Here is a 53,433-nt window from a genome sequence, read left to right as displayed (position 1 = left end):
ATGGTGCATACATAGTCCAAACATACATTTAGATAGAAAAAATGAAATTAAATAAAAACAACGACGCCTCAAACATGCAGTTCATAAATTCGTTTATATTGTGAGAAGTCATTTGTCAACACGGATAAAGATATACAGTTTATTACCGTCTAATTAAACTAATCGTCATCATCTAACTACATGCATGAACTCTTGTGCGTGACGTGTGTCCCGTCATGCCCCGGTGCATTGTGGGTGCTGTCAGTGGCGCATGCGCACGGTGGAGCTCCATCTTTCCATCGCGAGCGCAGCAGAACAGCGGATGTGTTGATGCTTCCAGTCGTTGTGTTTATATTTTGAAACGCCCAGAGTCGATTTGAAATCAACCCAGACGGATTCTTTCTCCGGTAATACCCGTCCGGGAGCTGAAGGCGGACAGAAATGCGGCGTGTGGCGGGTATTATGAGGTAGATTGAGCGCTGCTGCTGCTGCGCTTCGGCCGCGGCGACACATTTGAGTGTAAATTCGCCGAAAGAGTGTTTCCGGCCCGCAGGCGAGCAGGTAAGTGTGTGCGCCACGCCACGCATATGTTTGTGCTGATTGTGTGTTTTTTACGTTATAGTCGCTCTGGTTAGCAGTTAGCAATGTGTGTGTGTGTGTGTGTGTGTGCGCGCGCGTGCGCGCGCGCGTTCCTGTGACACTCTCTATCTTTGTGCGTGCGTGCGCGCTTGGTTGAACCATAATGCCTTTATCAGCCCAGAGTTCATCCCGAACCGAATCCGCCCGCGTTGAGCTGCGGCCCGGGTTCAGTTGTAAGAGGGTCTGATCTCAGGTTCAGGTGTAAGAGGGTCTGATCTCAAATTCAGGTGTAAGAGGGTCTGATCTCAGGTTAAGGTGTAAGAGGGTCTGATCTCAAGTTCAGGTGTAAGAGGGTCTGATCTCAGGTTAAGGTGAAAGAGGGTCTGATCTCAAGTTCAAGTGTAAGAGGGTCTGATCTCAGGTTCAGGTGTAAGAGGGTCTGATCTCAGGTTAAGGTGAAAGAGGGTCTGATCTCAAGTTCAAGTGTAAGAGGGTCTGATCTCAGGTTCAGGTGTAAGAGGATCTGATCTCAGGTTAAGGTGTAAGAGGGTCTGATCTCAAGTTCAAGTGTAAGAGGGTCTGATCTCAGGTTCAGGTGTAAGAGGGTCTGATCTCAGGTTAAGGTGAAAGAGGGTCTGATCTCAAGTTCAAGTGTAAGAGGGTCTGATCTCAGGTTCAGGTGTAAGAGGGTCTGATCTCAGGTTAAGGTGTAAGAGGGTCTGATCTCAAGTTAGGGTGTAAGAGGGTCTGATCTCAGGTTCAGGTGTAAGAGGGTCTGATCTCAAGTTCAGGTGTAAGAGGGTCTGATCTCAAGTTCAGGTGTAAGAGGGTCTGATCTCAGGTTCAGGTGTAAGAGAGTCTGATCCCAAGTTCAGGTGTAAGAGGGTCTGATCTCAGGTTCAGGTGTAAGAGGGTCTGATCTCAGGTTGAGATGTTTGGGGGTCTGATCTCAAGTTCAGGTGTGGACGGGTCTGATCTGAGGTAAAGGTTTTTGTGAGGTCTGAACTCAGGCTCAAATGTTCACAGTAGGGGTGTGTTAGGGTGTGCGAGACATGTTATATCCGTTGCTGTTCTATTGAATTTGTCAACATCCTTGCGATAGATTGGGCCATGTTAACAAGCTCGTATATGTTGCTCGGGAATTCAGTGAGATTAAGCGACGCGGTCAGTGACGATGGAGGGAAACACGGAGGAGGTGGTCCATAAATAAAATTCTAAATCAGTAATATTGAAATGGTTTGGGTTTTCCCCAACTGACACGGCCCAAACATCAGTTATTTGCAAATGTGGCAATGATAAGATTCGAGCGTCGTAAGGCAACACAACAAACCTTTTTACCCACCTCAAACAGAAGCACCCAAAAGAAGGCTTAAACAAACAACTTTAACGAAAGAAGCATTTTAGAAAGGAAATCTGTATGACAGAACGAGCAAGCGCTGGAAAGATGTGACTGACGCAGTGACATTTTACCGGGCCAAAGACATGATTCCCATAAAGACTGGGGAAAATGAGGGCTTTAAAAGACTGCTCAGAGTCGTAGATCCACGTTATGAAATAACCAGCCGCAAATATTTTTCCTCCATGGCCATTCCACAGCTTTACTCCGAGGGCCGCAACAAGATGCAGCCCAAAATTCAAAATGTAAAGTGTTTTGCTACAACAGCTGATTTATGGTCTTGCACTTGCATTTAATATTAACTTGATTAAAATATTCTTGAAAATATAAATGCTAAAGAGTATATTTTTATATGTGGACATTAGTTTGGCTGTATTGTAGCTCTGTAATTTGTAAAATAGTCTTTAAACCAACTTGAAAAAGAACTGGGATAAAATCGTGAATCGTGATCTCGATATTTTGAACAAATAAAAAAATGAAACTGAAATTCACATAACATTTATTTTCAAAATATTAACAATTTCAGTAACTTTTTTGAGGCTTAACTGAACTTTCTGTGAAACAAATTAGATTTAGTTTTAGTCCTAGTCTTTTCTCTAAAATTCAACTTAGTTTTAGTCCTCCCAATCATTTTAGTTTAAGTTGATGAATACATTATATTAAGTCTACTAAAATCTATCTGGTTTAACTAATTTATTTGGTGTAATTAAATGTTCCATACAAAGATTTAACTGTTTTGACATCATTTACCTAACCTTAGAATTAAATTAAACCTACATTACCTTTACTTTTTAGAAAATTTAGTAACTACTGAATATGCATTGTTAGAACACAGAGCATATTACAGCATGAACGACATCTAGCAGTTCATTCCGTATCATTTTGACACGTTCGTTTGCGTCAACGGCGTATTCAATCAGTACATTCAACCAATGAAACGCTCTGACAATGCTTACTGACGCACAGCCCGCTAAACTCTGGACATGTTATATAAACATAGACGCTGTAGAATAAATTTCAGAAAAATATACAGAGGGCAGAGGTTTTCATTTCTGCTCTGACAAATGCAAGACTGTGACAAACACTGTGTGGTGGGCTATATGAGACAGGTCTTTTTGATTACACTTTTGCTTATTGTTGTCCTTATGCTGTTCCAATTGCTTCCATTGTTTAACGAATCTGTAAATCGCTTTGGATTAAAGCGTCTGCTAAATGAATAAATGTAAATGTAATGAAAATGTGTGTGTGTGTGTGTGAATGGTGAGAGAACATTGTGCTTGGTACATTAATTATCTTTAAACCGAACTTTTAGCGCCACAGCCGATAAAGATTATCCTGTCTGACTAGCGTGTGTCCTACATTTAAGGTTTATCAAGGTTTACACTACATATTATGTCTGGAGTCAGAACGCATTCTTTGTGGCTGTTTAAACGCATACATGCCTAACAGGGCTGTACAGTGCGACATAAAACATTATGTATTGATCACTGTAGCCCGCATGCGATACAGTTTGTCAGGTACATTAGACAGAGCCACTTGTTTGTGTGAAGTGCGTTTGCCATTGTGCTTGTTTCTGTATGACGTTAATCAATGGCACACTGCTATTTTACTTAGTTTTAGTCTATTTTGAGAGTGAAACTTGTTTTCTGACTGCAATCCTTTTATTTAAACGTCATCTGGCTGTTCTGCATGTCTGAGAGAATGAACTGCACAGTTAAACAGGCTACATACTTGATTTTCATGGATTTATCTGCCTCTGCGCAGTGTGAGGACATGAACACATGAACTTCATCTCCAGAGTTGCTCTTAAGAGTTTGTTTCAGAACATATTACTCAGTAAAGCTATGTGAAGTGAAGCTATCAAACATACTAAAAAAGAAGTGTTTTCCGACGACCTGCCAAAATAAAAGTCTGATTAGCTATGGTAGTTTTATGTAGACAAATATATAACTATTCAATTGTAAAAAATGTAAAGCAGAACTTTGAAAACTTTCTTTCTTTATTGTCCGTCATTTTGACTGACAGGCTGGTAAAAAATCCGTCATAATCTATTATTACCTGTCACAATGGTGCAAGATGGCGTTAGGTGGTAATAAGTATGTTCGTGACGTCATCACGCTGTACTTGCGTCTCGGACCTTGTTGTTTTTTAATACAACCGAATGCCCAATAAAGCCGTTGTTGTTTATATTCATTTATATATTTAATCTTTTAATGTTTATGTTCAGATGTGATTTGATTTGGGAAAACCAAACACATGGAGCAAATTTATATAGGCTATTACAATTTCTGGTACCATATTTAAGCCCTTTCAAAATCAGTTTTTATTTTGCTCAAACCTTGTGTATGTAACAAACGTAATGGCTGAGGTCGACTGAACCGCTATGATGTTCAGGAACGGAATTTGGAGAAAACGTGTTTAAAGTTAAGTGATGAACATAAAGGCACAGCAGTCCAGTATCACAAGTAAAAGTCACTTAACAGTGGTAAGAGACTTACTCTAATAACAATTTAATAAAAAAACATTTCCTAGTGTTATAATCTATAAAAATACTGTACAAAACCGTTTGAATAAAACGAAAGAACGGAAAATGGTGCAGCGCACACTTAAAGAACGAGAGCTCTGCCATTATGCCAGTATGGAGTAGGCAAAAAAAATAATATCGTTAATCACATCGATTATAATTGACTTCATGCAACGTTGCACAGACTAGGAACCTGCGGATATGGACCGGGAGGGAATTCGTTCCGGAACGCAGGCACGAGTCTACACACAAACACAGGAGCCAGGAGCACACACACAAACACACACGAGAACACACACAAATCCTACACACACATCATCCTACCTGTTTATTTTGTTGAAGTGGTTTAGATTATATTAAGTTTTGCCCTGCAGTCGGGAAAATCTGACAGGGTAGGACAATTGGAACACCGGTACAGCCTGCAAGCGAGAGGTTTTGCTTTGGCGACGCAGCTCGTCTTTCGCTTGCTCCATCTGTGCAGTGACCGCAGAAAACAGTAGCTTATTCAACTGACCCAATAAAATAGCGTTTCCAAACTTCTGTCGCTGTTACTGACTGCCTGGGCATATGAACATTAATGTTCACGCTAAAGCCTACATCACATGATAATGTTAAAATGCCTATTTTCCATTATTATCAATTATCATCTGGTATCTGCCTGTTGTTATCGACATCGGGATATTTGAGAGACATTAACAATATAAGTATGGATGCACTGAAAGGAAAATTCTTGGCCGAAACCGAAAAAGAGGAAACCAAGGCCGAAAACCGAAACACCGAAAGAAATTATGCCAATTATTAGTACCCTTGCATTTATGGCTATGACTGTGTACTAACTTTACTAAAATCAAGGCATTGCAATTGCATAAATATTAAAGTTTCAAAGAATAAATCAATTACAAATTATGCAAATATTTATTTAGCACATTGCAACAATGCACAGTATAAAATAAAATTCAACTAAGATGTTTAACTTGACCCCACTAATGTGTATATTAAATAATAATGTACAGGTCTACTGGCCTGCTGAAAAGTTGTACAATTAAATGTTCTCTCATGAAAACAAAGTGCATTTAGGTCAAGTGCATTTCTCTGTAGGACTACAACAAGAAAGTGCATTCAGAACAAGTGCAACTGCTTAAAGATACAACAATATTTTCCTTGTAGGCCTTAAAACATAATAGTGTATCCAAACAAAGACTCCCATTGCCCATATGTTAACTGTAGAACTTTAACAACAACAAATGCACCAAGAATTGCAGATGTCTAAAGTTGATAATAGGTAGCCTAAGAATAGAATAACCTACTTATTCTGTCGTCTGAAGCGCTGTGATGTTCAGGAACGGAATTTGGAGAAAAACGTGTTTAAAGTTAAGTTATGAATATAAAAGCACAACAGTCCAATATCACAAGTAAAAACACTTTACAGTGGTAAGAGACTTACTCTTATAACAATTTAGTAAAAAAAACATTTCCTAGTGTTGAAGTCTATAAAATTACTGTAAAAAACCGTTGGAATAAAACGAAAGTAAGGAAAATGGTGCAGCGCACATTTAAAGAACGAGAGCTCTGCCATTATCACTACACGAGGAAACATTACGGACAACAACTAATAAGCAGTGAAGCAAGTTTTACGCTGTTTATCATGTGCATAGTGTCTGGACTTTTGATCATCTCTTGTATGTTTTGCGATCGCATAACTCCTGGTGCTGTATATGGGGGGCTCTGTCACCTCGCGAAAACATTGTATAAAACAACTTTGCATCCCATAGTTTACACAGGACTGGCGGAAAATGTGCATTAATACTTCTTCATTCTTCATGTTTTGTGGTTTACTTTGATAGGTGAACTGTCTTTCCCGCGTCCCAGCGCGACACCAGACGGGTTTTCCCAAATCGCAACACATGTCTAGTCGGTACAAATGACAACGACACGTAGGTCGCTTCGCGAGCATATTCCGCTGAAGGGAAACGGGTGTTTACAAATTGCCCTCATTGTAATCTGCCAGAATGACGGGCGGCCATCAGATTTTTCCGTCACTGGTAAAAAAAATCTGTCAATCATAAAGAATCTTTCGGATTACGCGACCTCTGGTTCACACACGTAAAGGAATATTGGTCGCACTCTAGAGCCCTGAGGGTGCATGCAATTTAGGAGACGCTTTAGTGCTGCGATTAAAGGAATAACGTCCGCTACAGATGCATCAAAGGAGCGGTATCTGTTTGTGTCATCACAACATGTCGGCCGAAAACCGAAAATGCGCTTTTGGGCCATTTTCGGCCGAAAATTTTCGGTGGCCGAATATTGGGTGCATCCCTAAATATAAGATAACATCGTCACATCTCCCAGCCCTAGTATGGACTGCATCTGGTGATGAATGCTGAACTCGCCGAAAAGAAATTCCATAATAGCTGGACCTGTGGTTTGGAAAAAACCCTAATCTGCACATCACTAGCACATGATCCGTCCAGATCACAGACCATTCACGATCCGTTTAACCATTAGATAAGATGTGTTGAATTTCCAATTGCAAAAGTAAGTGTAATAAAGCAAACAAACAAATGTTTTTCAGTTTATTAGTCAATTTAACAAATGAATATTCATGAGTCATCCTATCATTTGCTTCTGTTGTCTAATGTCTGTCTAATGTCACATGTCACACATTAATGAGGTGTGGGGGGAATGTGAACTCAAGGACACTGACTTGAATTTTTCTTTCTCTCGTTTAGGAACCATGAATTTGCAAGTTCTGCACCAAAAAGGCCTGGAGTGAGAACCGGTCTGTGATGATCAGAAATGCGTTGTCTTCAGTAAAAGACGCATCACGTGACGTGAACGGACCCCTACAACGCTGAGACCGCGGGTCCCTGTTCCTGCCGGATGCGTTTAGTTCTTTTAGGTCCCTTTATGTCGAACCCAGAAGTGCTATAGGATTGTCTTCTCATGGCTCTGATTGGTCAGACGCTAGCAGCGGATTGCCTGTCTGCGTTTAGTGCTCATATAATGAGGCCCGTATGTGGCCGGTCTGTACTGTGAGCTGGACTCACCTGCGCTCCCATCCGGAACGTTGTGCTCTGTCTTCACCCTTCTGAGCATCAGAATGAGACATTGTGTCAGGACGGAGAAGAGCGTGTGATCTCTGGCAAGAGTTAAGCACTGGTCCATAAACATGAATGGAGGAAAAGAGAGAGATGGAGGAGAGGGCAAAGGGCATCTCGCCCAGGTGCCTATTGGCTGGCAGCGAAAGGTGGAGACCACAGGTGTCATTTATATCAGGTACGTACGTACGGACGGATGCACGCGCATCACAATAGATGCCATACAACATCATTCAACAGCACCTTAGTAACTAGCGATGCTCCGATCCACCATTTATGCTTCCAATACCTATATCTGGTAAAATTGCTGATTTTCTTAACAAAATGTAGGCAACTGTGCAAGGCATCAGGCTCAACTAATACAATAATTTCCTAACCCTGTAAAACAAAATAAACAAATTATTCACAAGTCTAGTGAAATATTTATTAAACCAACATCAGTGCAACGATTGCAAATTACAAAAAGTTTGTTAACTTAAACCTCACATTCAAAATTAAATTGCAAATAGGAATTAAACATCCAAAACAAAAGCAGCTTAATAAAAAACAGCTTCACTAGCTTGGTAAACGTGTCCAAATAAATTGGGGATGAGCGACTAATTTGACAGTTATTTAAACAAAAGTTTTGGAACCTTGTAGTCCACTATAGTCTAAAACTATAAGAATGCCCCAGAAGGCCATAAACTTTGTGTAGTGCACATGTAATAGCCAACATTTTAAAGACTAAAGAATGTTTTAATCAAACTGTCAAATATAATATTTATTGTCGCCAAAGCAGGTGTACGTGTTCCGCTTACCTTCTGTTATGATCAGTAATATTTCACCTTTTGCTGATGCGCCAACCCTGACTGGAGCGTTTTAGTGGCTGCAAGAAGTGATGTGATGAGCATTTGTTTGCTTTGGCTGGTCTTTGCCTGGGCTTAAAATATGTAGCCTATACAACCATTTCAAATCCACTTTTTCTTTTATTCTGTTTATAGGACTGTAAAAGTTCAATACATTTTTGTAATCAAATTCAATTCAAGCAAATTTTTGTAAAAGTCTGCCTATTACACTGAAACCATACAACTTAAAATATTTAACAACAATTAATTAAAAGCTTTAAAACGAATGTTTCATTATTTTTTTATTTAAATGATGTTGAAGTTAAAATTAATGTAGATAAGATTACAAATAAGATAAGATAGCTTACTTTACATCATGTTTTCTTTATGAAGGAAAGCAATGTGTGTAAACAAAAAAAGTGAATAGAAAGCAATGGACTAAGTACAGAACAAGAAACTTTTAAAAAAATTTAAGAAAAAATTAAAGAAATTTGAAAGTCTTGGGAATCTAGAAGCGGAGATATTCTCATCTCAGATTTATTCTGTGTGCTCTGCTCAAGATGCATTTACCGCATTTCCAGCTCATTCTGCCGTCAAATAATGTTGTTGCTCGCTCCATGTTTATCGCTGCTTGATATGTTAGCTTGTTCATGCCTACAGAGCATGTTGCTAGAATATGAAGTCCCACACTGCGCACAGCAAAGCTGTGGTGCGAAGGCGTTTAAGAGCCATCATCTCTGTCAACTTTTACATCGCCCAGCAGAAATTTGATGTCAGATCGGGCCAATTGTCACCGATACCCGATCTAGAATTTTATTCAGTATCGACACCGATACCCGAGACAAATATCGGATCAGAGCATCCCTATTAGTGACCCTAATGCCAAATCGAACAACAGCATTTCTTTCTTTCACTTTCAGTTGTGACAGTGTGACAGATTTACTGTATTTGATGTGTGTGTTGTGTAGTCCAAGCGGATCAGTGCTGGCCTGCCTCGATCAGGTGAAGTCTTACCTGCTGACTGATGGCACCTGTAAATGTGGGCTGGAATGTCCACTCATTCTCCCCAAGGTAAGTTGTGACGTGTTTTACCTTCAGACACCGCATCAATAACTGCACCAACTTCTCTACTGCACTGTAACTCATCTATTGCATTACTGCATCTATTGCATAACTAACTGCATCTACTCATCTATTGCACTATAACTTCAATAACTGCATTAACTCATCTACGGCACTGTAACCTTAATATCCGCATTAACGCATCTACTGCACTGTAACTTCAATAACTGCACTAACTCATCTACTGCACTGTAACTTCAATAACTGCACTAACTCATCTACGGCACTGTAACCTTAATAACTGCATTAACTCATCTACTGCACTGTGACCTTAATAACCGCATCAACGCATCTACTGCACTGTAACTTCAAAAACTGCACTAACTCATCTACTGCACTGTAACTGTATAACTGCATCTACTCATGTATTGCACTATAACTTCAATAACCGCATCAACTCATCTACTGCACTGTAACTTTAATAGCTAATGTCTGTAACTAATGCACACTCAAGTCACTTGCACTATTGTATAGTCTATATTGTTATCTGTTCATAATCACCTGTACATTAATGTTCACAGTATATAGCCTTCTGTTTATATTGTTCATAGTACATACCGACTGTCATATTTTCATAGTACATGCCCATTGTATAGTATTTTCCTAATATTGTATTCTGTATTTATTCACACTGTATATCCTGCACTTGCTAATTGCACTTCTGGTTAGACCTAAACTACATTTCGTTACACTGTACTTGTATATTTGTAATGACAATAAAGTTGAATCTAATCTAATCTACTCAACTGTAATATTAATGCAGCCAGTCAAAACACTGAGCCTGCACGGGAACTGTGACACCATGATTGCCGATGTCTGCGTGCCGAATGCTGATACTCAAGTAAGACTGATCAGATATAAGTGCTGGGTGTAAGATGTATCGTGTTTTCTCAGGTTTTTAATTTTGATCCTGGTGCGGTGGTGAAGCTGAGGACTGCAGAGGATGTAAAGGCTGATGAAGATGTTACCAAGCTTTGCATTCATAAGAGGAAGCTTATTGCTGTGGCCACGCTGCACAAGAGCATGGAGCTGCCACCTCCTTCCCTAACGCTTACCAGTCCTGGGGGCGGTACAAGTAAGACCCATCATATCGGGTGACCGAACCTTAAGCACATGGGGCCAGATTCACTAACAGCTTACAGCAGTGCAAACGCTTCTTTTGGCTTGAAAAACTACTGTTGATATTTACTGAAGACACACAGTTACAATTAGCGCTGAAAAGGTGTGGACACAGCTGACCTCGTTGCATTTGTAGGAGTTTCCTCTTCAGACCAACCTGAATGGGAAAGTTCCTTTTTCGTGCTTTTTTTAAATTGCGTGCTCACACTATTTTGCCCTGTGAAGTAAATGTGGCCCATGATGTTTTTATGACTCTGAAATTTGTTATGACAATTTTTGAGAGAGAGTAACTTCGGGGAGAGTTTTGTCAGCCATGATTCTCCTTTGTGAAAACGAAAATGAGCTTTTAGATATGAGTTCAGTACAGAAAAGAATAACAGTCCATCAGTGTCTTAATCTTGATTTCTGTTAAATACAAAAAACACAGTACAACTGTTGCTTTACAAATTCATTGATAAAATCGTCTTACCTTTAAAATGTCACAGCCAATGCTGCTCTCTGAAGGTGCGCTCGCTCATCACATCACAGGGACACAAAGCATCTTACTCATACATGTAATATGCAAGTAGTATATCAATAAGTATTATATTCCACCTTAAAATGAAAGTGAAAAAAAAGAAAGTGACTAATTTGTCAGTTATGGTGACCCATATCCGAGATATACCTCTGCTTTTAACCCATCCAGAGAGTAGTGAACACACACACAGCAAGTGGTGAACACACATACACCCAGAGCAGTGGGCAGCTATCGCTGCAGCGCCCGGGGAGCAAGTAGGGGTTAGGTGCCTTGCTCAAGGGCACCTCAATCGTTACCCGCCTGACCTGAGGATTGAACCGGCAACCTTCTGGTCACGAGTCCAACCCTCTAACCATTAGGCCACGACTGCATAAAATACAACTTTCCAAATACTTCCGTCTGTAATTCGTATATTAATGATTCCAACAATATTGTGTCTTATCTGTATTGGTATAGTTGTGATGTGAGCTCCGCCTTTCTACATCATTTATAATGATTTGAATACTTTAAAGGTCTTAACGTGTAGGGTTATGGTGTGGACATCCATTAAAGCTGGGTATATAAATATATCTCTGTTTACTATCACATTAATTAAAAAACATTTTTTTCATATTAATCACCAAAGCTCTACTACGGCAGGTTTGTCAGATTAATTCACAGGGGCACATAATATTGCCGTTATGATTGGTCAGATCACCTGTCAATCAATTTGCTCAATATATCAATCAATATAGATTTACAGAATTATCAATATCGTTGAAATATTTAGTCTAATGGTAAAACAAAGCAGATGACTAAAACTAAATTTTTTTCAATTTTTCACAAAAGCATTTTCATTAAAATGACTAAAGTTAAATCAAAAGTTGCTGTCAGAATGAACATTGGCTAATAGTGGATGGGTTTCTGTTAGTCATTTATTCATGGAAAATTGTAAAATGAGGTAAATGCTCGGGCACAAAACCTGTTTTATTGGTTATATTTATATCCATTTCCATTGTATATTTTAATAAAAATCTCACAAAACCATTGCGTTTTCAACAAACCTGCATGGAAAAATCTTGTATTTGAGGATCCATCCTGAAAAGCTATCATTGACACTGATTCTTTCTCCTTGCAGGAGTGACCTCCATAAATAACCCTAACTCAACTGCACAGTCTCGAGCAATAAGGAGTAAAACCCATGAGGCCGAATGTAAGAACCCATTTAAGGCGATGATGGCAGCAGGGCAGCGACACTTCTCTCCAGAGCTGTGCGGCCCACTGCAGCAGGACCTTTACGCTGGATACTCCAGGCAGAGACTGAGCAGCAGTGAGCCAGGACTGAAGTCTCCGTTCCGCAGCGGACACGGAGTCATGTTGAGTCCGCCCTCACAACCCTTCGGGGATGGGTCTTTGTCCCCTAGAACAGACATTATTGGTAGTCCTGACGGATTTATGCGCAACAACCCATGTGGCTTCCAAGGGACCAGCAGTCCCAGCGCTACCCACACCAACAGCCGCATCCCTTTGTCTTCTCCCGGCATCATGATACACATCTCGCCTGCTGCACAGCAGTCGTCCTGCGTCATGGCGGGAAGGACTAACATGCCTCTTTCACCCCCGGTCCCTAACAAGAGTCCCGTAATGAAAAAGACGCTGTGCAACTACTCGGCCAGCTTGGACTCCAGCAGAACTGCGTTTCACCACAAGGCTTCGCCTGCTCCCGCCCCTTCCCTGCCTCCACCCTGTGCCCTGCAAAATAAACAGGTTAGCTCTGAGAAGGACCCTCTTGGCATTCTGGATCCCATCCCCAGTAAACCAAACCCCCCACCCCCTTTCCAGCCCAACGCTCAGGTACCAATGATGAATGTAAACATCCCTCCCGCCATTGTCCCCTTGCCTAGCAACCTTCCCTTACCCACAGTCAAGCCAGGGCCAGTTGGCCATGGCACTCACCTGCAGAGGACTCAGCATGTCACAGCCTCCTCCATCTCTTCGTCACCCGTCACTTCCCCTGTGCACATGTCCGGGCTGGCTTTGGGTCGCATGGAAGTGTCTCCTCAGCGATCCCGGTCCTCGTCCACCTCCTCCGAGCAAGGGAGCTTTGCTGTTCCCCCTTGCAGTAGCATGAAGGTTCCGCCGCGCTCACCCAGGTCCTCCATGAATTCTCCTCGACCCGCTTTGCCTTCCAGCCCGTCTGGCAAGCCGGATAGTCTTCACCAGTACAAAGAGATGCCCAATCAGCTGTTGACAAGCATGAGCAGCTCTATGAGCGGTCAGCACAACCTCATGTATTCCACCGCCTCAGGCAACAACACCCTGCAGAAGGAGCACCCAGGGCTTTTGGGCATGCCCCTAAACCAGATCATCAACCAACACAATGCTGCCTCTTTTCCCGCCAGCAGTCTCCTGTCAGCTGCTGCCAAAGCACAGCTAGCCAATCAAAACAAAGTAGGGGGAAATGGCACGGGAAGTGCAGCTAGTGCCGGGAGCGCCGGAGGGGCTGATGCCGGCAGGACTGTTGAAGGACACAGTGCTTTAAATCCCATGTTGCCGCCTAACTCTGCCATGATGATGCCGGGTAGCGAGGGGCAGAGTGGGCGCGCAGCCCTGCGGGACAAGCTTATGGCGCAGCAGCGGGACCCACTCCGCAAGCGTAAGCTTCCTCCAAACGCTGGCAACCATGAGAACAACTACTTTAACGTGCTAAAGACGGACGTGGGTGGCATGAGGGCACCCTGCCCTTCTGCCGAGCAGATGAGAAAAACATCCCGACTGCCCCCAACCACCTCAATGGCTCAGTTACTCCAATCTCTGAGCAACCACAGTTCTCACATGGCCAGAGGCCGAAACCCAGGCCTCGTAGGTCCCAGTCGGGCGCATTTTGTGGAGGGTGTCGTGCCCTCTGGAGCAGTCCATGCGAGCATGCAGGTCCAGCAGCGAATGCTCGGCCAGACAGAAGCGATGCTTTGCCCTGGTGTTGAATCTGTTCCCAGCCAGTTTCCAGGTGTGTTGAACCAGATGCAGGCTACAACAATGGGGAACTGTGGGCCTATAAACCACAGTGGACAAGTTCCTCTTGGAAATCACGGGATGGGACACGTCAGCTCTCATTTTCAGCAGCACAGCCAGCCAAACATCAACTGCATGATGCCTAGCAGCACTGATGCCTGCTGCTCGCAACCCATTACTGACACGGGTAAGAGAAGAATATTAAGTAATTGATTGTTGAGTGGCCCTTTCGATATTTTGCACTTGTTGCAGGGGGGTTCTGTCCTCAGTGTTGTGTTCGGGAGAAATGGTCCATAACGATCCCTTTTCAAAATATCGTATCGGCGCATCCCTGATCAGAATGAAGTATTCCAGAGAGCTGTATAATAATGTTTGATTATTTAACAGTGAAAGAGGTTAAGGCGGCCGTAAAACGTGTTTCATAAATTCTTCTCATGCTTAACATGCTCAACTTTTCAAAAATCGAGTTGGCTGTATTACATAGTATTTCTGTGCTCGATATACTCCCCCAGCAATCGTAAAGGTTCGGAAAGTTTTTTTCGAACATGTAAAACTTTTTTTGAATTTTTTTTTAATTCCTAATGCACAGTTCTCCAGGAAAAGCATGCGGCACTCCCAGAGCATGAGCATGCACAGACGTCACGTTCACTTGTGTGCAGGAGAGAGAGAGCATACGTTGATGAAGTTCAGGTGTTTGTTTGTTCTCTGCATTTGGATGATGAATGTTATATAAACTGTGGATATAACGCTGGATTTGGAGATGGTTTTAAACTGATATATGGAGCCGTCCCAGCGCTAAAAGATGCCGGAAATGAACAGCATGCGGTGAGTGAAACTGTGATTTATTGACAATGTGCTTTAGTTCAGCCTACCCCTCCCCCCCGCACGTGACGTATGATTTGGGGAAAAATCTACCTTTTATAAATGTGATTAAAGAAAATACTCTTCGATGATACGACGTATGCAATACTACTCTATAGGTACTCAAGATTAATATGAGATTGGCAGAACCCCTGTGTGTTAATGCCACTTTAAGGTTGTCTCATTCTAGCATCTCTCGACCCCATCTCAAGATGATAGTGTTATCAGGCTTGATTACGATATGTATCGACGAAACACCTATATTAATAATGATAGAAAAAAGTTTTCGGTATAACGCTTGAAAGTTAATATGTGTAGACAAAGCCCATGTACAGTCACTGAATCATAAACAGTCTTTAATTTTATAGACATTTTCATCACCACCAAAATGTAATATTTGCATGCATTTTAAAGGCATGCCTGTTAAAACTTTCAAGCATTTTGACTCGCTGCCATTCCTATGGCGTTTATTCAGACCCAAAACTTGTGCACATGAAAGTCACACACACACACATGCGTGCGCAGAACAGTTCCATGAGCATAAACACACCCTCGTGAGAGCGCATTTATGCTCCGCGAGTGCGTAGAACAGCATCTGCTCAACACTTGGTCGCTTATCGAATGGACTTCTGAGACTTTGGAGGCAGGAAAACTTCTCCGATCCTTTGATAGGTCACGTTTAACATGCACTCACCTACTGTCTTCAACCTGTTACTTACCCGTTGTATAGAATTGTCATCATTTGTCATAACACAATACATTTTTAGTTTTTAAACTTGGGTTACAATGTTATGTATGCCCTTGGCTTTGAATCTACATATTTGGCATCTAAACAGGAAGTTAATAATTCGGTCTGAGTATTCACAGTTGCTTTTGTTTTGTTATTCATTTTCATAATTGTTATTGTTAAAAAATGAGAATAAATAAATGGCTACAACAGTAAAACTTAAAGCACAAGTAACTATAAATTACAATATGATTTAATTTAAACAATTCATTTGTTTTGCTTTATTTGTTTTGAAAATATTAAAAGAGGCATGAATTAAAAATCACAATTGTAACCCGAGCTTTTGTTATATAAGAGGGAATCATATTCATGCGAACATCATGTAAGTGTTAGAACTGAAAAGGCCCTTGTGACTCAGATGACATCTGTTATTGACACCAGGCCCAGCGAATTAAAGGTTCTGGAATGCATCTATCTATGACCACATTGATAGGTTAAACACCACCTCCACAGAAAAATCTAAATGATTACTTCTCTAGCCCCGCTCATTGGTTACCGCAAGACAATTCTGAAGTAACACAGGTGGTTTCTAACCAGATAGAACGAGGAAGCAATAAACGAACATGCCGTTAAATATAGCTAAATATTGTGCCACCCCTGGTTGTGGAAGAACAAGGCTCTGCATAACCTTCCTTCTGATTCTGATATTAATAATGCGGGGTTAAAGTTTATTTTTTAAGATGTCCCAGCTCATGTGGGAAAATCATGAAGCGTTTGAAAGTTTCATTTCTCCGAGGATTCCTTCATGAACAAGTCACAGGTCGACACTGAATTTTTGAAATGACTAAAATTAAAAAGCAGTGTTGTTAATATTGGATCCGATAGTAATGGCGCAGCAATCTTATGTCTGTAAAACATTTGTGTACTATGCGTCACTATTGCTTTGTTAGAGATCTCTTGATGTGCCCTGAGCACTATTCACACGAGATTGGTATAACCTGAGTAACTCTAGTCATTTGTATTAACTGCAGAGGTTGTCTGTGATCTTAAACCCGTGCGAATTGTCATCTCTGTGATTTGTTGGTCTCATATATCATTTTTCAAGTTTTTATCCACCGTTTAAAATTTAAATTATTATGTATAGAAAACTATGCTCTAACTGGCGTTTCGGTCGTGATTTGATTTTTTCGAGCTTGGGCCTTCTCGACCAATCACGTTCCTCTCATGTTGTTAAGGAAAACGACAGGTCTCTGTCATTGGTTAGCAGTGAAAAAGGGCGTTTTGAAAAAGAAATGTTTAACTTTTTTCAACCTAAACAGACGCTTTGAGCTGCAGAAAAAGATGCCGGCACTGACGTTTAAAAAAGCGCTCAGGACGTTTACTCCATAGGGTTATAATGTTAAACAGACACTAGCAACTTCAAAAAAGAAGTCCAGTCAGAATAAATACTATTTGGCTTTCTACCGAGGTAAATAACATGTTTAATCAACTAGCCCAACATTAACTAGTTTGAACTAGGGGAACATGCTTATATTCCTTCATTATAACATGGACTGAAAAATAAACGTGTAGAATGTTAACATGTCTACAAAAACATTGTTCAGCTGCAGGTTCCATGACTTCAGGTTGAGGCTCACTTAACTCTTTCACAACCATTGACGAGTTATCACGTGAATAAAAAAAAAACGCTTCCCCGCAATCAGTGTTTGTACTGTTGTACAGCAGGTGGCGCTATTACACACCTTTGGGAAAAACTACAGAATCCCAGAACCTAGAACGTATATGTTTTAGCGGTTTTTAATGATTGTTCCGATTGTAATTAATCAAAATTATGCATTTTTGTAGAAACCCACTCTCATACTCTCATTTTGGTTCTTTAATGAACCAAAGAGAGCATACGTCACTCCTCTACTCATTAAGCTACATTGGCTTCCCATAGTCAAATTCAAGACTCTGCTCCTGGCCTACAAGACCACTACTGGTTTGGCACCACCTTATCTTAAATCGCTAATTCAGACTTATGTACCCGCCAGATCCCTACGCTCTGCAAACGAACGACGTCTTGTGGTGCCATCCCATAAAGGTAAAAAATCTCTCTCGCGTACCTTCTCCGGATCTGTTCCAGCTATGTGGAATGATCTGCCCGCTGCTACAAGATCTGCAGATTCTGTAGCCATTTTTAAGAAACGCCTGAAAACACATCTCTTCCGCCAACATCTGACTGATCTGTTCTGACTCTTTTCTTCTCTACTCTTTTCTTCTCTACTCTTAAAAAAAAAATGAATGAATGGTTCCGTTTACTGTGTTAGGCTATTTGAGACTAGTCTTCTTTTTGATTGCACTTATGCTTTTGATGTACTTAAGCTGTCCTAATTAGCTTCCATTATCTACCCCACTTGTAAGTCGCTTTGGATAAAAGCGTCTGCTAAATGACTAAATGTAAATGTAAATGTCATATACGGAGTGATAAAAAAACAAACAAATGAAGATAGAAGAATACGGTTTCTTTTGTTTAAAAGCTGAGACTCTGTTCTTTCATTTGACATATATATCCATATATTCTTTACAGAAAATTTACTGTGAGCCATTAAAGTTTGGTGAAAATGTTAAAAAACGCTGGCGTAGGCTGGCAACTTTTTTTTAAAGGCTGGCGACGAATGAGTTAAGTGACTGTATTTTTTTTCATTAGGGTTCGAGCCCAAAGGGCTCGAAACCTATTGTATTTGTTCGTTTTTTTATTTAAAATTAATTTTTAATGAAAATTGTTTATGTTCTGAACTTCTTATTGCGTTCAGTGGAAAAAAACTTTTATTTAAAAACAACTGCGTGGACCTAACCCTAACCTGACTGCTAAAATCACGCACTCATGTGTGGTTCTCATGCGTGGGAGTTTTGGGTCTGAAGAAACGCCATATCTTTCTTCTGACTTATGAGTGTAGCTGCACACATCCTTAACCCATTTGTGCACAGACAAGAATCAGTTTAAAATTGCGTATTATTCTTCTTTAACTGTAAAATGCACACAAGATTATGTGAAACAAGGTTCGTTTAAACTCAGTTGCTTAGGACTAAAGTGAATGTTAACATAAAGTGGGTGTGTATTGGCCTCTTAAAGTGGCAGTAACCTAATAAACATGTTGCTGTCTGTGTTATGATAAACATTTAACAGTATAAAAGTTCATTGGGAAAATGTAAATAATATAGTGGAAATATTCAAACCTCTTTTACTGGTTTTAACCCTTTGATGCACAACATGGGTCTAAAGTGACCCGGCAGAGTATTTATTTTCTATATCTTTGCAAGAAATCATTTAGACATTAAGTATTCTAGGTATTCCACAATTAACTTTTTTTCCTCAACTAAGCATTTTTGAGACATTGAGATTCAAAGATTTTTCACTCCACTTGACCTTGTAGAGCCTATTTGTTTTGTCATAAAAAAGCCCCAAAATGTACAAAACATCACGGAAAATGTGAATAACTCCGATTTGACAAAAATGTGAGATATAACCTTCCTCTGAGACCTCTGATATTTGCATGTTTTTGCCTCACCTGCCACACATTTCACAACTTTTGTATAATTGATGCATATTCTTTAACCACCGATAATAAATAATATTTTCTGAAAGATAACTAGAAGTAATGTTTGAAAGTTAGGCTGAAAGGCATTGACCTATATCTATAAGTAAATGAGAAAGATAAACTTGTCTAAATAGATGAGGTTGACATATTCTATTGTAGCTGTTAGTGAATGTTAACTTCAACAAAATAAAATAGAATATATTGTATATATATATATATATATTGTTTTTTGGGCAGAATTCCCATAATTCATTCTCCATATTTCTTTATTTGTCTCATAAATCAATGCTGTTGGTCACCCCTTATGTCTGTTCTGAAAAGTAACAGTTTTGAACATATAAGGTTTCTGTCCAATAGTGCCAACAATTCTGTCCTTGATCAAGTGTTTGATGTGCATTTGAGAGAGTTCTTGTGATATTATGTTAGTGTGGCTGGTCCAAGTTTTTCTAGATTGAACACTGAAATGGTTTTAGAAATGCTACGTGATGAACATGATGAGGATGATGATGTCCTTCTTAGTCTTGATTCAGGAGCACAGATGTGAAGTTGTCATTTGTGAGGCATGTAAAGACTGAGTTGGCAATGTGTGATGTGATTTGGTCCTAACAATTCACTAAAGTTGCGCAGATGAATGTTATATAAACGGGTGAGGGTTAACCCAACTTAGTGTTTTCAGTTTTGATATGTGACGTATGACAAATAAATATATTTCAAGTGTTAAATGTGTTGGTTCAAGTAACTAAAATGAATATATTCACAAAATGTTTTATTTTTTTCATGATTGTATTGATGGGTAATTTTTATCATTTTGTGTGCAAACTTGATATAGAAACAAAATCCTAGGAAATAAATGAAATAAAAACGTTCATAATATTCATGAATCATGTATTTACTAGATCATGGAATAATAAATGCTGAAATTATGTAATTTCAAAAGATGAAACAAAAAACACCCAGCCATACATGAAAAACCACTGAAAAAGAATACCAGTCATTTTAGAGCCATGTTGTGCATTAGCAGCGTTTAAAGTGATACTTTATGTCTTTGTTCTGCTGAACACACAGGAATATATCTGGAAGATTGTCAGGAATCTCACCCCCTTTTGACTCCCAAAGTATTTATTTACCCTACTAGGGCAGTAAATGGGAGATAAGATCTGACATGTAAGCTTATCAATGATATGATTTTTTTTTTGCTATATGGTCAAGCCGTAGATCAGGCTATGTGGTGTTAACCTTTCCTGTGCTCGGATGAGGTATGAACGAGTCATATTTTGAACCGTTACCTGCGTTGAACGCATGAAAGCCCCTTCTGTTAACCTGAGAACTTATGTCGCTGTTTTCGATTAGCATTAAATGACGCATAGCATGCAAACGTTGAGTGAGGTTTAGAGAGAGCAAAAGTACTTCATCTTATCTGTCCAAGTAAAAATATGAATGTTTGATGTTGTGTGCATCTTCATCTCTGCTGCTCTGATCGTAAATGTTAGTCTGGAGATCAAAGTTACAATGATGATCAAGGTTAAAGAAACGAGTCCTCAGTGGACGCTTGTGAACCCCGCTTGTGAATCCCCTTTTTAAGCTTACATGTCTTGTTTTGTGTATTTTAAACCAGGTGAGACGGCATGCTTCAGCCTTGTTTGTGTTGATTCAGCTGCACTAGCTTTGCACTAGTTCTGCACAATCAATCGTTGATAAATCACACGCAGTTAGGCATTTTACTCATTTTAAACTGATGACTTTCAGTGACTTTCTACCAATCATAGGCCTGTGTTTCCCGAACAAGCTGCTGATGAACCCATAATCACATTAGACGGGCCGATTTAAAGGATGAATCGTGCAGCCCCTGGCCTGACCTCTTCAGTGCTCTCTGTATGTGAATCATACTTTAGAACGCGCCACCCATCATCTTGCTGCTGTCTCCATGACAACCTCCCCAGCAGCCGCTGACAACAGTAGATCACAGGCACTGTCCGCACAGGTCAAGCCATCATTGTGCAACACACACAGCCTCTGTTATGCAACACCGGTACTACTATTTAGTCTCGATAAGCACACACGATTAATTCTGCAAACTTGAAACGTTAGCCACATGTCACATGTTAGGATTCACATTGTGTATTTTTTTAACCCTTTTCTTAAAGGAATTTGTGGTGGAAGATGTGAAGAAATGCTGTATATAATGTTCAGTTGCGACCAATTGAAATAAGAAGCAAAGATCTTAGTTACAATGGTCCATCTACACAATCTAGCTACAAGACGTCTTAAGTGCTGTTGCTTGCGGCATAACTAAAGCATCTTGTGTGGCAGTACACCTCTTGTTAATGCACTCTTAAAAAAAAAAGAGGAAAACTTAAAAAACTTGACAGCTCAAGTTCATTGGATTGAAAACCTTGAGAAAGTGATGTGCTTCAAATGGGCCTTGCTATTTGCTTTTTCTTTATTGTTTGAAGGATTTTTGTGGTTCTTGGCATAAAGCAAGAAATGCTGTTGCATGAACATGATCTAACATTAGTCCTGTAGTTTTACACAGCATGGGTAGGACACAGACTGCGCTGCAGGTTTAAAGCGAACAGCTGCTGAGTGACGACTGTAACACCTCTTCTTTCCACAGGTAACCCTTCACCGCTCATCTGCAGTATTGGTGGCGCTCCTCAGATGCCAGGCGTCATGGCTGCCACAGGGCACTTGTACCAACAGCAGATGCACCCGGCACTACAGGGAATGCACGGGGTCTCCACATATCAAAGTCAGGGGCATCCCTTCCCATCAACTCCTTTTACAGACAGTACTGCTCCCCACCCCAACAGCTTGCCATGCCTGTACCAGGACTATCCGGTGAGTCCCTCAGCACAGTGAAAACACTCATTCCTTTTTGGAGAACTAACATGGTTTTGCCTTTTCTACAGGGGTGCATGTCTGACAGCTCCCAGCCTGGGATGACATCTCATTCTGGGGCCACGGGGATGTATCGAGACGGTGCGCAGAAGCTACAGGGTGATGTTTCCATGGCAGGAGCCAGTGGAGTTCAGAGTTCGGTGGATGCGATCTACAGGGCGGTAGTGGATGCAGCTGGCAAAGGCATGCAAGTGACCATCACTGCCGGTGAGAGTAGCAGCACACAGGCGAGCCCAGTCCCTGCGCTCAGTGCCATGAGTGCCTTCACCGCCTCCATCGGACAGCCGCTCAGCCTACCTCATGCCGTCAACGCTGTCATTCACGCCCCGCGCAGTTCGGATGGGGCCGACTCTATAAGCCAGCCTCACCGCGCTCGACCGCAGCTCAACAAACGCACGCGCAGGACCTCTGAGCAAGGGAAGAACACCTCTGACGGCGGAGACACGCACGAGTATTTTCGCTCGCGTAGTGCTGCCACACAGATGAGACTGCAGTGGGATGAGCCCAACCAAACTCACTGGAGAGGGGAAGAGTTTCTAGAGTGTTCTACCCAGGTACACACCGGTTCATGTGGTAGCAAAGTAGAAAGAACAAGCCTCATGAAAACGATGGGACGGACTCGTGACCCTGTCGACTCTCAGATGGGTGAAAGTGGAAATCTGCGATTAAACAACTGCATCGTCGGCAGCGTAAGAGAACGTGGCGAGCCCCCTCAGCTAAACGGCACATTGCCTCGCACCACCTACAGGGAACCGTTCACCGGAGACGACCAGTCACCTGGCTCCTCGACCAGCTTGGAGGGACCATTGGTGAAAGACTACACCCACTTTAATGGACACTTTAACGGACACTGTGTGCCCAGCCCCTCCGACACAAAGAGTCTGAGCAGTGAGGAGGAACTTCGTCACCCCGACTCGCCTTCGGCCGACCTTCTGCACTACAGGCCCAGGGCTTTTAATGTGGGCGAATTGGTCTGGCCAATAAAAGGCTTCCCTCCTTGGCCTAATAAGCTGATGGGAGAAGAACATGAACACAATCCCAGCATGCAACTGTCTGAACAAGCGAAGGTAAGCATGACTGTTGACACTATACGAACAACAACAAATCGGTCCACTTTGTTCACACTAGAGCCGGGGTGTCCAAAGTCAGTCTTGGATGGCCTGTGTCCTGCAAAGTTTAGCTTCAACCCTAATCAAACATACCTGAACAGCTTATAAAGGTCTCACAAAGCACACTAGATTCTTCAAAACAGGTGTGTTGAGCCAAGCTGAGAATAAGGGTGTTTGGCCCTACATAAACATATTAGAGGATGTGGTAGCAAGGTCATCAAAATTAATGTCCCTGAGTGTGTGTTCAGCTCTGTTATGTAAACACGCTCAATTTAAACGTAAAAATAGTCCGAAGTTTTGAATGCTTCATTCTGTCTCGCTGTCCAGATAGAACAAAGCCGAGGTCTGGATCCGGACTTGGTGCATTACCACCACCAACTGTTACAGGTGTGGAGCGCGTCATTCACTTTACCGGCCAAACACTAACGCAAACAGGACAGCAGACAGAGACAGTGCCACTAGAATTGAAACTGGATAGTTTATTTATATAAAAGGTATATTTGTGTACAAAGTTAGGTATCATAATGATAATATTCTCAGTCCCACCCACTCCTGCTGTCCTGTCCTAGTCACGTGATTAATAGTGATATTGTTTTTCATCCCGCAGATTCCCCCAAATTATTTTGCCTCTACAATACACCACTTTAAATGGAATGGTTCACCCCAAAAGAAAAATTCTCTCATCATTTAATCACCCTCATGTGTCATTTATGTGCCTTTGATTTATATCAACTCCTGGCTCTGGTTTTGTAATGCCATTCAACACTCCAATTTATCCAGTACTATTCTGCAGAGTAAACAAAGTCAAATAAACCTGGGATGGCATAAAGCTCCAGATACACCAATGCATTTTTACACGGCTGAAAGCGCTGGTTGGGTAGGTGGAAGCTCTATTTTTCAGTTGAGTCTCTTTGGTTAGGGCTGCTCGATTATGACAAAAATTATAATCAAGATTATTTTGGCCACTATTGAGATGTAGATTATTTAACACGAATACTCACTAACTTTGAAACAACATAGAAAAGTAAAAACTTTGCTTTTAAACTGAATTCAACTGAAAGATAAATGTAAAGAAATAGCACAGCTGAAGCAATATAAAGGAAGGCTGTACACTGTGGTCTTATAACACAAGACAAGAGAGGATCCGTGCAAAATGGGATGCGGCACAATTATCGTTTTACTTCCATTCTTTTGTTTTTGTATTGTTGAAGGACAAAATTTGATTTATGACAATGATTAGGATTCATTTTGGATGATCGCACAGCCCTGACTTTGGTTACTATGATATGCTGAACGTGGGGAGAAACCGCAGCTGCTGGTGTTCTTTAAAAAGTGCAGCGCTTCTGTTGGAAACGGTTCAATAAATGCGCAGGCCGCAAGAAAAAACACTCCGGCAGACACAGAGTGTCAGGTCAACTAAATAATGAAAGAATGGGTTTGTGGTGAACTGTTTCTTCAGTCATCATTGTGCTTTGATTAGTAATATTGATAATTTGTAAATCAAAAGTCATCTAGCATCAAGAGTTTATATGAGATTATACCATGGTGTGTTTGAATACTCGAATCGGATTGGCTGGAAGGTGTGCATTAAAACAGTTTAACCACCGTTTGCATCAAATCCTTGAATCCACGGCTAGATGTGGTTTATCTCTTACTCAATATGTGATTGGATGTTAACATCAGTGATGGATGTTGAGAAGGTTCTGGTGTTGCATTAACATCTGCTTTTGTTGAACGTTTTTCAGGTTGAGCCGGAGCAGCTAAAATGTCTAACACAAGACCTTCAGGCGCTGGACAGAGTCAGCAGGAAAAACAGAAAGTGAGTGTGTCGTGTTGGACAGTAAAGCTTTAATGATGATGTATTGTTATTCTTGCTGTAGGGCAGAGGTCCAGACAAACTTATTTTACTCTTTGCACTGTAACCCCTTTACTGACAATTGTAGAACATCAAATTGTGATGTTTTAATATTACAGAGGGCAGCAGCAGGTATATTAGGTTACTGTCACTCTGACCAAATGAATCTCACACCAAATAACAGACCAACATATAAAGTCAATACAGCCTGACAACAAAACTGCTCTTACGATCGAACTTTCAGGATTGTGTGACATTCTTCTGATTATGCTTCACATCTTAACTGGACAGGTTTGAAACTAAACTAAGGATTGCAGTTTGTAGGTCGAGTGCACGCTTATATCTGTCATCACAGAAGCACGCCATGACAGTGTGTGGCGCTTATCACTGTATTAACACTAATAGAGGAGCTGCGCACCCAATGTTTCATGTTTTAGCATATTTTAAAGTGTTTACAGGTGATAAAACTGTGGGCTTATGTTTATCAGTTGTGTCTTTCTTTAAAGACCCCTTCAAACAGTCTGTCCTTATGAATTTCTTTTATTGTAGAAATATTTCATATACAATGTACTTCAATGCATGAATATTTTTTAGGAAGTTAAACGTTTGCATTTAAAGTAAAAATTAAAACCAAATAACCACTTTAGCTAACTTATGGTATTTATTCTCACTATAGTTACTATAGGGTAACCATGAAATATGTAATCATTTTGAAGCAAAGTTCTAAATATTACATCCCTTAACAAACGATTTTTTGTCATGACCTCTAGTAAATCAAGTATTGCTTTTAATCGTCATTCAGAATTGTAAAAGAGTGGGAATCTATATTTGAAACAAAAGAATGGTGATTCTCAATGTACAAGAACTGTGCAGGTGTGCTTAAAGACCTTCTGCACTTATCCAGTACACTGATCCAGTATGTGTACACTAGTGATGCGCGGATGGCGGTTAAATCCGCGGGCGCTGCGGATGATCCGCGGGTGGGATGGGTCGGGTAATAAAAAAATAGATTCTGATTAATGTGGGTGGGTTGCTGGTCGATAATATCATATATAATATTAACAAAATTTCTCAAAAAATACGAATATGTTTTAAACGCATTTTTAATCAGCGCTAATTTGCAGTAAATTAAATGAAATGCGCGCACGTGTCGGCGGTAGAGAATGGTCTGTTTCTTAAAGCAGAAATGGAGGCTACGACGGTGCCTTAGTGCCACGTTAAAAAAATTTAAAAATCCAAGATTTCGAGAATGAATTCGAAATGTTACGAGAATAAGGTTGAAATGTTACGAGAATAAACTCGTAGTGATACGAGATTAAACTCGTAATATTTTGAGAAAAATCACAGAATTGCTAGAAACAATGGATGTGGAGGATTTGGATAAAGTACTTCAGCGGGGGTCCCAATGCGTTGTGGCATATGGATTCAAATGATAAACTGAAGCAAACATTGAAATATTGAAATAGAATACAAACATTGAAATATTAAAACAATGCTTGATTACCTAATGTACAAAAATCTGGTAGCATCAAGATTATAAAAGCCACAATCCTTAAGGATTTATAAAAATGTACAAATGTGAACTAAAGAGGTTTTAAAAATGACTGATGGTGTTTGCAAGACTTCCGTAGAACTAATTCATTGGTTCAGATGACGTGCTTAAACATAACTTAAACTCTTAAAATACAGCATTCACGTAAACAAAATACGTTTTACGACGAGTTTATTCTCGAAACATTTCGACTTTATTCTCGTAACATTTTTAATTATTCTCGAAACATTTGGACTTTATCTTCGAAACATTTCGACTTTATTCTCGTAACATTTTTAATTATTTTCGAAAAATTTCGACTTTATTCTCGTAACATTTCGACTTTATTCTCGTAACATTTCGACTTTATTCTCGTAACATTTCGACTTTATTCTCGTAACAAGGTAGAATAAAGTGCTGGGTTTGTAATATGCAACTACTGAGACGCACTGTATGTATATGAAAGCGATAAGACTGGTACCTCTTATGGTACATCATGTGTGTGCTAAATCGAAAGATTAGATTTAAGCATTTACCGGCAAAGGGTTAGGTTAATTAGGGTTAGGGTTCACTTAATTAAAGTGATGATCGGGTCCGGGTCGGGTATCTATATCAGAGAAAACTTTAAGTGCGGGCGGGTGGCGGGTTGATAATTTATTTGAAGCAGCGGATGCGGTTGACATTTTAGCTCATCCGCGCATCTCTAGTGTACACATATGTACTCATGCTTTTATGTCTGTACGATTTGATTATTGGAATTCACTGTATACTTGGGTCAGCTAAGCTTTGTTAAACCGCTTTTAACTGGTCCAAAATGCTGCTGCTAGACTTCTAACAGGTGCTGGTCAAAAAAAGCAAATAACTATGATCTTAATTTCATCTCATTGGAACTCAGTACAGAGTTCATTGGAAACAAGTGATTATGATATATAAAGGTCTACATAACTCTGCTCTGTTATATTTAGGGTCTCGTTCATATTCATAAAACATCCAGGGCCGATTGCAACAGTTGTGCGTAAGTTACAACTTAGCCTAGTTTTGACTCAAATGGACACTAAAGTTACAATTTACGCACTACTAAATATTTAAGAGTTGCACTATTCAACTAAGCTGAAGCGTAACGTTACATAGAGTAAAGTATTTTCAGAAGCCTCATCAGGAGTAACTGCGACAATAAAATTGCAGACTCAGTGCCATCCACACAAGCTTAGCTGTATACCTAAAGATTTTGTATCCTATCGATGTTTTGTCCACACGGATCTGCCGTTTTCTGGAGCCTGAAACCGCAATTTTTAAATCCGGGTCCCAGACTGGATAAATCTGAAAACCCCACCATTGCGTTTTCGGGTGTTCATCCTCTCCGTATATACTTTGAAACGATGATGTCATCACCCCAGCACATAAAGTTTATGCGCATGCTCCAAATCTTCTTCTCTGTTTTTTAAGGTATATCTGTGGCAGAATTACAGCGCCACACACAGATTTGGTGTGTATACCACATAGTTTTAAGTCGGTTTCGCGGGTTCGTGTGTGAGCAGATAATTCTTGATACGACGCCATGAAAAGTAAACAAAAAAGATTGGACCGTGAAAGCTGTGGCTTCGTGTGGATGTAACCTAAATAAAGTGTAGTTTCACTCGATGTTCTTCATTACTTCAAACGTATATGATAATGCTGACATTTACAGTCATGTACCTTTTAAAACAGAGAACATTATGTGATGACATTACCTTATTAGCGGATTTAACAAGAACCACTCCTGACGCGCATCCATGTGTGCATCCATCTGCCTGTTGTGCATGTTGGTTAGTGTTTGTTTGAAATTAAGTTGTAGCTTGTCTCCTTTTATTGTGTTATTGTACAGTACTTCAAATTGTACATGTCAAATGTATGTGGAGTAAGGGTTAGGTTTAGTGAGAAAACTAAGTATAATAACCCTGAAACGAGGGAAACTCTGGGTTTTCAGTTTCAGTTTGCGCGAAGTTAGTCAAGCCTGTTACTAAAGGAGAGATCCCTTATACTTAGAGTCAATAACTGTAGTAACGGAGAACCACCTTACCTGGTCAAGAGCAGCTTTTCTTTGATAAACCCAAAGTTTATTGCCATCTCCCCCTCATTTTTAAACTCAAGTGGTGTAACTTCATTCTTTTATTCATACAGTCCTTCATGGCACACATGTTGATCACACAGACACCATCTCACTGACTGTCATATGTGCTTTTACAGAGGATCATGTATGTGAAGAGGCTGCTTTCATTCATATGGATGTACTTTGATTTCTGGAGAGCAATTTAGGACCCTAGTGGAATATTGTCATTTCCCGATGCATTTTTATAAAATTTATAAATTTTTCTAGATTTTAGATTTTTTTAGAGATTTTTAGTTTTTGATTTATCAAAACATATCTCATACATCAATAACATCAGCCATCGTGGCCGTTTATAACATCAGATCAGCTTCTTTCCCTCACACGTTCTATTGGTAGGCAAACATTTATATATCTATGAATTGAAACTTAGGTCCTTTTCAGCACATCAGTAAATCCTCTATATGCAGAAAGCCTATCTCTCAATGTTGATGCTGCAGCCTTTTTGCTTTTTTGGTGCCGTTGTCATGGTGAATCATAATATCGGAGCTCCATTGATCATGCCTTGTAGTCGTGGTACACGTGTTTAACTCAAGGTAAGCCTAACCCAGAGTTGATTGAACTAACTCAAAGGAGCTGTTCTGAAACCAAAAACTCAAAGCTTCTCATCTCGGTGGAGATCAGCTTAAAGTCCACATTTAAACTCCTCATTGGTTGAACCTTCTTATTGAAACAGGGCCCGATCATCAGATACACCAAGCCTTATTTGTTGTCAATGTTTTGGGTATTTCAGCAAGAAGTTGAACAGCATTAGGTTTAATCTAGGAGAACTGGTGTCCTGCAGAGGGTTAGTTCCAAGGTGGCTCAACACACCTGTCTGGAAGTTTCTAGTCTGCCTAGTGAGAGCTTGATTAACTGGTTCAGGTGTGTTTTGTCTCTCTGATGTTTTCTCTTTCTCTCTTGCAGGGCTGGAAATCTGAATCATCATTTAGAAGCTGCGATTCACGAGGCCATGAGTGAGTTAGACAAGATGTCTGGAAACGTGAGTATCACACATGCTTGAACACGTCACCGATGGTCTGACAGATGATCTAACCTAATCTATCTGTAGGTTCATGCGGATCGTCAGATCAAACTGCCCAAACCCAAGAGGAGGAAAATCTCCAGATAACATCAGTGACGCCAGACTCCAATCTCTCTCTTTCTCTGATCATGGTGCTACAGTCATCATGGTCCCGCCCTCACCCAGTGACTGACAGGTGCTGGATCCGGCAGTTAGAAAAGGCAGAATAACTATTTTTTTCTAGTCAATGAGGAGAAATATAAAAAATGAAAAAAGAAATACTGCATTTACGAACACAGACAGTCCAAATATTTCTGATATGTTTTTAATGTGTATATAGACATGGCAGAAATGTCCAAAATGTCATTGTTAAAAATGTGGCAAGAAATGTAAATACTGTAGGATAATGAAATGTACAAGCCAACTCAATGCACACTTTATCTTCAGCTGTACAAAACACAAAGCAGCCCATAAGGCCCAGTGACATTACAATGAATAAGAGTCAAACTGAGACTTTTGTAAGCTTGAGTTAGAGTTGTATTTTGATTGTGTGTGTGTGTGTGTGTGTGTGTGTGTGTCAGAGTGGACTTCACCAGCCTATAAGGTGCGTATTGCAAGCCAGACTCGAGGTTTAGGACTGTACAGGTCCGGTCTTCGAGCACTTAACACTAATATGCCGATACTTTAAGAATTCTTAACAGTAGGAACAGAAATAGTATTTTGTTTTTGTGGTTTTGTATATTTTGCTAGTCTTCTCACAGCATTAATGAAACTACCATGTTGTTCCTGATTCATACTCTAATGGCCTGCTAAAATTCAGAGCCTCATGACTATTTATTTGACATATTCAGTTAAACTTAGCAATAATGCGACCCTACGCACATACATGGTACAGCCTTATACGCGTATAATGCATACATACATACATACATACATAGATATAAGAAACTTCAGTATTATTCTGTTGAAACAGTATATTTTTCCCCTTTATTTATCGTGGCCCAGTGTTTTTGCATTAATGTGTTTGAGCGCTGTGTTATTAAAAGACGCAGATGAACTGTAGTTTTGAGGAACCTCATACAGACTCAGGAAAGACCTGTTATCATACAGATTGAAGTTTTCAGAGGAGTCAATGACTTGGCGTTTTGTCTTGGGTTGCAGTTTTTCATGAATATGTGACCAGAAGAGGTTAAATGTACATGGATGACGGTTAAAATTGCAGCAGAACTCGTAGGGAAATGGGTTGGGTTCACGGCATGAGGATGTTAGAGTTTGGATGCAGGAAAGTTGTGCATAATGGAAATCCACATGAGAGGTGTTATACTCAAGACACTAACACAATATTGAAATTGCTTTCAATGATGTTTTACAACCTCTATATTAGGAGACCGTGCTCGCATCCGTCAGCATGTTTAAAAGTTTAAGATGAGGCCAGCTGTTCTCTCTCCCGCTTGATCTGTCTTCACAGAAATTCCACTACAAAATAAAGTGCAATATTGAACTTGTGTCAGAGGTGCAGAGAAACCATCCAAGCTGGATCAGAAACACGGTCCCTCCGTAAGTGCATCGTCTGCTGGTGAAGTCGACTCTGTTGTCAGTGCAATGCAGCTCTGTTTTCAGTTCAACTCTTCAAGGTCAAACACATTTTGTGTTCATGTGCTCAGTGTTCATGTGCCCAGAACTTTCTCCATTTATACTCCAGTCCATTTCTTTCATTTCTCCGTGTGTGGCTGTGTGTAGAATTTTATTTCCTTTCTCTTTGCTTGCTCTTTTACCATTGGTATCTGAATGGTATTACAATCCTTTCCGATGTCAATGTTGTTTTTCGATATGTATCTGAGTATATATTTTCTCACCAGTATGTACTTTACAGCAGTTGACTTTGTAAGGTATGTTGTGCACTTGATTTTCTTCGTTTCTGATAGCTTTGATGTGGCTGTTAGGCATAGTTTCTAAAAGTCCATAATTTCTTATCGTTTCATTTGATCTTTTTTTAAGATGTCCTAAACAGCAGTTTTGTAAATATTGTGAACATTACAGGTCATGCTGTAATGTGACATTAAAATGATGTTGCACCAATGTTTCAATTAAAACCTGGTCACTAAAACTTTATTATTGTCTTGTAGTTGTTTTTATTTCTAGTTTAGTCATTGGAAGAAATAACAGAAAATGGTATAACATGAGTGATTTATATTGCGGTACAAGAATGCTATACTGTATTGTTAGTTCATTAAGACCTTTATGTTTCAGACAAAAATCTAAACCGCGGATTGTGTGCACATATTTAAGAATATTTTTAATATTAATATGTTTTTGGCCTTAAAATGAAATCACTACCGATTTAAGCATGTAAACATGTAGGAACAATTGAAAAAAAATATCAGAAAATCAATTTCAAACAATGGGCCTCATTCATGAAACATTCGTAAATATATGAGTAAATTCCGGGTAATTTGGGCATAAACAGACCTTCCCGAAAACTTTCATCCGGACTATAATACTTCGTAAACGTGTCGCACGTGCACGCTCATTCACAATTAGCATAGTCCCCACCTATGAATTGTAGCTACGCAAATTATGTAAAGAGGAATGCTGGAATCCTCTGGACTTCATTCTCTCATTTGGCTAGATTATATTGCATAAATGCATAAGATACTTATAGGCTATATGCTTATCAAAAACATTATCAAACTGTGTCCACCAAAGCGTTTTTAGCCAGCTAAAATAATAATACCTGGTGCTGAAAACGACAAGCTGGCGGCGCTTGAGAACGCTTTGGAGGCACTGTGCGTTATTCCGTAGACGCGTTTGTTGCTGTGATTTAGAATATCTTCAACAGTCAGCCTACTTGATACTAGTATCTTATTTTTAAGGATATTACTTACGATGAAAATGCAGGAACCATCTATATTAATTTGTCGATTGTTGTGTATGATAGTTGGTCGATGCAGTGTTTGTCCCTCTCCTCCACTGTGATTGGACAGCTCTGCATCTCTGTGTTTAATCCAAAATTAAAAAGTATTAAAGACCTGTGGAATATTATTATGAAACATAGTGCATCAAAATGCAGTGTCGTCAATTTGTCTTAAAGAATACAGAATGCTACGTGCGGTTTTCTGCACTATTTACACGTGATATGGAGCAGGTGTACATTTCTTCGTACCAACGTTTTGAAAATACGAACACTTTCAGGGGCCCGTTTCAATAAGGAAGTTCAACCAACACCGAGTTAAAATCTGAACTCTGAGTTGATTTACTCAGAGAATCGCTACTCTGAGTTTTCAGTTTCAGAACAGCTGATTTGAGTTAGTTCAATCAACCCTGAGTAAGTTCACTCTAGGTTACGCGCGTGCAGCATGGCGATGAAAAGCCATTATCAATTGAGTGAAGATAGCACGATTCACCATGGCAACGGCACGTGACAAAAAGCGCTCTGTTCATTTCTCGCCAATCGAATTGAAGGTACTGTTACAAGCGTAAGGTGAATATTAAGAAAAAAAGAGCAACACAGCCGCAGCAGCAAAAGAAAGAGAGTTGGTATGGGAGAAAAGTGCTTCACTTGTTAATGCGCAAGTTTATATGTCAATCACTTTTATATTTATTTTGTTGAAACTGTGAAAATGCGAATTATATTTAACTCTCTCGCTCTCATGTAGGTGATATCCTTTTGCAATAAAAAGATCTTGGCAGCAGCTGAATATGAAATATACGACGGCGTCGTAAAAAAAAAAAACATTTCGAGAATAAAGTCGAAATGTTACGAGAATAAAGTCGAAATATAAGGTCGAAATGTTACGAGAATAAAGTCGAAATGTTACGAGAATAAAGTCGAAATGTTACGAGAATAAAGTCGTAATATTTTGAGAAAAATAACAGAATTTCTAGAAACAATGGATGTGGAGGATTTGGTTAAATCCTACTTTAGATTATGATTTAGCAATAAGGAAATTCTTTGTATTTTGGCGCATCATCACGGAGTTATAATTAGTAAAAGGACACTGCAGCCGTTATGTAGGAAACTGAATTTATTCAGAAGAAAAAATCTGACATGAACTACGAATTAACTCACTGATTCAGATGACGTGCTCAAACATAACTTCAACTCTTAAACTACAACCTTCACGAAAATAAAATACGTATTACGACGAGTTTATTCTCGTAACATTCGACTTTATTCTCGTAACATTTCGACTTTAATCTCGTAATCTTGAATTTATTTTATTTTTAACGTGCCACTAAAACGCCGTCGTAGAAATACAATAACATCATTTATTCAGGAAACTTTAAAGAAATAAAATGGTCTTGCTAGTAAGATGCCTGATTGGGAAATGTTAAATATACTTCTTAAACTGGCCTTAAAAGTTAAGATAAAACGTCCAAACAGGGCCTCACAATTCTCTCCCGACATGAATATAATTCTCTGCGAATTAATGCAGCTTCCTCTTCTATGGGTTCCTAAATAAACGGACATGCCATTTTAAGTTCTGTGTGACTAAATTGAGCGCGATTAGGAACACGAATCAATAAACAAATGACGTATGTAATTTCAACACCGCTCGCTTTCACTTCGAAAAGGGGGAGGAGATTGTAACAAACCCTAGGTTTGTGGAATAAAACCTGCTCCCGACCAGGTTAGGTTCACGGAGTAGGTTACTCTGGTTACTCACTCGGAGTATAAAATACCTCGATTTCTGAAATGGGCTTGACTTACTCCGTGGTCGCGGGTTTGACATACCTCGCGTTCTGAAACCAAAAACCCTGAGTATTCCGTTTTCTGGGGTTGACTTACTCGGAGTTTGCACTTACCCTGCTTTCTGAAACGGGCCCCAGGAATACGAAAATTTACGTCAAAAGTAGTTTACTCACGATTTAGACAAAAAAATCGTGGTGCTCCTGTTTCACGAATGAGGACCAATGTGAGTACTTTAGGGTTAGGGTTGTCCCAACACTTGAGTATAAGCCAATAGACTTCTCATGACAATACAGTCAGGGTTAAGCTTCACACAGTTTAGGTTTCAGATAACAAATTAATAGTGCTTAAAGTAAAAGGGAAGCATCTTTAGAACCTAATACTTTGATTAAATTTACATTTATGAGACTATGATTAAATAACAGCATTTTGCACTTGTTTGGTATGAGAGGCTGTCCTAATAAATTCAATAAATAAAACAGCTTAAAGATAGAACAGTAACGGCAGTTTTGTGCAAAAGTGCAAATCTGTATACAGTAAAATGCTTTGCATTACTGTAAATATCCATAACATTTACATAGTGAATACCTAGAGATATCCTACGTTTTTTGATACAGTAGTCATATTAGGTATATCAGATGTATTAAAATGGGTTGCACATCAACTTTGTTAGCTTCGGTTTATAATGAAAAAAGCATCCGTTGGTCTCGAGTTCGATTTTAACATTAATAAATACTCTTTATCTTCAGCAGATAAAGAGTATTTATTCATAAATCCGGAATAAAACAGATAACAAAATCAAAGGACAGTCTAAGCACTAAGATATTATCAACATGAATGAGAGTAACTTGTTGACAGTGTTCAGTAAAAACACCCGATGGCGAAGCGGCTTTATGTTTCATTAGACTTAGTGATGACAGAAAACGTGGATTTAATAGATCATTTTAGGTCAAAAATTACAACGAACTCCGCATTAAAAAAATGGTTAGGGTTATGAGTCAAAATGAGTCAAATATATTTGCCTTGAAACGAATTTAAAGCAACAACGAGTTCAATCACAAACGAAATGTCCCAGATGAGCACCTCAAAGTTTCCATCAGTGACATCAGAATCAAAAGACGTGAAGGTGATTCACCTTTGTTAGGTAACAATGCGAAATCAAAACCGGATATTTCTGTCACGTTTTCGGAGGGCGTGAACAGCAAAACAAATTCTGTCGATCAGACATGGGCAATTCAAGCACGATAACACAGCGAAAATCACAGCCCAAAAAAACCCAGACACAAGGATCAGATAACAATACAAGACCTGAAATTTCTGCAGGAGTATCAGACGGGATTTGGTCTGATTCGTCATGTTCAAGTGAAGTGAAGAGAAGAGACCAGGAACACCTGGACATCTGACAGATGAATATCAGTCGGACTCCATCGGTAACACTCCAGAAAACTTCCGAGAGGATTTTTCGAGCGGCTCGCCGCAGATTCGTCGCTTTTATGTCTCCGGTCGATGTCCGCGTGTCGATGACGAGCTCGCGCCAGTGACGCTCGAGCCCATGGAACACGAGTGGATGATGTGCGCGTCTGACGGTCAGTGGGAGAGTCTCCACCGGCTGCTCGTCAGCGATCCCACCCTCATTACTAGAAAAGACTTCGTAACAGGATTCACCTGTCTGCACTGGGCTGCAAAGCTAGGCAAACACGAACTGATCGCGAGGCTCGTCAACTTTGCCCAAGAACAACAAGTGTCCATGAACATCAATGCGCGCTCCAGCGCAGGTTACACGCCTCTGCATTTGGCGGCGATGCACGGTCATATTGAGGTGGTGAAATTATTAGTCGGAGCTTTTGAGGCCGACATAGAGGCGCGTGACTACAACGGTAAGAGAGCGTGTCAGTACCTGAAGAACGACATTGCGCAAAACATTCTTGACATCGTGGGCGCGTTTGTAGAAACTGACGCAGAAAACGCGGATGCTGGGGACGCGACTCGCTGGAGACTGTCGAGAGTTCTTCAGGCCAATCTGAGACCTCTTAAAGCTCAATACCACTCCAACAGCCAAGAGGAAAGCGTCGTGTTGACCAAACAGAAATCTTTCCGCAGGAAATCATCCTTTAGTAAAAAGAAACCCGGTTTTCGTAAAATCCGCCCGGGGACTCAGATAATCCACAGCACGTCTGTCTTTGACAGGCTTGAGAAAGAAGAGAATCTGAATCCATTAAGACGCAAATCAAGCCTCTTCGAGTGACGCGGAAAGTATTGTAATTCATCGGTGTTATTATTTTGCGAATTGTATGAATGTTTTTTTGAAAAGCAAATCTTTAATGTTATGTTAAATAAGAAATTGACCAAAAACAGTTTCTAACATACAATTTCTGATCTTAATTTTGTGCTCCAATATGTTTTTCTGTAAAGCTGCTTTGCAACAACCCTGGTGAAAAATAAATGTACTTGTTTCAATGGTTGCCTACACAGTAGAGGTGTTGCTAGACCTAAAGCTCTACTGCAGTGGTTCTCAACACTGGCTCGCGAGATTGAAGGATTTTTAAATCTTCCCGCGTGTTCAAAAAGTGGAAAGAAAGGCAGCTCGAATAACTGTTGAAGTTTATTGATCAGAAACAGCGCTGGGTTGTTTCAGACACAACGTCTTACACCGGACAACAACCCAGCGGGGAGGGGTTACAACATATTTATAGTGTGTAAGTGAGAGGGTGCGTCTTCTTTCTTTTCTGTTGTCCACCCTGGTTTTGTCCAATCAATTTCTTCTTCTTTGTCTGCAACTTATCTGCAAAACATAAAATGACACGACACCCCCACACCCAACTTCTGCATAGCTGAGTACTCAGATAATGGTATGTGTGTGCGTGCACCTTTTTGTTCCACCTTTGGTTTGACCCTTTAATTTATTGTCTGCACTCACATTCCTAGAGGCACCAACTGCCTTCTGCTGCTTACCCCAATCTTTGTACGCAAGGCTACACACACACACACATATTATGTTCATCAAAAACTGTAATAAAGAATAAAGATTTGAACGTAATAAAACTTATTAAAAAACTCCTTCAAGATCCATTTTCCTGCTGAGTTTGGGGGTACTTTAATGAGATATGCCAAACAATCTGCGTGTTCCTACAGTTGAGCGCGTCTGTTCCTGATTAGCCCCTTCAGGTGTTTTATCAGAGTTGGGACTAAACTCGGATGAAAAATGGATCTCAAGAGCCAGAGTTGAGAACCACTGCTCTACTGCGACAGAGGTCTCCGTTATTTTTTCTATCACTTTTTAGAGATGTCCCGATACCATTTTCCCCTTCCCGATTCCCATACCAGGGCCCGTTTTTTCAAAAGGTTTAATCCGGATAAAATTGATCCGGATTTAGTAATCCTTTTTTTGCGATCCGTGATCACGTTATCCAGCTTACTTTTGGAGCCAGTTTTTTAAAGCAACATCGGATTGGATCAATCTGATCCGGATAGGAACTTTTCAGGATCACCAAATCTGGATAACCAGTGCTGGATAACCAGTGCTCAAACAGGATAGGAAATCGCAATGTAGAACTATAGATATGTAAAGAGCAACAAGTAGAATAGCCAGTGTGGGGTCAATATAAGTTTATTTTTATTTGAAATGAAAACACACAAAACAAGAAAAACCCCACCCCATCCTCTTCCAGCAGTCCGCTCATCTGAGACCTACAACACAAACAATTGAGCAATTGAGCGTTTAAATGGAGTTCTGAGAGTGGAACCACAGAAAGCAAGCATGCAACATAACCCTTGCCTGTAATGTCCTGCACAACATCGCTACTAAGTGCAATGTCCCTCTCTCTGCTGACAATGATGCACCTGAGACCCTTGGAGACCCTAACCAACCTCATGCATTCTGCCAGAACAAGCAAACAGGACGTGCAACAAGGGACAAAATAGTTAGACACTATTTCTGATTTGGAGGGTTTTGGATTTCAAAAATCAGTGATTGCCATTCTTTGCATTTTTTTGGTTATTCTGTAATCATTGCATGCATCACTAATACATATTCTAAAAACAAAAATATTTTCGATTGTGATGAATATATATATCAATTAGTGACAGAATAAAATTTATTGTTTTTGGTCAATTTTGACAGCTGTTTAGAGGATTATTTTATGAGGCCAAACTCTTTCTACTTTGCTGTAGGCCTATACTGAAAGGCTGAATACGTTAAAGTTTACCTAATCACTGTAGCCTGACGGATGAACAAATAAAATTAAAACCTTATGAATAAATATGATATCTTGTATGATACTGCATGATCCAAATATAGTATTATTTTATACATTTTTAAAGTTTTCATTACATTTTGGGCATTGATTCCACGCTGAATCCACCCTTCTGATGGGATCAATTTAATCCAGATTTTTGGGATCAAAGTGATCCAAATCCTACAAAAAAGTTCTGAAAAACCCAAACTAAAGGTTTGATCCGGATCAAAACCAAGATTGGATTACGTGATCTGATCCGATTATGTAATCCGTTTTTTCTTTTGAAAAACACATTTTCAAGATTTGATCCAATCCGTTATCCAAAATCCTAGTGGATTACTTTTGAAAAACCGGGCCCTGGGCTTTGTGTATCGGACAATACCTAGTTCTGATCCGATACCTGGGTGATACAGCTGTATATACTACAAGCCATGTATTTTGTGGTGTTCTTTAGACTCATCCCTTAACAAAACATGAACAAATGCATACAGTGAACTATCGTATTTGGATTATCTGAGAAATTGGTGTATTACTGGCTGGTTGGTCCACTCTGAAATACAACCAAACAGTAAAAGCTAGCGGGCATAATAAAGTCTTGTTTAAGAAGATGTTATTGATTTGTACATGGATTCAAGGACTAGCCGATACGGATACCAACACTATAAAAATTTTGTGGTATCAGCGGCATTTCTGATACAAGTATCTGTATCTGAACAACCCTCCTTTTTTTCTTGAAATCCTGCTGTGTGCAAAAAGTGTACAACACAATGCACTGTACAAACTTCCCTTGCCTAAACCACTAATCCTTCAGTGCAACAATACTGGGGAAGGTAAACATTAATGTAAAAATACGTAAGTGTGTTTAACATACTTAACATGAACTTTATTAACATGGTTGCATGCATTGGAAATAATTAAATCAGTTTTAATTTTTTCTTGCACATCTGCATTCATTATACATTACACAATGATCATACAAAAATCAATAATTACATCCTTTCATGAATTTACAATTACAATATTTTTTAAAAGAAATCAGTAATTTTATGTCTCCAACTTATATAAAGAGCATATTTTATAATAAAATAACAATATTCTCTGGTTTCACTGCCAAGCCCAAACAAAGTTTGTTCAACTGTACGCAGATGGGATTCTTTAACTGGGGGGGACCAAGTTAACAAGTGCTCAAGTAGTTACTTTGTGTAATTTGGGCTAATGGTTTGCGTTGAAAAGCCATTATAGGATTCTTATGTGAAATCATGGATGAACAACAATGAACAAAGCACAACCTACCAATGCATGATCAGACTGTTATTTGTCTAGTATGGCAATAACCTATCGAAACTTCATGCCTTCTGTAAAATGTGTTTTATTCCAACATTCCGCTTATCCGAACTACCTCGGGTCACGGGGAGCCTGTGCCTATCTCAGGAGTCATCAGGCATCAAGGCAGGATACACCCTGGATGTAGTGCCACCCCATCGCAGGGCACACACACTCACTCATTCACTCGCGCACTCACACCCTACGGGGGTAGTTCTCCCAGAGATGCCAATCAACCTACCATGCATGTCTTTGGACCAGGGGAGGAAACCCCCGAGGCACGGGGAGAACATGCAAACTCCACACACACACACACAAGTCGGAAGCGGGAATCGAAGCCCCAACCCTGGAGGTGTGAGGCGAACGTGCTAACCACTAAGCCACCGTGCCCCCCTTACATTTCAACATAAATCAGTAAATTTCTGGTTATCTTCATAGAAAAAAAAGAAAGTTATCTCTGTTTTTAGAAACCGAAAGTTGAGGTTATCAGTTAATTTATCCTTAAATTTCCCATTTACATGTCACATGAAAAATTACAAAAAATTATCAATTGAATCCAGATTAAAACCTAGACTGGATTTTGTGATCTAATCCAAATTCACAAACCATTTTAAAGATTTGAATTATGATTACTTTGAAACCCGTGTTTTTTTAGAAACGTGCATTTCATCAATAGTTTTGCTAAATTAAAAGTTTCTCTGCACCTGCTGTTACAATCAGGTTTGATGACACACTAGATTGATACTGAAAGATCATTGGCTGGAGAGATTGCCTCTTATAATGATTGGTAATAAAAGTGGAGGGTTGGTGCTTAAGAGCAAGGTAAAAGTTGCTGCGTCGTTTAGAGTGCTGTTTGCGTAGGACATTGTGTATTAATTCAATGTTTATATATAATGGGAAAACATGAAGGAAACTTTGATGAATGCAGATAATTAGAAACAGTACAACATGTGCTTTTAAAATCAAAATCTTATGAAAGAGCAAAGTTTCAGATGGTGGAATGAATTGTCACTCCAGATACTGCTTAAGAGATGGGACCAATCTGCAAGATTTTATTGTGAATATTTATGTAAAGGTTACATTTTAAATCCTATTTGTCAATCCTGTTTCATTTCATTTTTACCTTTTTAATCAATTTTTTTAAAACGTTGTCTCGTTTTGGAATTTCCTTTCCATCCGGTACTCCACTCTCCTCTCCAGTAGGTGGCGGGAATGCACCTTTTAAATTGGTTTGCCAACTGCTAATAAACCCTTGAAGAAATGAAAATGCTGTTTGCTTGGTGGTTAAGTTGTTGAGTAATTTGTTATGGTGACTTCTGGGGTTTCGAAATGTGTGTTTTAAACATCAGAATTGTTTATTCCACTTATACAGCTGATGTCAATAGTCCATATGTAGCCGTCTAGCTCTTGAAATGTTTCCAAGTAGTTCATGGGTTTTTTTTATCTTCTGAACTGGGCACTGCTTAAACAATTGAAGTCTGTCTGTTTAATTACACAGGTCTGCGAAGTGTGGCTGTTTTGTTTTACAGCTCTGGTAAATGGTGTTGTGGTTTGGTTTAACAACTCTAGTGCAGTAAGGGCTCTTTGGTTTTCCAGGTCTGATAAGCGTGGCTGTTTTGTTTTATAGGTTTGAGTATGGCTGTTTGTATTTGGAGCTCTGAGCATGGCTGTTTGGGATAACAAGTCTGGTGAGCATGGCTGTTTGGTTTTACTGGTCTGGTCAGTGTGACTGTTTGGTTTTACAGGTCTGATGAGAGACACTGTTTGGTTTTACAGCTCTGGGCTTGTTTTCCCGAAACCTTAATACTACATCATTCTTAAATTATACCTTAAGACCCAGTGATATGAAGGTTTTGGGGAAACCCAGCCCTGGTAAGTACAGTGTGGCTGCTTTGTTTTACAGGTCTGGTATATGGTGTTGTGGTTTGTTTTAACAACTCGAGTACAATAAGGGTTCTTTGGTTTTCCAGGTCTGGTGAGCGTTGCTGTTTTGTTTTATAGATTTGAGTTTGGCTGTTTGTATTTAGAGCTCCGAGCATGGCTGTTTGGGATAAAAAGTCTGGTGAGCTTGGCTGTTTGGTTTGACAGGTGTGGTGAGCGTGGCGGTTTTGTTTTACAAGTCTGGTGAGCATGGCTGTTTGTTTTACAGGTCTGGTGAGCGTGGTGGTTTGGTTTGACAGGTCTGGAGAGCGTGGACGTTTGGTTTGACAGGTCTGGAGAGCGTGGACGTTTGGTTTGACAGGTCTGGAGAGCGTGGACGTTTGGTTTGACAGTTGTGGTGAGTGAGCTGAGATTTTTCTACAGATCTGATATGTGGGTGCTGCTACAGCAGGTCAGATGAGCGAGCGGAGATGTTTCTGCAGGTCTGGTGAGTGGGTGTCAAGATTTCTGCAGGTCTGGTGAGAGTGGGGATGTTTGTTTTACAGGTCTGGTAAGCGTGGACGTTTGGTTTGACAGGTCTGGTAAGCGTGGCGGTTTTGTTTGACAGGTCTGGTGAGCGTGGCGGTTTTGTTTGACAGGTCTGGTGAGCGTGGCGGTTTTGTTTGACAGGTCTGGTGAGCGTGGCGGTTTTGTTTTACAGGTCTGGTGAGCGTGGCGGTTTTGTTTTACAGGTCTGGTGAGCGTGGCGGTTTTGTTTTACAGGTCTGGTGAGCGTGGCGGTTTTGTTTTACAGGTCTGGTGAGCGTGGCGGTTTTGTTTTACAGGTCTGGTGAGCGTGGCGGTTTTGTTTTACAGGTCTGGTGAGCGTGGCGGTTTTGTTTTACAGGTCTGGTGAGCGTGGCGGTTTTGTTTTACAGGTCTGGTGAGCGTGGCTGTTTTGTTTTACAGGTCTGGTGAGCGTGGCGGTTTTGTTTTACAGGTCTGGTGAGCGTGGATGTTTGGTTTGACAGGTCTGGTGTGCGTGGCGGTTTGGTTTTACAGGTCTGGTGAGCGTGGCGGTTTGGTTTTACAGGTCTGGTGAGTGAGCTGAGATTTTTCTACAGGTCTGATATGTGGGTACTGCTACAGCAGGTCAGGTGAGCGAGCGGAGATGTTTCTGGAGGTCTGGTGAGTGGGTGTCAAGATTTCTGCAGGTCTGGTGAGAGTGGGGATGTTTCTACTGGTTGGGTGAGCGAGCTGAGATGTTTCTACAGGTCTGATATGTGGGTGCTGCTACAGCAGGTCAGGTAAGCGAGCGGATATGTCTCTACAGGTCTGGTGAGTGGGTGTCCAGATTTCCACAGGTCTGGTGAACGAGCGTAGATGTTTCTGCAGGTCTGGTGAGAGTGGGGATGTTTCTACTGGTTGGGTGAGCGAGCTGAGATGTTTCTACAGGTCTGATATGTGGGTGCTGCTACAGCAGGTCAGGTGAGCGAGCGGAAATGTCCCTGCAGGTCTGGTGACCGGGTGTCAAGATTTCCACAGGTCTAGTGAGTGAGCGGTGATGTTTCTACAGGTCTGGTGAGTGGTGGCAAGGTTTCCACAGGTCTAGTGAGCGAGCGGAGATGTCTCTGCAGGTCTGGTGAGAGGGTGTCAAGATTTCTACAGGTCTGGTGAGCGAGCGGAGATGTTTCTAAAAGGCCTGGTGAGAGTGGGATGTTTCTACTGGTTGGGTGAGTGAACTGAAATGTTTCTACAGGTCTGATATATGGGTGCTGCTACAGCAGGTCAGGTGAGCGAGTGGAGATGTCTCTACAGGTCTGGTGAGTGGGTGTCAAGATTTCCACAAGTCTGTTGAGGGAGCGGAGATGTTTCTGCAGGTCTGGTGAGCGAGCGGAGATGTTTCTACAGGTCTGGTGAGTGAGCTGTGATGTTTCTATAGGTCTTGTGAGAGAGCGTGCCTGATTCTATAGGTCTGGTGAGTGAGTGGGCATGTTTCTGCAGGTCTGGTGAGCTAACTGAGCTGTTCCTGCAGGTTTGGTGAGCTAACGGAGCGGTTCCTGCAGGTCTGGTGAGCGAGCGGTGTTTCTACGGGTTGGATGAGCGAGCTGAGATGTTTCTACAGGTCTGATATGTGGGTGCTGCTACAGCAGGTCAGGTGAGCGAGCGGATATGTCTCTGCAGGTCTGGTGAGCGAGCTGTGATGTTTCTATAGGTCTTGTGAGAGGGCGTGGCTGATTCTATGTCTGGTGAGTGGGCATATTTCTGCTAGTCTGGTGAGCGAGTGGGCATATTTCTGCTAGTCTGAGCGAGTGAAGATGTTTCTGCAGGTCTGGTAGGCGAGCAGAGATGTTTCTGCAGGTCTTGTGAGAGAGCGTGTCTGATTCTGCAGGTCTGATTAGCAAGCAGAGATGTTTTTACAAGTCAGATGAAAATTTGGGATGATTTTGCAAGTTTGAGGTTTCTACAGATTTGCTAAGCAAGTGGGGTTGTTTCTAAAGGTCTGGTAGGTAATTTGTGAGTTATAGATTTGGTAAGTGAGGAGTCTCCTGTTCTTCCTGCCACGGCCGCCCAGTGGGTCTGGCTAGGAAAATCAAGCGAACGATCTCCACCTGTTCTTCCCTCTACAAAGCTTAGGCGGTGGTGGGGTGGCTGGTTCCCTCCGGTCTTGATATTTTCTTATTCATTCAAGACTGGAGCTTTGACAACCGCTCCTGTAGAACTGGTTTTTTTTTTGCAGTCCTCTGAAATTTTGCAATAAAGTGATTTCATTTTCTATGTACATTTCTGTCAGTTTGCTTTTGTGCATTTATTTCTCTCTCCCCCGAAGATCTTTCCATATTTAGAGCCCTTCTTACTGTGTGTAGTAAATAAGCAGTTTCTGCTATGACTTTTTGAGGGTAATGCAAGGATTCTGATTCACTAACCATGCTTGTAGCTTTATGCATCTGCCAGTGATGGCTTTTGACCCAAATGGCCTGGATACCTAGTGGTTTTAAGGAAAGGCTGTTTGCAATTACAGAAGGTCTACTTTGTCTAGTGATGTTTATACGTATGTATCTTGTTTTATACTTTGAGAAATGTTGTGCCTTGTTCTGTACCTCATTTTATGCTATGTTCTCGTTTACATGGTTCATTTGTGGACTATGTAGCTTTACATGTAACTGTTTCTGCTGTTTTTAAAAGGTTGCGCTTTTTTTTGGGTATATGGTTTACATTTTAATTAGCTCTGGACTTATCTATAACACTAGACTGGTCTGTGATGAAGCTTAGTATGTAGTGTGATTAAAATATTTTGTTAGTGTTAGGGTAAGATTACTAGTGTTACTCCAATGATATTATTAACTTTTTGTGTGTTTGAGTTTAGCAGTTCAACCAAACCCTATTTTTCAAAATGTACTTTCAGACATGTGGTCTTTTTTTTTTTTTCCTTCAGCTGTACCAAAGAATGATTTGGGTACTTCTACGCAGCTTTTGTTGAAGTGAGTTTGCCAGCCCACTTGAATGCAATTGGTTTTAAATTTGCATGTTACGCTAACCTCAAAACAGTCTGTATAAAACACAATTGCAATTCTGTTGCCAATACTTTTCTTTTTGCATTATCTTTATCCAGGTTACATTCTGTTCTGCCATGTGGTTTGAATTCTTACATTCCTTTTCAGTTTTACACAATGTATATTAAATTGTTTAGGGATTATTTTCAACGTGCGTGTTATCACTAAATAACATTTTAACATCTGCATGTGTGAAGTGGTTTACATTCACTTGATTTGTAACTTCTTGGTACGCATAATATTAATCTGGGAAGTGTGTGCGCCATTGTAAGATTTAATTAAATTTGGTTCCTAAATTTATTTAAATTGCCTTGAGTTTGTATGTAGACCTTTAGATGGTGAATCACTGCATGTATTGAATGTTATTCAAGTAATTAGTTCTATTGATTTTTTTTTTTTGCTTGATGTTAAATACATTTTTGTTTTTTGGTGTACAGATGTGGATTTAAGAGAAACGTTACAAGTTGTGCTCATTTTCTGTAAAATTACTCGTAGAAGCTTGCTTTTATGTAGCCATCTGTACAGACTCTACCTGAAAACCCTGGATACCTTGCGGTGTTAACGAAATGGTTTTTGACGTAGCGTCTGTCCAATTAAATGGTGATTAAACTCTGAACTGCTTTGAACACTTAGATCATACTTAATTACAAATTAAAATAATTATTGTAGGAGTTTCAGTGTTTGCAGAGGAAATCTTTGTGTAATTGGTCATTTACGTTTTCTGTAATCTTATCAATGTAGTTTTCTTTAGCAAGAGAATGTAGGCAATAGAAGATATTTGTATATCCTTATTGAGGATATCTTCCATTCACATTGCTCTTATTGTCTTTCATTTCAATCTGCCTGGGATATTGTACTAGCATCAATGTCTTTTTCTCTCTTGATTTGTTCTTTACATACCCCAGGTTGTAAGAGGTTCCAACTGTTAAATCAAACCAATTCTGAACACTTTCCCTCTTACTTCACCTCACACTTATTATATTGCTGGGTTTCTACCAATTTGCTTAATTCATTAGTAGACACTAAATTATATTTTTGCCCTGTTTACAAAGCATTTTTCATTGACCCAAATGCATCTAAATTTCCCAGAATAAGTTATGTATATTTGGATTATGGCCATGTAATTTAAACGTTAAATTTACTTTCTTGAAGTGTTATGTTTGCTGTTGTTTTAAAGAGCTGAAGAGTGGTGTAAACATTTTTATTGATCATTGCTTTTATTTTATATGTTTGGTCTTGGGTATTGCTGGAAGAAGCTTTATGCAACTGCCAGTGAAGGCTCTTGATCCAAATTGTCTGGATACCTTGCGGTGTTAACGAAGGCCTATTTGGTGAAAGCAGCTAGGGATGTACTTTTTTTTTATAATATAAATATTGGTAGCCAATTATAAATAGAGACCCGTTACTTGTTTTAAACCATATTTTTCATTAGGAGTTTGATAAATTGTTTCTTTTGTTGCTTAATTGTTTCTTATCTGTTGCACAGTGCCTTTGTGGTTTTGATTTACATGTTATGACAGGACTAAAGTGAATTGTTGTTAAACAAAACATGTTTTTTGGATGTTGAATGTTTTCATTAGTTTAAAGTAATTTTAGGCATGTTATATTCTTGCAGGATATTCACTTGTTTGTTTTGAAGAAAAAGTTTTTGTGTATATGGTTTTGTTCAAAAACAGGGTTTTATGACTAAGTGGTGGAGGCCCCTCGTTCCTTAGGGTTGGTGCATAAGTGGTGGAGGCCCCTCGTTCCTTAGGGTTGGTGCATAAGTGGTGGAGGCCCCTCGTTCCTTAGGGTTGGTGCATAAGTGGTGGAGGCCCCTCGTTCCTTAGGGTTGGTGCATAAGTTGGGGAGGCCCCTCGTTCCTTAGGGTTGGTGCATAAGTTGGGGAGGCCCCTCGTTCCTTAGGGTTGGTGCATAAGTTGGGGAGGCCCCTCGTTCCTTAGGGTTGGTGCATAAGTTGGGGAGGCCCCTCGTTCCTTAGGGTTGGTGCATAAGTTGGGGAGGCCCCTCGTTCCTTAGGGTTGGTGCATAAGTTGGGGAGGCCCCTCGTTCCTTAGGGTTGGTGCATAAGTGGTGGAGGCCCCTCGTTCCTTAGGGTTGGTGCATAAGTTGGGGAGGCCCCTCGTTCCTTAGGGTTGGTGCATAAGTTGGGGAGGCCCCTCGTTCCTTAGGGTTGGTGCATAAGTTGGGGAGGCCCCTCGTTCCTTAGGGTTGGTGCATAAGTTGGTGGAGGCCCCTCGTTCCTTAGGGTTGGTGCATAAGTGGGGAGGCCCCTCGTTCCTTAGGGTTGGTGCATAAGTGGGGAGGCCCCTCGTTCCTTAGGGTTGGTGCATAAGTTGGGGAGGCCCCTCGTTCCTTAGGGTTGGTGCATAAGTTGGGGAGGCCCCTCGTTCCTTAGGGTTGGTGCATAAGTTGGGGAGGCCCCTCGTTCCTTAGGGTTGGTGCATAAGTTGGGGAGGCCCCTCGTTCCTTAGGGTTGGTGCATAAGTTGGGGAGGCCCCTCGTTCCTTAGGGTTGGTGCATAAGTTGGGGAGGCCCCTCGTTCCTTAGGGTTGGTGCATAAGTTGGGGAGGCCCCTCGTTCCTTAGGGTTGGTGCATAAGTTGGGGAGGCCCCTCGTTCCTTAGGGTTGGTGCATAAGTTGGGGAGGCCCCTCGTTCCTTAGGGTTGGTGCATAAGTTGGGGAGGCCCCTCGTTCCTTAGGGTTGGTGCATAAGTTGGGGAGGCCCCTCGTTCCTTAGGGTTGGTGCATAAGTTGGGGAGGCCCCTCGTTCCTTAGGGTTGGTGCATAAGTTGGGGAGGCCCCTCGTTCCTTAGGGTTGGTGCATAAGTTGGGGAGGCCCCTCGTTCCTTAGGGTTGGTGCATAAGTTGGGGAGGCCCCTCGTTCCTTAGGGTTGGTGCATAAGTTGGGGAGGCCCCTCGTTCCTTAGGGTTGGTGCATAAGTTGGGGAGGCCCCTCGTTCCTTAGGGTTGGTGCATAAGTTGGGGAGGCCCCTCGTTCCTTAGGGTTGGTGCATAAGTTGGGGAGGCCCCTCGTTCCTTAGGGTTGGTGCATAAGTTGGGGAGGCCCCTCGTTCCTTAGGGTTGGTGCATAAGTTGGGGAGGCCCCTCGTTCCTTAGGGTTGGTGCATAAGTGGGGAGGCCCCTCGTTCCTTAGGGTTGGTGCATAAGTTGGGGAGGCCCCTCGTTCCTTAGGGTTGGTGCATAAGTTGGGGAGGCCCCTCGTTCCTTAGGGTTGGTGCATAAGTTGGGGAGGCCCCTCGTTCCTTAGGGTTGGTGCATAAGTTGGGGAGGCCCCTCGTTCCTTAGGGTTGGTGCATAAGTGGTGGAGGCCCCTCGTTCCTTAGGGTTGGTGCATAAGTGGTGGAGGCCCCTCGTTCCTTAGGGTTGGTGCATAAGTTGGGGAGGCCCCTCGTTCCTTAGGGTTGGTGCATAAGTGGTGGAGGCCCCTCGTTCCTTAGGGTTGGTGCATAAGTGGTGGAGGCCCCTCGTTCCTTAGGGTTGGTGCATAAGTGGTGGAGGCCCCTCGTTCCTTAGGGTTGGTGCATAAGTTGGGGAGGCCCCTCGTTCCTTAGGGTTGGTGCATAAGTGGTGGAGGCCCCTCGTTCCTTAGGGTTGGTGCATAAGTGGTGGAGGCCCCTCGTTCCTTAGGGTTGGTGCATAAGTGGTGGAGGCCCCTCGTTCCTTAGGGTTGGTGCATAAGTTGGGGAGGCCCCTCGTTCCTTAGGGTTGGTGCATAAGTGGTGGAGGCCCCTCGTTCCTTAGGGTTGGTGCATAAGTGGTGGAGGCCCCTCGTTCCTTAGGGTTGGTGCATAAGTGGTGGAGGCCCCTCGTTCCTTAGGGTTGGTGCATAAGTGGTGGAGGCCCCTCGTTCCTTAGGGTTGGTGCATAAGTGGTGGAGGCCCCTCGTTCCTTAGGGTTGGTGCATAAGTGGTGGAGGCCCCTCGTTCCTTAGGGTTGGTGCATAAGTGGTGGAGGCCCCTCGTTCCTTAGGGTTGGTGCATAAGTGGTGGAGGCCCCTCGTTCCTTAGGGTTGGTGCATAAGTGGTGGAGGCCCCTCGTTCCTTAGGGTTGGTGCATAAGTGGTGGAGGCCCCTCGTTCCTTAGGGTTGGTGCATAAGTGGTGGAGGCCCCTCGTTCCTTAGGGTTGGTGCATAAGTGGTGGAGGCCCCTCGTTCCTTAGGGTTGGTGCATAAGTGGGGAGGCCCCTCGTTCCTTAGGGTTGGTGCATAAGTGGTGGAGGCCCCTCGTTCCTTAGGGTTGGTGCATAAGTGGGGAGGCCCCTCGTTCCTTAGGGTTGGTGCATAAGTTGGGGAGGCCCCTCGTTCCTTAGGGTTGGTGCATAAGTTGGGGAGGCCCCTCGTTCCTTAGGGTTGGTGCATAAGTTGGGGAGGCCCCTCGTTCCTTAGGGTTGGTGCATAAGTTGGGGAGGCCCCTCGTTCCTTAGGGTTGGTGCATAAGTTGGGGAGGCCCCTCGTTCCTTAGGGTTGGTGCATAAGTTGGGGAGGCCCCTCGTTCCTTAGGGTTGGTGCATAAGTTGGGGAGGCCCCTCGTTCCTTAGGGTTGGTGCATAAGTTGGGGAGGCCCCTCGTTCCTTAGGGTTGGTGCATAAGTTGGGGAGGCCCCTCGTTCCTTAGGGTTGGTGCATAAGTTGGGGAGGCCCCTCGTTCCTTAGGGTTGGTGCATAAGTTGGGGAGGCCCCTCGTTCCTTAGGGTTGGTGCATAAGTTGGGGAGGCCCCTCGTTCCTTAGGGTTGGTGCATAAGTTGGGGAGGCCCCTCGTTCCTTAGGGTTGGTGCATAAGTTGGGGAGGCCCCTCGTTCCTTAGGGTTGGTGCATAAGTTGGGGAGGCCCCTCGTTCCTTAGGGTTGGTGCATAAGTTGGGGAGGCCCCTCGTTCCTTAGGGTTGGTGCATAAGTTGGGGAGGCCCCTCGTTCCTTAGGGTTGGTGCATAAGTTGGGGAGGCCCCTCGTTCCTTAGGGTTGGTGCATAAGTTGGGGAGGCCCCTCGTTCCTTAGGGTTGGTGCATAAGTTGGGGAGGCCCCTCGTTCCTTAGGGTTGGTGCATAAGTTGGGGAGGCCCCTCGTTCCTTAGGGTTGGTGCATAAGTTGGGGAGGCCCCTCGTTCCTTAGGGTTGGTGCATAAGTTGGGGAGGCCCCTCGTTCCTTAGGGTTGGTGCATAAGTTGGGGAGGCCCCTCGTTCCTTAGGGTTGGTGCATAAGTTGGGGAGGCCCCTCGTTCCTTAGGGTTGGTGCATAAGTTGGGGAGGCCCCTCGTTCCTTAGGGTTGGTGCATAAGTTGGGGAGGCCCCTCGTTCCTTAGGGTTGGTGCATAAGTTGGGGAGGGCCCCTCGTTCCTTAGGGTTGGGATAGGTTGGGAGGGCCCTCGTTCCTTAGGGTTAGGCGTTAGGGTTGGGTTAGGGTTAGGGTAGGGTTAGGGTTGGTTAGGGTTAGGTTAGGGTTAGGGTTAGGGTTAGGGTTAGGGTTAGGGTTAGGTTAGGGTTAGGGTTAGGGTTAGGGTTAGGTTAGGGTTAGGGTTAGGGTTAGGGTTAGGGTTAGGGTTAGGGTTAGGGTTAGGGTTAGGGTTAGGGTTAGGGTTAGGGTTAGGGTTAGGGTTAGGGTTAGGGTTAGGGTTAGGGTTAGGGTTAGGGTTAGGGTTAGGGTTAGGGTTAGGGTTAGGGTTAGGGTTAGGGTTAGGGTTAGGGTTAGGGTTAGGGTTAGGGTTAGGGTTAGGGTTAGGGTTAGGGTTAGGGTTAGGGTTAGGGTTAGGGTTAGGGTTAGGGTTAGGGTTAGGGTTAGGGTTAGGGTTAGGGTTAGGGTTAGGGTTAGGGTTAGGGTTAGGGTTAGGGTTAGGGTTAGGTTAGGGTTAGGGTTAGGGTTAGGGTTAGGGTTAGGGTTAGGGTTAGGGTTAGGGTTAGGGTTAGGGTTAGGGTTAGGGTTAGGGTTAGGGTTAGGGTTAGGGTTAGGGTTAGGGTTAGGGTTAGGGTTAGGGTTAGGGTTAGGGTTAGGGTTAGGGTTAGGGTTAGGGTTAGGGTTAGGGTTAGGGTTAGGGTTAGGGTTAGGGTTAGGGTTAGGGTTAGGGTTAGGGTTAGGGTTAGGGTTAGGGTTAGGGTTAGGGTTAGGGTTAGGGTTAGGGTTAGGGTTAGGGTTAGGGTTAGGGTTAGGGTTAGGGTTAGGGTTAGGGTTAGGGTTAGGGTTAGGGTTAGGGTTAGGGTTAGGGTTAGGGTTAGGGTTAGGGTTAGGGTTAGGGTTAGGTTAGGGTTAGGGTTAGGGTTAGGGTTAGGGTTAGGGTTAGGGTTAGGGTTAGGGTTAGGGTTAGGGTTAGGGTTAGGGTTAGGGTTAGGGTTAGGGTTAGGGTTAGGGTTAGGGTTAGGGTTAGGGTTAGGGTTAGGGTTAGGGTTAGGGTTAGGGTTAGGGTTAGGGTTAGGGTTAGGGTTAGGGTTAGGGTTAGGGTTAGGGTTAGGGTTAGGGTTAGGGTTAGGGTTAGGGTTAGGGTTAGGGTTAGGGTTAGGGTTAGGGTTAGGGTTAGGGTTAGGGTTAGGGTTAGGGTTAGGGTTAGGGTTAGGGTTAGGGTTAGGGTTAGGGTTAGGGTTAGGGTTAGGGTTAGGGTTAGGGTTAGGGTTAGGGTTAGGGTTAGGGTTAGGGTTAGGGTTAGGGTTAGGGTTAGGGTTAGGGTTAGGGTTAGGGTTAGGGTTAGGGTTAGGGTTAGGGTTAGGGTTAGGGTTAGGGTTAGGGTTAGGGTTAGGGTTAGGGTTAGGGTTAGGGTTAGGGTTAGGTTAGGGTTAGGGTTAGGGTTAGGGTTAGGGTTAGGGTTAGGGTTAGGGTTAGGGTTAGGGTTAGGGTTAGGGTTAGGGTTAGGGTTAGGGTTAGGGTTAGGGTTAGGGTTAGGGTTAGGGTTAGGGTTAGGGTTAGGGTTAGGGTTAGGGTTAGGGTTAGGGTTAGGGTTAGGGTTAGGGTTAGGGTTAGGGTTAGGGTTAGGGTTAGGGTTAGGGTTAGGGTTAGGGTTAGGGTTAGGGTTAGGGTTAGGGTTAGGGTTAGGGTTAGGGTTAGGGTTAGGGTTAGGGTTAGGGTTAGGGTTAGGGTTAGGGTTAGGGTTAGGGTTAGGGTTAGGGTTAGGGTTAGGGTTAGGTTAGGGTTAGGGTTAGGGTTAGGGTTAGGGTTAGGGTTAGGGTTAGGGTTAGGGTTAGGGTTAGGGTTAGGGTTAGGGTTAGGGTTAGGGTTAGGGTTAGGGTTAGGGTTAGGGTTAGGGTTAGGGTTAGGGTTAGGGTTAGGGTTAGGGTTAGGGTTAGGGTTAGGGTTAGGGTTAGGGTTAGGGTTAGGGTTAGGGTTAGGGTTAGGGTTAGGGTTAGGGTTAGGGTTAGGGTTAGGGTTAGGGTTAGGGTTAGGGTTAGGGTTAGGGTTAGGGTTAGGGTTAGGGTTAGGGTTAGGGTTAGGGTTAGGGTTAGGGTTAGGGTTAGGGTTAGGGTTAGGGTTAGGGTTAGGGTTAGGGTTAGGGTTAGGGTTAGGGTTAGGGTTAGGGTTAGGGTTAGGGTTAGGGTTAGGGTTAGGGTTAGGGTTAGGGTTAGGGTTAGGGTTAGGGTTAGGGTTAGGGTTAGGGTTAGGGTTAGGGTTAGGGTTAGGGTTAGGGTTAGGGTTAGGGTTAGGGTTAGGGTTAGGGTTAGGGTTAGGGTTAGGGTTAGGGTTAGGGTTAGGGTTAGGGTTAGGGTTAGGGTTAGGGTTAGGGTTAGGGTTAGGGTTAGGGTTAGGGTTAGGGTTAGGGTTAGGGTTAGGGTTAGGGTTAGGGTTAGGGTTAGGGTTAGGGTTAGGGTTAGGGTTAGGGTTAGGGTTAGGGTTAGGGTTAGGGTTAGGGGTAGGGTTAGGTTAGGGTTAGGGTTAGGGTTAGGGTTAGGGTTAGGGTTAGGGTTAGGGTTGGG

At 41.8% G+C, this 53,433-nt stretch overlaps 2 protein-coding genes across 3 annotated transcripts; both read left to right on the top strand.

Annotated features, from left to right (window-relative positions):
• Window positions 1–274: 274 nt before the first annotated feature.
• Window positions 275–31,972, top strand: LOC130424320 (methyl-CpG-binding domain protein 5-like). 2 transcript variants are annotated; one of them, XM_056749870.1, is made up of 10 exons: window positions 275–540; window positions 7,208–7,754; window positions 9,369–9,471; window positions 10,417–10,597; window positions 12,276–14,336; window positions 21,933–22,156; window positions 22,228–23,283; window positions 25,071–25,144; window positions 29,764–29,839; window positions 29,909–31,972. In XM_056749870.1, the coding sequence occupies exons 2-10, from the start codon at window positions 7,648–7,650 to the stop codon at window positions 29,966–29,968; spliced, it is 3,942 nt and encodes a 1,313-aa protein (XP_056605848.1). In that variant the 5' UTR covers window positions 275–540; window positions 7,208–7,647; the 3' UTR covers window positions 29,969–31,972. The 2 variants fall into 2 exon arrangements, with proteins under 2 accessions (XP_056605848.1, XP_056605849.1); XM_056749871.1 differs by lacking the exons at window positions 25,071–25,144; window positions 29,764–29,839; window positions 29,909–31,972 and adding exons at window positions 23,653–23,712; window positions 23,933–25,041.
• Window positions 31,099–38,768, top strand: sowahcb (sosondowah ankyrin repeat domain family Cb). The gene is made up of 2 exons (XM_056750053.1): window positions 31,099–31,175; window positions 35,919–38,768. The coding sequence occupies exons 1-2, from the start codon at window positions 31,099–31,101 to the stop codon at window positions 36,793–36,795; spliced, it is 954 nt and encodes a 317-aa protein (XP_056606031.1). The 3' UTR covers window positions 36,796–38,768.
• Window positions 38,769–53,433: the final 14,665 nt, after the last annotated feature.

Source organism: Triplophysa dalaica, chromosome 6 (genome assembly GCF_015846415.1).
Source record: "Triplophysa dalaica isolate WHDGS20190420 chromosome 6, ASM1584641v1, whole genome shotgun sequence".
NCBI lineage: Eukaryota > Metazoa > Chordata > Actinopteri > Cypriniformes > Nemacheilidae > Triplophysa > Triplophysa dalaica.
Note: the sequence above shows the minus strand (reverse complement) of the source record. Positions and strands in the feature narration are given on the sequence as shown.

What these genes read in the sequence shown, in the direction of transcription:
- LOC130424320 (XM_056749870.1), top strand. Translation starts at nt 7,648, where the DNA reads ATGAATGGAGGAAAAGAGAGAGATGGAGGAGAGGGCAAAGGGCATCTC. An exon ending in GCAACCCATTACTGACACGG is followed by an intron (nt 14,337 to 21,932) that starts GTAAGAGAAGAA and finishes TTCTTTCCACAG; the next exon opens with GTAACCCTTCACCGCTCATC. An exon ending in AACTGTCTGAACAAGCGAAG is followed by an intron (nt 23,284 to 25,070) that starts GTAAGCATGACT and finishes AACGTTTTTCAG; the next exon opens with GTTGAGCCGGAGCAGCTAAA.
- sowahcb (XM_056750053.1), top strand. Translation starts at nt 31,099, where the DNA reads ATGGGTTGGGTTCACGGCATGAGGATGTTAGAGTTTGGATGCAGGAAA. An exon ending in AATGGAAATCCACATGAGAG is followed by an intron (nt 31,176 to 35,918) that starts GTGTTATACTCA and finishes GTTCAAGTGAAG; the next exon opens with TGAAGAGAAGAGACCAGGAA.